This window comes from Vicia villosa, unplaced genomic scaffold (assembly GCF_029867415.1).
Source record: "Vicia villosa cultivar HV-30 ecotype Madison, WI unplaced genomic scaffold, Vvil1.0 ctg.001700F_1_1, whole genome shotgun sequence".
In the NCBI taxonomy this organism is placed as follows: Eukaryota; Viridiplantae; Streptophyta; class Magnoliopsida; order Fabales; family Fabaceae; genus Vicia; species Vicia villosa.
The window spans coordinates 5-72093 of NW_026705702.1; the positions used below are offsets into that span (position 1 = coordinate 5).

General features: G+C 32.8%; 3 protein-coding genes and 2 non-coding genes across 5 annotated transcripts; 2 read left to right on the top strand and 3 right to left on the bottom strand.

The window, feature by feature from the left end:
- Positions 1–22761: 22761 nt before the first annotated feature.
- LOC131636353 (uncharacterized) lies at positions 22762–28043 on the top strand. The gene is made up of 7 exons (XM_058906970.1): positions 22762–23382; positions 23711–23866; positions 25183–25237; positions 25370–26104; positions 26207–26425; positions 26525–27382; positions 27454–28043. The coding sequence occupies exons 1-7, from the start codon at positions 22762–22764 to the stop codon at positions 28041–28043; spliced, it is 3234 nt and encodes a 1077-aa protein (XP_058762953.1).
- Positions 28044–38594: 10551 nt separating this feature from the next.
- LOC131636357 (small nucleolar RNA snoR117) lies at positions 38595–38682 on the bottom strand. The gene has a single exon (XR_009294068.1). It is a non-coding gene; the product is annotated as a small nucleolar RNA snoR117 (small nucleolar RNA).
- Positions 38683–38703: 21 nt separating this feature from the next.
- On the bottom strand, positions 38704–38811 carry LOC131636356 (small nucleolar RNA snoR100). The gene has a single exon (XR_009294066.1). It is a non-coding gene; the product is annotated as a small nucleolar RNA snoR100 (small nucleolar RNA).
- A 19547-nt stretch (positions 38812–58358) lies between these two features.
- LOC131636344 (probable glutathione S-transferase parA) lies at positions 58359–59397 on the top strand. The gene is made up of 2 exons (XM_058906962.1): positions 58359–58762; positions 58851–59397. The coding sequence occupies exons 1-2, from the start codon at positions 58445–58447 to the stop codon at positions 59187–59189; spliced, it is 657 nt and encodes a 218-aa protein (XP_058762945.1). The 5' UTR covers positions 58359–58444; the 3' UTR covers positions 59190–59397.
- Positions 59398–63378: 3981 nt separating this feature from the next.
- On the bottom strand, positions 63379–64428 carry LOC131636346 (probable glutathione S-transferase parA). Its single transcript, XM_058906964.1, has 2 exons — positions 63986–64428; positions 63379–63821 (listed from the first exon to the last, which is right to left on the bottom strand). Exons 1-2 carry the CDS (start codon positions 64301–64303, stop codon positions 63477–63479), a joined length of 663 nt encoding a protein of 220 aa, XP_058762947.1. The 5' UTR covers positions 64304–64428; the 3' UTR covers positions 63379–63476.
- Positions 64429–72089: the final 7661 nt, after the last annotated feature.

Consider the following 72089-nt stretch of genomic DNA (forward strand, 5'->3'; position numbering starts at 1 on the left):
AAGAAATTATAGAAATTGCATATTATAGTCCACGTTTTTGGAGAAGAGAAATAAATTTTATAAATTACATATGATAGTCCATGTTTTTGGAGAAGGAAAAGAAATTCCTGAAAATTGCATATGATAGTCCTCGTTTTTGGAGAGGAGAAAGAAATTCTAGAAATTGCATATGATAGACCACGTTTTTGTAGAAGGGAAAGAAATTCTAGAAATTGCATATGATAGTCCACATTTTTTGAGAAAAGGAAGAAATTCTAGAAATTGCATATGATAGTCCACGTTTTTGGAGAAGGGAATGAAATTCTAGAAAAAGCATATGATAGTCCATGTTTTTGGAGAAGAGAAAGAAATTCTAGAAATTGAATATGATAGTCCACATATTCGAAGAGAGAAAGAAATTCCAGAAATTGCATACGATAGTCCACAATTTAGGAAAAGGGAAAGAAATTCTAGAAATCGCATATGATAGTCCATGTTTTTGGAGAAGAGAAAGAAATTTCATAAATTACATACGATAGTCCATGTTTTTGGAAAAGGAAAAGAAATTCCCGAAAATTGCATATGATAGTCCACGCTTTTGGAGAAGAGAAAGAAATTCTAAAAATTGCATATGATAGACCACGTTTTTGAGAAGGGAAAGAAATTCTAGAAATTGCATATGATAGTCCACATTTTTGAAGAAAAGGTAGAAATTCTAGAAATTGCATATGATAGTTCACGTTTTTTGAGAAGGGAATGAAATTCTAGAAAAAGCATATGATAGTCCATGTTTTTGGAGAAGAGAAAGAAATTCTAGAAATTGCATATGATAGTCCACGTTTTTGGAGAAGAGAAAGAAATTCTAGAAATTGCATATTATAGTCCACGTTTTTTGAGAAGAGAAAGATATTTCATGAATTACATATGATAGTCCATGTTTTTGGAGAAGGAAAAGAAATTCCAAAAAATTGCATATGATAGTCCGCGTTTTTGGAGAAGAGAAAGAAATTCTAAAAATTGCATATGATAGACCACGTTTTTCGAAAAAGGAAAGAAATTCCAGAAATTGCATATGATAATCGACGTTTTTTGAGAAAAGGAAGAAATTCTAGAAATTGCAAATGATAGTCCATGTTTTTGGAGAAGGGAATGAAATACTAGAAAAAGCATATAGTAGTCCACGTTTTTGGAGAAGAGAAAGAAATTCTGGAAATTACATATGATAGTCCACGTATTTTGAGAAGATAAAGAAATTCCAGAAATCGCATATGATAGTCCACGTTTTTGGAGAAGAGAAAGAAATTCTAAAACTTGCATATGATAGTCCACGTTTTTGGAGAAGAGAAAGAAATTTCATAAATTGCATATGATACTCCACGTTTTTGGAGAAGGGAAAGAAATTCCAGAAATTGCATATGATAGTCCACGTTTTTGGAAAAGAGAAAGAAATTCTAGAAATTGCATATGATAGTCCACGTTTCTTGAGACGAGAAAGAAATTATAGAAATTGCATATTATAGTCCACGTTTTTGGAGAAGAGAAATAAATTTTATAAATTACATATGATAGTCCATGTTTTTGGAGAAGGAAAAGAAATTCCTGAAAATTGCATATGATAGTCCTCGTTTTTGGAGAGGAGAAAGAAATTCTAGAAATTGCATATGATAGACCACGTTTTTGTAGAAGGGAAAGAAATTCTAGAAATTGCATATGATAGTCCACATTTTTTGAGAAAAGGAAGAAATTCTAGAAATTGCATATGATAGTCCACGTTTTTGGAGAAGGGAATGAAATTCTAGAAAAAGCATATGATAGTCCATGTTTTTGGAGAAGAGAAAGAAATTCTAGAAATTGAATATGATAGTCCACATATTCGAAGAGAGAAAGAAATTCCAGAAATTGCATACGATAGTCCACAATTTAGGAAAAGGGAAAGAAATTCTAGAAATCGCATATGATAGTCCATGTTTTTGGAGAAGAGAAAGAAATTTCATAAATTACATACGATAGTCCATGTTTTTGGAAAAGGAAAAGAAATTCCCGAAAATTGCATATGATAGTCCACGCTTTTGGAGAAGAGAAAGAAATTCTAAAAATTGCATATGATAGACCACGTTTTTGAGAAGGGAAAGAAATTCTAGAAATTGCATATGATAGTCCACATTTTTGAAGAAAAGGTAGAAATTCTAGAAATTGCATATGATAGTTCACGTTTTTTGAGAAGGGAATGAAATTCTAGAAAAAGCATATGATAGTCCATGTTTTTGGAGAAGAGAAAGAAATTCTAGAAATTGCATATGATAGTCCACGTTTTTGGAGAAGAGAAAGAAATTCTAGAAATTGCATATTATAGTCCACGTTTTTTGAGAAGAGAAAGATATTTCATGAATTACATATGATAGTCCATGTTTTTGGAGAAGGAAAAGAAATTCCAAAAAATTGCATATGATAGTCCGCGTTTTTGGAGAAGAGAAAGAAATTCTAAAAATTGCATATGATAGACCACGTTTTTCGAAAAAGGAAAGAAATTCCAGAAATTGCATATGATAATCGACGTTTTTTGAGAAAAGGAAGAAATTCTAGAAATTGCAAATGATAGTCCATGTTTTTGGAGAAGGGAATGAAATACTAGAAAAAGCATATAGTAGTCCACGTTTTTGGAGAAGAGAAAGAAATTCTGGAAATTACATATGATAGTCCACGTATTTTGAGAAGATAAAGAAATTCCAGAAATCGCATATGATAGTCCACGTTTTTGGAGAAGAGAAAGAAATTCTAAAACTTGCATATGATAGTCCACGTTTTTGGAGAAGAGAAAGAAATTTCATAAATTGCATATGATACTCCACGTTTTTGGAGAAGGGAAAGAAATTCCAGAAATTGCATATGATAGTCCACGTTTTTGGAAAAGAGAAAGAAATTCTAGAAATTGCATATGATAGTCCACGTTTCTTGAGACGAGAAAGAAATTATAGAAATTGCATATTATAGTCCACGTTTTTGGAGAAGAGAAATAAATTTTATAAATTACATATGATAGTCCATGTTTTTGGAGAAGGAAAAGAAATTCCTGAAAATTGCATATGATAGTCCTCGTTTTTGGAGAGGAGAAAGAAATTCTAGAAATTGCATATGATAGACCACGTTTTTGTAGAAGGGAAAGAAATTCTAGAAATTGCATATGATAGTCCACATTTTTTGAGAAAAGGAAGAAATTCTAGAAATTGCATATGATAGTCCACGTTTTTGGAGAAGGGAATGAAATTCTAGAAAAAGCATATGATAGTCCATGTTTTTGGAGAAGAGAAAGAAATTCTAGAAATTGAATATGATAGTCCACATATTCGAAGAGAGAAAGAAATTCCAGAAATTGCATACGATAGTCCACAATTTAGGAAAAGGGAAAGAAATTCTAGAAATCGCATATGATAGTCCATGTTTTTGGAGAAGAGAAAGAAATTTCATAAATTACATACGATAGTCCATGTTTTTGGAAAAGGAAAAGAAATTCCCGAAAATTGCATATGATAGTCCACGTTTTTGGAGAAGAGAAAGAAATTCTAAAAATTGCATATGATAGACCACGTTTTTGAGAAGGGAAAGAAATTCTAGAAATTGCATATGATAGTCCACATTTTTGAAGAAAAGGTAGAAATTCGAGAAATTGCATATGATAGTCCACGTTTTTGGAGAAGGGAATGAAATTCTAGAAAAAGCATATGATAGTCCATGTTTTTGGAGAAGAGAAAGAAATTCTAGAAATTGCATATGATAGTCCACGTTTTTGGAGAAGAGAAAGAAATTCTAGAAATTGCATATTATAGTCCATGTTTTTTGAGAAGAGAAAGATATTTCATGAATTACATATGATAGTCCATGTTTTTGGAGAAGGAAAAGAAATTCCAAAAAATTGCATATGATAGTCCGCGTTTTTGGAGAAGAGAAAGAAATTCTAAAAATTGCATATGATAGACCACGTTTTTCGAAAAAGGAAAGAAATTCCAGAAATTGCATATGATAATCGACGTTTTTTGAGAAAAGGAAGAAATTCTAGAAATTGCAAATGATAGTCCATGTTTTTGGAGAAGGGAATGAAATACTAGAAAAAGCATATAGTAGTCCACGTTTTTGGAGAAGAGAAAGAAATTCTGGAAATTACATATGATAGTCCACGTATTTTGAGAAGATAAAGAAATTCCAGAAATCGCATATGATAGTCCACGTTTTTGGAGAAGAGAAAGAAATTCTAAAACTTGCATATGATAGTCCACGTTTTTGGAGAAGAGAAAGAAATTTCATAAATTGCATATGATACTCCACGTTTTTGGAGAAGGGAAAGAAATTCCAGAAATTGCATATGATAGTCCACGTTTTTGGAAAAGAGAAAGAAATTCTAGAAATTGCATATGATAGTCCACGTTTCTTGAGACGAGAAAGAAATTATAGAAATTGCATATTATAGTCCACGTTTTTGGAGAAGAGAAATAAATTTTATAAATTACATATGATAGTCCATGTTTTTGGAGAAGGAAAAGAAATTCCTGAAAATTGCATATGATAGTCCTCGTTTTTGGAGAGGAGAAAGAAATTCTAGAAATTGCATATGATAGACCACGTTTTTGTAGAAGGGAAAGAAATTCTAGAAATTGCATATGATAGTCCACATTTTTTGAGAAAAGGAAGAAATTCTAGAAATTGCATATGATAGTCCACGTTTTTGGAGAAGGGAATGAAATTCTAGAAAAAGCATATGATAGTCCATGTTTTTGGAGAAGAGAAAGAAATTCTAGAAATTGAATATGATAGTCCACATATTCGAAGAGAGAAAGAAATTCCAGAAATTGCATACGATAGTCCACAATTTAGGAAAAGGGAAAGAAATTCTAGAAATCGCATATGATAGTCCATGTTTTTGGAGAAGAGAAAGAAATTTCATAAATTACATACGATAGTCCATGTTTTTGGAAAAGGAAAAGAAATTCCCGAAAATTGCATATGATAGTCCACGCTTTTGGAGAAGAGAAAGAAATTCTAAAAATTGCATATGATAGACCACGTTTTTGAGAAGGGAAAGAAATTCTAGAAATTGCATATGATAGTCCACATTTTTGAAGAAAAGGTAGAAATTCTAGAAATTGCATATGATAGTTCACGTTTTTTGAGAAGGGAATGAAATTCTAGAAAAAGCATATGATAGTCCATGTTTTTGGAGAAGAGAAAGAAATTCTAGAAATTGCATATGATAGTCCACGTTTTTTGAGAAGAGAAAGAAATTCTAGAAATTACATATTATAGTCCACGTTTTTTGAGAAGAGAAAGATATTTCATGAATTACATATGATAGTCCATGTTTTTGGAGAAGGAAAAGAAATTCCAAAAAATTGCATATGATAGTCCGCGTTTTTGGAGAAGAGAAAGAAATTCTAAAAATTGCATATGATAGACCACGTTTTTCGAAAAAGGAAAGAAATTCCAGAAATTGCATATGATAATCGACGTTTTTTGAGAAAAGGAAGAAATTCTAGAAATTGCAAATGATAGTCCATGTTTTTGGAGAAGGGAATGAAATACTAGAAAAAGCATATAGTAGTCCACGTTTTTGGAGAAGAGAAAGAAATTCTGGAAATTACATATGATAGTCCACGTATTTTGAGAAGATAAAGAAATTCCAGAAATCGCATATGATAGTCCACGTTTTTGGAGAAGAGAAAGAAATTCTAAAACTTGCATATGATAGTCCACGTTTTTGGAGAAGAGAAAGAAATTTCATAAATTGCATATGATACTCCACGTTTTTGGAGAAGGGAAAGAAATTCCAGAAATTGCATATGATAGTCCACGTTTTTGGAAAAGAGAAAGAAATTCTAGAAATTGCATATGATAGTCCACGTTTCTTGAGACGAGAAAGAAATTATAGAAATTGCATATTATAGTCCACGTTTTTGGAGAAGAGAAATAAATTTTATAAATTACATATGATAGTCCATGTTTTTGGAGAAGGAAAAGAAATTCCTGAAAATTGCATATGATAGTCCTCGTTTTTGGAGAGGAGAAAGAAATTCTAGAAATTGCATATGATAGACCACGTTTTTGTAGAAGGGAAAGAAATTCTAGAAATTGCATATGATAGTCCACATTTTTTGAGAAAAGGAAGAAATTCTAGAAATTGCATATGATAGTCCACGTTTTTGGAGAAGGGAATGAAATTCTAGAAAAAGCATATGATAGTCCATGTTTTTGGAGAAGAGAAAGAAATTCTAGAAATTGAATATGATAGTCCACATATTCGAAGAGAGAAAGAAATTCCAGAAATTGCATACGATAGTCCACAATTTAGGAAAAGGGAAAGAAATTCTAGAAATCGCATATGATAGTCCATGTTTTTGGAGAAGAGAAAGAAATTTCATAAATTACATACGATAGTCCATGTTTTTGGAAAAGGAAAAGAAATTCCCGAAAATTGCATATGATAGTCCACGCTTTTGGAGAAGAGAAAGAAATTCTAAAAATTGCATATGATAGACCACGTTTTTGAGAAGGGAAAGAAATTCTAGAAATTGCATATGATAGTCCACATTTTTGAAGAAAAGGTAGAAATTCTAGAAATTGCATATGATAGTTCACGTTTTTTGAGAAGGGAATGAAATTCTAGAAAAAGCATATGATAGTCCATGTTTTTGGAGAAGAGAAAGAAATTCTAGAAATTGCATATGATAGTCCACGTTTTTTGAGAAGAGAAAGAAATTCTAGAAATTACATATTATAGTCCACGTTTTTTGAGAAGAGAAAGATATTTCATGAATTACATATGATAGTCCATGTTTTTGGAGAAGGAAAAGAAATTCCAAAAAATTGCATATGATAGTCCGCGTTTTTGGAGAAGAGAAAGAAATTCTAAAAATTGCATATGATAGACCACGTTTTTCGAAAAAGGAAAGAAATTCCAGAAATTGCATATGATAATCGACGTTTTTTGAGAAAAGGAAGAAATTCTAGAAATTGCAAATGATAGTCCATGTTTTTGGAGAAGGGAATGAAATACTAGAAAAAGCATATAGTAGTCCACGTTTTTGGAGAAGAGAAAGAAATTCTGGAAATTACATATGATAGTCCACGTATTTTGAGAAGATAAAGAAATTCCAGAAATCGCATATGATAGTCCACGTTTTTGGAGAAGAGAAAGAAATTCTAAAACTTGCATATGATAGTCCACGTTTTTGGAGAAGAGAAAGAAATTTCATAAATTGCATATGATACTCCACGTTTTTGGAGAAGGGAAAGAAATTCCAGAAATTGCATATGATAGTCCACGTTTTTGGAAAAGAGAAAGAAATTCTAGAAATTGCATATGATAGTCCACGTTTCTTGAGACGAGAAAGAAATTATAGAAATTGCATATTATAGTCCACGTTTTTGGAGAAGAGAAATAAATTTTATAAATTACATATGATAGTCCATGTTTTTGGAGAAGGAAAAGAAATTCCTGAAAATTGCATATGATAGTCCTCGTTTTTGGAGAGGAGAAAGAAATTCTAGAAATTGCATATGATAGACCACGTTTTTGTAGAAGGGAAAGAAATTCTAGAAATTGCATATGATAGTCCACATTTTTTGAGAAAAGGAAGAAATTCTAGAAATTGCATATGATAGTCCACGTTTTTGGAGAAGGGAATGAAATTCTAGAAAAAGCATATGATAGTCCATGTTTTTGGAGAAGAGAAAGAAATTCTAGAAATTGAATATGATAGTCCACATATTCGAAGAGAGAAAGAAATTCCAGAAATTGCATACGATAGTCCACAATTTAGGAAAAGGGAAAGAAATTCTAGAAATCGCATATGATAGTCCATGTTTTTGGAGAAGAGAAAGAAATTTCATAAATTACATACGATAGTCCATGTTTTTGGAAAAGGAAAATAAATTCCCGAAAATTGCATATGATAGTCCACGCTTTTGGAGAAGAGAAAGAAATTCTAAAAATTGCATATGATAGACCACGTTTTTGAGAAGGGAAAGAAATTCTAGAAATTGCATATGATAGTCCACATTTTTGAAGAAAAGGTAGAAATTCTAGAAATTGCATATGATAGTTCACGTTTTTTGAGAAGGGAATGAAATTCTAGAAAAAGCATATGATAGTCCATGTTTTTGGAGAAGAGAAAGAAATTCTAGAAATTGCATATGATAGTCCACGTTTTTTGAGAAGAGAAAGAAATTCTAGAAATTACATATTATAGTCCACGTTTTTTGAGAAGAGAAAGATATTTCATGAATTACATATGATAGTCCATGTTTTTGGAGAAGGAAAAGAAATTCCAAAAAATTGCATATGATAGTCCGCGTTTTTGGAGAAGAGAAAGAAATTCTAAAAATTGCATATGATAGACCACGTTTTTCGAAAAAGGAAAGAAATTCCAGAAATTGCATATGATAATCGACGTTTTTTGAGAAAAGGAAGAAATTCTAGAAATTGCAAATGATAGTCCATGTTTTTGGAGAAGGGAATGAAATACTAGAAAAAGCATATAGTAGTCCACGTTTTTGGAGAAGAGAAAGAAATTCTGGAAATTACATATGATAGTCCACGTATTTTGAGAAGATAAAGAAATTCCAGAAATCGCATATGATAGTCCACGTTTTTGGAGAAGAGAAAGAAATTCTAAAACTTGCATATGATAGTCCACGTTTTTGGAGAAGAGAAAGAAATTTCATAAATTGCATATGATACTCCACGTTTTTGGAGAAGGGAAAGAAATTCCAGAAATTGCATATGATAGTCCACGTTTTTGGAAAAGAGAAAGAAATTCTAGAAATTGCATATGATAGTCCACGTTTCTTGAGACGAGAAAGAAATTATAGAAATTGCATATTATAGTCCACGTTTTTGGAGAAGAGAAATAAATTTTATAAATTACATATGATAGTCCATGTTTTTGGAGAAGGAAAAGAAATTCCTGAAAATTGCATATGATAGTCCTCGTTTTTGGAGAGGAGAAAGAAATTCTAGAAATTGCATATGATAGACCACGTTTTTGTAGAAGGGAAAGAAATTCTAGAAATTGCATATGATAGTCCACATTTTTTGAGAAAAGGAAGAAATTCTAGAAATTGCATATGATAGTCCACGTTTTTGGAGAAGGGAATGAAATTCTAGAAAAAGCATATGATAGTCCATGTTTTTGGAGAAGAGAAAGAAATTCTAGAAATTGAATATGATAGTCCACATATTCGAAGAGAGAAAGAAATTCCAGAAATTGCATACGATAGTCCACAATTTAGGAAAAGGGAAAGAAATTCTAGAAATCGCATATGATAGTCCATGTTTTTGGAGAAGAGAAAGAAATTTCATAAATTACATACGATAGTCCATGTTTTTGGAAAAGGAAAATAAATTCCCGAAAATTGCATATGATAGTCCACGCTTTTGGAGAAGAGAAAGAAATTCTAAAAATTGCATATGATAGACCACGTTTTTGAGAAGGGAAAGAAATTCTAGAAATTGCATATGATAGTCCACATTTTTGAAGAAAAGGTAGAAATTCTAGAAATTGCATATGATAGTTCACGTTTTTTGAGAAGGGAATGAAATTCTAGAAAAAGCATATGATAGTCCATGTTTTTGGAGAAGAGAAAGAAATTCTAGAAATTGCATATGATAGTCCACGTTTTTTGAGAAGAGAAAGAAATTCTAGAAATTACATATTATAGTCCACGTTTTTTGAGAAGAGAAAGATATTTCATGAATTACATATGATAGTCCATGTTTTTGGAGAAGGAAAAGAAATTCCAAAAAATTGCATATGATAGTCCGCGTTTTTGGAGAAGAGAAAGAAATTCTAAAAATTGCATATGATAGACCACGTTTTTCGAAAAAGGAAAGAAATTCCAGAAATTGCATATGATAATCGATAATCCACGTTTTTTGAGAAAAGGAAGAAATTCTAGAAATTGCAAATGATAGTCCATGTTTTTGGAGAAGGGAATGAAATACTAGAAAAAGCATATAGTAGTCCACGTTTTTGGAGAAGAGAAAGAAATTCTGGAAATTACATATGATAGTCCACGTATTTTGAGAAGATAAAGAAATTCCAGAAATCGCATATGATAGTCCAAGTTTTTGGAGAAGAGAAAGAAATTCTAAAACTTGCATATGATAGTCCACGTTTTTGGAGAAGAGAAAGAAATTTCATAAATTGCATATGATACTCCACGTTTTTGGAGAAGGGAAAGAAATTCCAGAAATTGCATATGATAGTCCACGTTTTTGGAAAAGAGAAAGAAATTCTAGAAATTGCATATGATAGTCCACGTTTCTTGAGACGAGAAAGAAATTATAGAAATTGCATATTATAGTCCACGTTTTTGGAGAAGAGAAATAAATTTTATAAATTACATATGATAGTCCATGTTTTTGGAGAAGGAAAAGAAATTCCTGAAAATTGCATATGATAGTCCTCGTTTTTGGAGAGGAGAAAGAAATTCTAGAAATTGCATATGATAGACCACGTTTTTGTAGAAGGGAAAGAAATTCTAGAAATTGCATATGATAGTCCACATTTTTTGAGAAAAGGAAGAAATTCTAGAAATTGCATATGATAGTCCACGTTTTTGGAGAAGGGAATGAAATTCTAGAAAAAGCATATGATAGTCCATGTTTTTGGAGAAGAGAAAGAAATTCTAGAAATTGAATATGATAGTCCACATATTCGAAGAGAGAAAGAAATTCCAGAAATTGCATACGATAGTCCACAATTTAGGAAAAGGGAAAGAAATTCTAGAAATCGCATATGATAGTCCATGTTTTTGGAGAAGAGAAAGAAATTTCATAAATTACATACGATAGTCCATGTTTTTGGAAAAGGAAAATAAATTCCCGAAAATTGCATATGATAGTCCACGCTTTTGGAGAAGAGAAAGAAATTCTAAAAATTGCATATGATAGACCACGTTTTTGAGAAGGGAAAGAAATTCTAGAAATTGCATATGATAGTCCACATTTTTGAAGAAAAGGTAGAAATTCTAGAAATTGCATATGATAGTTCACGTTTTTTGAGAAGGGAATGAAATTCTAGAAAAAGCATATGATAGTCCATGTTTTTGGAGAAGAGAAAGAAATTCTAGAAATTGCATATGATAGTCCACGTTTTTTGAGAAGAGAAAGAAATTCTAGAAATTACATATTATAGTCCACGTTTTTTGAGAAGAGAAAGATATTTCATGAATTACATATGATAGTCCATGTTTTTGGAGAAGGAAAAGAAATTCCAAAAAATTGCATATGATAGTCCGCGTTTTTGGAGAAGAGAAAGAAATTCTAAAAATTGCATATGATAGACCACGTTTTTCGAAAAAGGAAAGAAATTCCAGAAATTGCATATGATAATCGACGTTTTTTGAGAAAAGGAAGAAATTCTAGAAATTGCAAATGATAGTCCATGTTTTTGGAGAAGGGAATGAAATACTAGAAAAAGCATATAGTAGTCCACGTTTTTGGAGAAGAGAAAGAAATTCTGGAAATTACATATGATAGTCCACGTATTTTGAGAAGATAAAGAAATTCCAGAAATCGCATATGATAGTCCAAGTTTTTGGAGAAGAGAAAGAAATTCTAAAACTTGCATATGATAGTCCACGTTTTTGGAGAAGAGAAAGAAATTTCATAAATTGCATATGATACTCCACGTTTTTGGAGAAGGGAAAGAAATTCCAGAAATTGCATATGATAGTCCACGTTTTTGGAAAAGAGAAAGAAATTCTAGAAATTGCATATGATAGTCCACGTTTCTTGAGACGAGAAAGAAATTATAGAAATTGCATATTATAGTCCACGTTTTTGGAGAAGAGAAATAAATTTTATAAATTACATATGATAGTCCATGTTTTTGGAGAAGGAAAAGAAATTCCTGAAAATTGCATATGATAGTCCTCGTTTTTGGAGAGGAGAAAGAAATTCTAGAAATTGCATATGATAGACCACGTTTTTGTAGAAGGGAAAGAAATTCTAGAAATTGCATATGATAGTCCACATTTTTTGAGAAAAGGAAGAAATTCTAGAAATTGCATATGATAGTCCACGTTTTTGGAGAAGGGAATGAAATTCTAGAAAAAGCATATGATAGTCCATGTTTTTGGAGAAGAGAAAGAAATTCTAGAAATTGAATATGATAGTCCACATATTCGAAGAGAGAAAGAAATTCCAGAAATTGCATACGATAGTCCACAATTTAGGAAAAGGGAAAGAAATTCTAGAAATCGCATATGATAGTCCATGTTTTTGGAGAAGAGAAAGAAATTTCATAAATTACATACGATAGTCCATGTTTTTGGAAAAGGAAAATAAATTCCCGAAAATTGCATATGATAGTCCACGCTTTTGGAGAAGAGAAAGAAATTCTAAAAATTGCATATGATAGACCACGTTTTTGAGAAGGGAAAGAAATTCTAGAAATTGCATATGATAGTCCACATTTTTGAAGAAAAGGTAGAAATTCTAGAAATTGCATATGATAGTTCACGTTTTTTGAGAAGGGAATGAAATTCTAGAAAAAGCATATGATAGTCCATGTTTTTGGAGAAGAGAAAGAAATTCTAGAAATTGCATATGATAGTCCACGTTTTTTGAGAAGAGAAAGAAATTCTAGAAATTACATATTATAGTCCACGTTTTTTGAGAAGAGAAAGATATTTCATGAATTACATATGATAGTCCATGTTTTTGGAGAAGGAAAAGAAATTCCAAAAAATTGCATATGATAGTCCGCGTTTTTGGAGAAGAGAAAGAAATTCTAAAAATTGCATATGATAGACCACGTTTTTCGAAAAAGGAAAGAAATTCCAGAAATTGCATATGATAATCGACGTTTTTTGAGAAAAGGAAGAAATTCTAGAAATTGCAAATGATAGTCCATGTTTTTGGAGAAGGGAATGAAATACTAGAAAAAGCATATAGTAGTCCACGTTTTTGGAGAAGAGAAAGAAATTCTGGAAATTACATATGATAGTCCACGTATTTTGAGAAGATAAAGAAATTCCAGAAATCGCATATGATAGTCCAAGTTTTTGGAGAAGAGAAAGAAATTCTAAAACTTGCATATGATAGTCCACGTTTTTGGAGAAGAGAAAGAAATTTCATAAATTGCATATGATACTCCACGTTTTTGGAGAAGGGAAAGAAATTCCAGAAATTGCATATGATAGTCCACGTTTTTGGAAAAGAGAAAGAAATTCTAGAAATTGCATATGATAGTCCACGTTTCTTGAGACGAGAAAGAAATTATAGAAATTGCATATTATAGTCCACGTTTTTGGAGAAGAGAAATAAATTTTATAAATTACATATGATAGTCCATGTTTTTGGAGAAGGAAAAGAAATTCCTGAAAATTGCATATGATAGTCCTCGTTTTTGGAGAGGAGAAAGAAATTCTAGAAATTGCATATGATAGACCACGTTTTTGTAGAAGGGAAAGAAATTCTAGAAATTGCATATGATAGTCCACATTTTTTGAGAAAAGGAAGAAATTCTAGAAATTGCATATGATAGTCCACGTTTTTGGAGAAGGGAATGAAATTCTAGAAAAAGCATATGATAGTCCATGTTTTTGGAGAAGAGAAAGAAATTCTAGAAATTGAATATGATAGTCCACATATTCGAAGAGAGAAAGAAATTCCAGAAATTGCATACGATAGTCCACAATTTAGGAAAAGGGAAAGAAATTCTAGAAATCGCATATGATAGTCCATGTTTTTGGAGAAGAGAAAGAAATTTCATAAATTACATACGATAGTCCATGTTTTTGGAAAAGGAAAATAAATTCCCGAAAATTGCATATGATAGTCCACGCTTTTGGAGAAGAGAAAGAAATTCTAAAAATTGCATATGATAGACCACGTTTTTGAGAAGGGAAAGAAATTCTAGAAATTGCATATGATAGTCCACATTTTTGAAGAAAAGGTAGAAATTCTAGAAATTGCATATGATAGTTCACGTTTTTTGAGAAGGGAATGAAATTCTAGAAAAAGCATATGATAGTCCATGTTTTTGGAGAAGAGAAAGAAATTCTAGAAATTGCATATGATAGTCCACGTTTTTTGAGAAGAGAAAGAAATTCTAGAAATTACATATTATAGTCCACGTTTTTTGAGAAGAGAAAGATATTTCATGAATTACATATGATAGTCCATGTTTTTGGAGAAGGAAAAGAAATTCCAAAAAATTGCATATGATAGTCCGCGTTTTTGGAGAAGAGAAAGAAATTCTAAAAATTGCATATGATAGACCACGTTTTTCGAAAAAGGAAAGAAATTCCAGAAATTGCATATGATAATCGACGTTTTTTGAGAAAAGGAAGAAATTCTAGAAATTGCAAATGATAGTCCATGTTTTTGGAGAAGGGAATGAAATACTAGAAAAAGCATATAGTAGTCCACGTTTTTGGAGAAGAGAAAGAAATTCTGGAGAAGAGAAAGAAATTAAAACTTGCATATGATAGTCCATTGCATATGTCCACGTTTTTGAGAAGATTCCAGAAAGATATGATTCCACGTTTTTGGAAAAGAGAAAGAAATTCATTGCATATGATAATCTTGAGACATATGATAGTCCACGTTTTTGGAGAAGAAGGAAAAGAAATTCCTGAAAACATATTGCATATGATAGTCCACGTTTTTGGAGAAGAGAAAGAAATTTCATGAAATTGCATATGATACTCCCACGTTTTTGGAGAAGGGAAAGAAATTCCAGAAATTGCATATGATAGTCCACGTTTTTGGAGAAAGAGAAAGAAATTCTAGAAATTGCATATGATAGTCCACGTTTCACGTTTTTTGAGAAGGGAATGAAATTTAGAAAAAGAGAGTCCATGTTTTTGGAGAAGAGAAAGAAATTCTAGAAATTGAAATTCCATAGAAATTCTAGCATATTATAGTCCACGTTTTTGGAGAAGAGAAATTCCAAAAAATTATGATAGTCCGCGTTTTTGGAGAAGAGAAAGAAATTACATATGATAGTCCATTCCAGTGCATATTTCGACGTTTTTTGAGAAGGAAGAGAAAGAAATTCCATGTTTTTGGAGAAGGGAAGAAATTGCATATGATAGTCCATATGATAGTCCACGTATTTTGGAAGAAGAGAAAGAAATTCTAGAAACTTGCATATGATAGTCCACGTTTTTGGAGAAGAGAAAGAAATTTCATAAATTGCATATGATACTCCACGTTTTTGGAGAAGGGAAAGAAATTCCAGAAATTGCATATGATAGTCCACGTTTTTGGAAAAGAGAAAGAAATTCTAGAAATTGCATATGATAGTCCACGTTTCTTGAGACGAGAAAGAAATTATAGAAATTGCATATTATAGTCCACGTTTTTGGAGAAGAGAAATAAATTTTATAAATTACATATGATAGTCCATGTTTTTGGAGAAGGAAAAGAAATTCCTGAAAATTGCATATGATAGTCCTCGTTTTTGGAGAGGAGAAAGAAATTCTAGAAATTGCATATGATAGACCACGTTTTTGTAGAAGGGAAAGAAATTCTAGAAATTGCATATGATAGTCCACATTTTTTGAGAAAAGGAAGAAATTCTAGAAATTGCATATGATAGTCCACGTTTTTGGAGAAGGGAATGAAATTCTAGAAAAAGCATATGATAGTCCATGTTTTTGGAGAAGAGAAAGAAATTCTAGAAATTGAATATGATAGTCCACATATTCGAAGAGAGAAAGAAATTCCAGAAATTGCATACGATAGTCCACAATTTAGGAAAAGGGAAAGAAATTCTAGAAATCGCATATGATAGTCCATGTTTTTGGAGAAGAGAAAGAAATTTCATAAATTACATACGATAGTCCATGTTTTTGGAAAAGGAAAAGAAATTCCCGAAAATTGCATATGATAGTCCACGCTTTTGGAGAAGAGAAAGAAATTCTAAAAATTGCATATGATAGACCACGTTTTTGAGAAGGGAAAGAAATTCTAGAAATTGCATATGATAGTCCACATTTTTGAAGAAAAGGTAGAAATTCTAGAAATTGCATATGATAGTTCACGTTTTTTGAGAAGGGAATGAAATTCTAGAAAAAGCATATGATAGTCCATGTTTTTGGAGAAGAGAAAGAAATTCTAGAAATTGCATATGATAGTCCACGTTTTTTGAGAAGAGAAAGAAATTCTAGAAATTACATATTATAGTCCACGTTTTTTGAGAAGAGAAAGATATTTCATGAATTACATATGATAGTCCATGTTTTTGGAGAAGGAAAAGAAATTCCAAAAAATTGCATATGATAGTCCGCGTTTTTGGAGAAGAGAAAGAAATTCTAAAAATTGCATATGATAGACCACGTTTTTCGAAAAAGGAAAGAAATTCCAGAAATTGCATATGATAATCGACGTTTTTTGAGAAAAGGAAGAAATTCTAGAAATTGCAAATGATAGTCCATGTTTTTGGAGAAGGGAATGAAATACTAGAAAAAGCATATAGTAGTCCACGTTTTTGGAGAAGAGAAAGAAATTCTGGAAATTACATATGATAGTCCACGTATTTTGAGAAGATAAAGAAATTCCAGAAATCGCATATGATAGTCCAAGTTTTTGGAGAAGAGAAAGAAATTCTAAAACTTGCATATGATAGTCCACGTTTTTGGAGAAGAGAAAGAAATTTCATAAATTGCATATGATACTCCACGTTTTTGGAGAAGGGAAAGAAATTCCAGAAATTGCATATGATAGTCCACGTTTTTGGAAAAGAGAAAGAAATTCTAGAAATTGCATATGATAGTCCACGTTTCTTGAGACGAGAAAGAAATTATAGAAATTGCATATTATAGTCCACGTTTTTGGAGAAGAGAAATAAATTTTATAAATTACATATGATAGTCCATGTTTTTGGAGAAGGAAAAGAAATTCCTGAAAATTGCATATGATAGTCCTCGTTTTTGGAGAGGAGAAAGAAATTCTAGAAATTGCATATGATAGACCACGTTTTTGTAGAAGGGAAAGAAATTCTAGAAATTGCATATGATAGTCCACATTTTTTGAGAAAAGGAAGAAATTCTAGAAATTGCATATGATAGTCCACGTTTTTGGAGAAGGGAATGAAATTCTAGAAAAAGCATATGATAGTCCATGTTTTTGGAGAAGAGAAAGAAATTCTAGAAATTGATTATGATAGTCCACATATTCGAAGAGAGAAAGAAATTCCAGAAATTGCATACGATAGTCCACAATTTAGGAAAAGGGAAAGAAATTCTAGAAATCGCATATGATAGTCCATGTTTTTGGAGAAGAGAAAGAAATTTCATAAATTACATACGATAGTCCATGTTTTTGGAAAAGGAAAAGAAATTCCCGAAAATTGCATATGATAGTCCACGCTTTTGGAGAAGAGAAAGAAATTCTAAAAATTGCATATGATAGACCACGTTTTTGAGAAGGGAAAGAAATTCTAGAAATTGCATATGATAGTCCACATTTTTGAAGAAAAGGTAGAAATTCTAGAAATTGCATATGATAGTTCACGTTTTTTGAGAAGGGAATGAAATTCTAGAAAAAGCATATGATAGTCCATGTTTTTGGAGAAGAGAAAGAAATTCTAGAAATTGCATATGATAGTCCACGTTTTTTGAGAAGAGAAAGAAATTCTAGAAATTACATATTATAGTCCACGTTTTTTGAGAAGAGAAAGATATTTCATGAATTACATATGATAGTCCATGTTTTTGGAGAAGGAAAAGAAATTCCAAAAAATTGCATATGATAGTCCGCGTTTTTGGAGAAGAGAAAGAAATTCTAAAAATTGCATATGATAGACCACGTTTTTCGAAAAAGGAAAGAAATTCCAGAAATTGCATATGATAATCGACGTTTTTTGAGAAAAGGAAGAAATTCTAGAAATTGCAAATGATAGTCCATGTTTTTGGAGAAGGGAATGAAATACTAGAAAAAGCATATAGTAGTCCACGTTTTTGGAGAAGAGAAAGAAATTCTGGAAATTACATATGATAGTCCACGTATTTTGAGAAGATAAAGAAATTCCAGAAATCGCATATGATAGTCCAAGTTTTTGGAGAAGAGAAAGAAATTCTAAAACTTGCATATGATAGTCCACGTTTTTGGAGAAGAGAAAGAAATTTCATAAATTGCATATGATACTCCACGTTTTTGGAGAAGGGAAAGAAATTCCAGAAATTGCATATGATAGTCCACGTTTTTGGAAAAGAGAAAGAAATTCTAGAAATTGCATATGATAGTCCACGTTTCTTGAGACGAGAAAGAAATTATAGAAATTGCATATTATAGTCCACGTTTTTGGAGAAGAGAAATAAATTTTATAAATTACATATGATAGTCCATGTTTTTGGAGAAGGAAAAGAAATTCCTGAAAATTGCATATGATAGTCCTCGTTTTTGGAGAGGAGAAAGAAATTCTAGAAATTGCATATGATAGACCACGTTTTTGTAGAAGGGAAAGAAATTCTAGAAATTGCATATGATAGTCCACATTTTTTGAGAAAAGGAAGAAATTCTAGAAATTGCATATGATAGTCCACGTTTTTGGAGAAGGGAATGAAATTCTAGAAAAAGCATATGATAGTCCATGTTTTTGGAGAAGAGAAAGAAATTCTAGAAATTGATTATGATAGTCCACATATTCGAAGAGAGAAAGAAATTCCAGAAATTGCATACGATAGTCCACAATTTAGGAAAAGGGAAAGAAATTCTAGAAATCGCATATGATAGTCCATGTTTTTGGAGAAGAGAAAGAAATTTCATAAATTACATACGATAGTCCATGTTTTTGGAAAAGGAAAAGAAATTCCCGAAAATTGCATATGATAGTCCACGCTTTTGGAGAAGAGAAAGAAATTCTAAAAATTGCATATGATAGACCACGTTTTTGAGAAGGGAAAGAAATTCTAGAAATTGCATATGATAGTCCACATTTTTGAAGAAAAGGTAGAAATTCTAGAAATTGCATATGATAGTTCACGTTTTTTGAGAAGGGAATGAAATTCTAGAAAAAGCATATGATAGTCCATGTTTTTGGAGAAGAGAAAGAAATTCTAGAAATTGCATATGATAGTCCACGTTTTTTGAGAAGAGAAAGAAATTCTAGAAATTACATATTATAGTCCACGTTTTTTGAGAAGAGAAAGATATTTCATGAATTACATATGATAGTCCATGTTTTTGGAGAAGGAAAAGAAATTCCAAAAAATTGCATATGATAGTCCGCGTTTTTGGAGAAAAGAAAGAAATTCTAAAAATTGCATATGATAGACCACGTTTTTCGAAAAAGGAAAGAAATTCCAGAAATTGCATATGATAATCGACGTTTTTTGAGAAAAGGAAGAAATTCTAGAAATTGCAAATGATAGTCCATGTTTTTGGAGAAGGGAATGAAATACTAGAAAAAGCATATAGTAGCACCACTTTGCATTAAGAACATTAAGATTCTGACGAAAATCGGGCAGAGTAACGGCTGTTTTCGGGTAAAATCCTTATATCAATGCCTTGGAATTAACCATCAAGGGCTTTCAAGGAAATACCTGCACACATGAACATACAACAGAACAATGCCAGACAGACAGAACAATCACAGGATAGTAATAGACTGAGTCCAGAGGGTACTAGGTCCATAAGTCCGAATCTCCAAAGTGCTAAGGATAGCTAACCGATAGTCCAAAGAGAGCCTTATGTATTTTTTAGATTTTGATTGTTTATTAGTGTTTTAGCAAAAAAGTAAAGTATGGTCCAAGTGGACAAAAGAAAAATAACGGAAACATAAACATTATGTCCAAGTGGACAAAGAGAAAAATGACGGAAGGTAAATATGATGAAATGATAAAGTAAAGCGATCAAGCGAGAAATATAAAGAGCGGTAATATAAAGAGCGGTATAGTAAAGGTGCGGAAATTAAAGTTAGTTGTTAAGTGTTAAAGATAATCATCTTGAAACTTGTCAAGTATGTTATCAAAGTTAGTAGGAAGATCTATGGTGAGTGAATGATGTACTCGGATTTAAATTCAATGGGGTTTATCAGAAGCTTGATAGAATCATAGCGACTACACGATAAAAACCTCCACAAGTCTTAAATCAAACCGCATACATTTCTCTTCCATATTTGATCTTTTTTATTCGGGACACGAAATATTGCGCTATGTTAAGCAGATCGCCAAGTGATTTATGTAGAAATCACCCTACAACGAGGCCGGTCAAAACTTTATGTGCTAATGCATGCGAGAAGAACGATATGTAGATCGCCTTCCGAAAGCAATACCGCACGAAAAGAAAATAGGTAACGATCTAGTCTTTACTAAGAATCCATAAGAATTCGCAAAGTATTAAGACTTTCATCGATCAAAAGGAAAAAAGGAGAAGGAGAAGATAAAATGCATAAAGATAATCAACTCACACTATCATTAATATCATTCATCTAATATTATGGATTTGGTTCTTTCAAACCTATCAACATCCTAGATCCAATGATATTAATGAAGTGGAGGAAGTAGGAAGCCAAAACAAGCATAAAAAAGGCAAAAAAACACATTCTGCCAGCAGGAAATCGATTTACCTCTGTAGGAAATCGATTTCCTGAGTGCAGAGTTCAAATTTTGAAAAAAAATAAGGTGGAAATCGATTTCCTACAGAGGGAAATCGATTTCCTGCACACAGCATTCAAAAAATCAGCATTAGGAGGCATAAAACTTGACTTAAGCAAACATACAAACACCTTATGATCACATATCCATTGGAGCACGAATTTTCCATCAAATCACCATCAAATAGCACCAATATAGCATCAAAGATGCATTGAACACAAGCAACAAAGAATCACATTATGATGGATGAATAAAGATGAAGAAAATTACCAAATCTTGAACAAAACTTAGATCTACTTCAAGAATCACCAACACAAATCTTGATCTCTCAACAATTGAAGAAAAAAGAGTGAAATAGATGGTGGTTTAGCTCAAAGTTTGTGAGGTTCAAGATGTGACTCACAAACTTTATGAAAGAACAAAGAGCTTTGGTGAATTTGGTAGGGATGAGGAGAGAAATTGCAAGGGGTTTTTTGGCTCTCAAAGCTTGAGAAGTGAATTTGCAAGAACTTTTTTGGCTATCAAAAGCTTGAGAAATGAGAGAGTAGAGGGCTCTATTTATAGGATGAGAGCAAGAGTAGTGGTAGTTTGGTCTTTTTGCATTTGGTAATTAGCTTGTGTTTAATTGGTGATTAAAGTGGTATTTAAATGGTAAAAAGTGGTAAAATGGGTTTAATGAAGGGATTAATTTTGATGAGGTGGAAAATTGGTAAAATGACCAAATAAAAAGGTGCCAAAATGATGTCAAGCTTCCCTCCTTATATTTTTTTGAATTTTGCGCACAGGAAATCGATTTCCCACAGGGGTAAATCGATTTCCATCTTCAAATTTTCAAAAAACTGTTTTCTTGCACTGTTTTGATTTTTGCCCGATCTTTCACCTGTAAAATATAAACAAAAGAGACAAAACATATATTTTTTTGATTTTTTTTTGGTTAGTATAAACAAATAAAAAGGCTATAAATGCTCGATAATTCCCCTCAGAGATAATCACAGTATCAAAGATAAAGCTTCATAATGGTGCTCTTGATTGATGATTGAATGCAAATGATGTATGATCTTAGGGTCAAAAATTGGGGTATGACACACTGCATTCATGACATTTGAACCCACCAATTCCCCTTCAATTAGAAACTGTAAACTTTTAGTATTCAAAACCATGAAGTAGCATGCTATACATCTCATATTGTGTGCATAAATCTATACAAATCAATCTTATTTGTAGTATTATTATTCATCCTACTTTTGTGTTTGTGATGGAAACAGATGTTGTTAAAAACACTGCTCCTCAAACATCCATTGCAAGAAAGAGGAGAAAGCTTATTCTTAAAGCAAAGAGGGATTATCGAAACCGTGTCAGATCAAGCAACCTCACTTCCCATTTAAATCATAATTTTACATCCTCTGTAACATATGAAACCACTATTGAAACGGCTATGGCTAGAAAGAGAAGGAAAATAATCTTGGATAACAGAAAAAGATTGAGAAATTTGTTCAATACTAAAGTTAGTAGGGTTCAAAATACAAACAACATTGTTAGTCAAAGTCAGAACATGGATCATGCATCTACTTCAAATTATAATATGTCAAGTCAGTCCATGGATCATCCATCTACCTCAAATCATAATATGTCTGTTGAATCTCATTATCCACAAAATTACAGCAACTCCTCGCTTTTATCGTTGTTGCCGTGGAGGAAAAATTGTTCTTTCGTTCCTTGAAAAACCTCCACAGGTGTTGCAAGATCTTATATTTAATAAAACATATTCAGATAGTAAAAACTACCAGGCTAACATACGAACATACATCGCAATGTTCTCATTCACTTCCCCTGGAATGAAGTTCGACACAACATACTCTAAAAGAGGAGGACCCCCTACTTTGAGACTGCAGGGTCAGACCTGTCATCGAATTGGTATACTGCTGCCAGAAACAGGGCAACCTCCGCAATATGCTCAATTATACATCTATGACACGGACAATAAAGTTGAACACAGAATAAAATGTTTCAAGTAAGCTTGCTCAGACATAATTACACAATTGTTTTATAAAAATATTTTGTTAAACTATTTATTCATGGCTGCGAAAAATAAACAAGGACAACAAAGGCATCGAGCGACCGGTTGTCAAAAAGCTCAAGATGATGTTAGATGAGCACAATGTTCATGCCAAAGCTTTTAGAATGGCAAGGGATGTTTTAAGGACAAATTCTTTCACAGATTTAAAACTCAGGCTTATTTCTGATAGATCCGAAGATGGCCGTGTTTACAACAAACCTACTGTCTCAGAAGTGGCTGCACTCATTGTGGGAGACATTGATTCTGCTGATAAAAGGGATATCTTAATTCAGCGCCGCAACGGTGGTTTGCAACGAATAGATGAGTTTCACCCAGCATATTTGGCTTATCAGTATCCTCTTATATTTCCTTATGGGGAAGATGGTTACAGGAAAAATATAATGCACAGATATCGCCATGAAACTGAGGTCACTAGGAGAAACCGTCAAAGCATTAAGGATTGGTTTACTTACCGATTACAACAACGTCGCAAAGAGGCAAAAACACTACTTTACTCAAGACGCCTATTTCAACAATTCTTAGTCGACGGCTATGCTATGATGGAATCCGAACGACTGAATTGGTTGAGAGAATATCAATCGAAATTAAGAGTGGGCAAATATAATAATTTGGCCGCTCAAACTGATGGCGATACAAGAAATGAACACCAAAAGCGAGGAAACGAGTTGTTCTGCCATCAACATTTGTTGGTAGCAAGAGATATATGGATCAACTATATTTTGACGGTATGGCCATTTCAAGTCGATTGGGATTCCCTGATTTATTTGTTACTTTTACCTGCAACTCAAATTGGCCTGAAATTAAAAGAGCATTGTCAGGCACAGGTCTACAACCCCATGATAGGCCGGATATCATTTCAAAAGTTTTCAAAATAAAGTTTGATACCCTCATGGATGATATTACAAAACACCATGTCGTTGGAAAAGTGATTGCATGTAAGTTGTTTCATTTAATTATACTACTTTTCAATCATGTGTCTGTGTAGTACCAAAATATTACATCAAACTAACTTTCAATTTAATAGATATGTACACCATTGAATTCCAAAAGCAGGGATTGCCACATGCTCACATCTTGATATTCCTACACCCTCAGAGCAAATACCCAACACCATCTGACATAGACAAGATCATTTCTGCTGAAATTCCCGACCCGACTGTTCATCCCAATTTATACAAATTGGTTAAGGCACATATGATGCATGGACCTGTTAGAACAAGATTTGTTCTGATCAATATTCTTAGTTTTGATGATAACAAGGATATGAATTTTGTGTGAGATAATGTGGTACTCTAATACATTGCAATTTCCCTTTCAGGAAATATATAAAGAGTATGCACAAATCAGCGCTCAGAAGCTTTGTCTCAGAAGGTTCAGCACGCAACATCAGAACATGGTCTGGCAAGACATCAGAAGATGGTCAAAGCAGAATCAGAACATGGGTCTATGGAAGCATCAGAAGAACTTGAGATCAGAAGCAGAAGCACTGAAGTTCTAATGGTATTACGCTCAGAAGCACTTCAAGGTCAGAAGACAAGAAGATGCTATGCACCAAGCTGTTTGACTCTGATGATATTCAAACGTTGTATACACAAACATTAGATCAGAAGAAAGTACAGGTGGCAGGCTACGCTGACTGACAAAAGGAACGTTGGAAGCTATTAAAGGCAACGTCAGTAGACACAGCGTGAACAAGGCTCGAGGTAGTTGACAAAAGCGTGAAACATTAAATGCAATGCTGTACGGAATACGCAAAGCATTAAATGCTCCCAACGGTCATCTTCTCAAGTGCCTATAAATATGAAGTTCTGATGAGAAGCAAGGTTACCAATCCTGAACGAACTTATTCTGAAAAACTTGCTGAAACGCTGTTCAACTCAAAGCTCAAAAACTTCATCTTCATCAAAGCTCACTACATTGCTGTTGTAATATATTAGTGAGATTAAGCTTAAACGTTAAGAGAAATATCACTGTTGTGATTATAGCTTTTCAGAAGCATTTGTAATACTCTTAGAATTGATTACATTAATTTGTAAGTAACTAGAGTGATCAAGTGTTGATCAGGATACTCTAGGAAGTCTTAGCTTGTGTCTAAGCAGTTGTAATTAGAGTGATCACATGGTGGTCAGGATACTCTAAGAAAGTCTTAGCTTGTGTCTAAGCATTTGTTCCTAGAGTGATCAGGTTGTGATCAGGATACTCTAGAAGACTTAGTCGTGGGCTAAGTGGAAAACCATTGTAATCTGTTGCGATTAGTGGATTAAATCCTCAGGTGAGGTAAATCACTCCGTGGGGGTGGACTGGAGTAGTTTAGTTAACAACGAACCAGGATAAAAATAACTGTGCAAATTGTTTTTATCGTTCAAGTTTTTAGACTACACTTATTCAAACCCCCCCTTTCTAAGTGTTTTTCTATCCTTCAGGACCCTGTGGCCTTGCGCGCGTGACCTCACAATGTATGAAGAATGGACGATGTTCTAAATACTATCCCAAAAAGTTTATTGAACACACTATTGTTGATGCAGAGGGATATCCGCTGTATAGGAGAAGATCAAAAACCTTCACTATTGAAAAAAAATGGTATCACCTTGGACAACAGACATGTGGTTCCACATAACACCAGATTTCTTATGAAATACCAGGCACATATAAACATGGAATGGTGTAATCAGAGTACTTCCTTAAAATATCTTTTCAAATATATCAATAAAGGCTATGACAGAATAACAGCAGCAGTTTCAACAAATAGCAATCAACCTGTTGATGAAATCCAACAATATCTCGACTGCAGGTATGTCTCTCCCAGTGAAGCATGCTGGCGCATTTACTCTTACAATATTCATGGCAGAAAACCAGCTGTGGAACGTATGTTCTATCATTTGGTTGGGGAGAAACCTATATACTATACAGATTATACACGCATGGAAAATGTGCTGGAAACTGCAAGTGTGACTGAATCAATGTTTACTGCATGGCTAGTGGCAAATGCTAAATATGAAGAGGCACAAACATTAACTTATGGTCAATTTGTCTCAAAGTTTGTTTATCACAAAAAACAGAGAGAATGGAAACCGCGGAAAAAAGGCTTCACCATTGGACGTCTCATATGGGTTCTGCCAACAACTGGTGAACTGTTTTACCTGCGCATGATGTTGACGGTGGCAAAAGGACCAACAACATATGAGGAAATCAGGACCGTGGATAACATTCAGTATGATACATTCAGAGATGCATACTTTGCAATGGGATTTCTTGAAGACGACAAAGAATACATAGCTGCTATAAAGGAGGCAAGTCATTGGGGGACTGGTCATTTTCTTCGAAAACTGTTTGTTATCATGCTTTTGTCTGGTGCTGTTAATCGCCCTGCACATGTTTGGGAACAAACTTGGCTCCTATTATCTGATGGTGTCTTACATACACAAAGAGCATTGGCTGCAAATCCAGGTTTGTTAGACATAATAAAATAGCAAACAAAACAATTTCTTAATAACAACCTACATATGACTTACCAACAGTATTATAACTCAATTTCTCATATCAATGCAGAATTGGTCCTCACACAAGAAGAGTTACAAAATTTGACTTTAATAGAAATTGAGAAAATGCTTCAAGCAAATAGAAGGACACTAAAGGATTTTAGTCCTATTCCATATCCGGATGCTTATGTTCTTGAACAGTTGGGAAACAGGCTCATATATGATGAGCGTAATTATGATACAACATCAATGAACTCAGAATTTGAAAATCTGTTTGCTGCTCTTACAGGTAACTATTGCGTCAATTAAATTCATTTTATTTTACGCTTTGAAATTCTATGAATCAATTATTTTAACACCGTTCTACCATCAATATTATGTTCCTAAGATAAGCAAAGAGGTATTTATGAAAAAATCATCCACGCTGTGGAGTCTCAGAAACCTACTGTTTTCTTCCTTCATGGTTATGGTGGTACCGGAAAAACATATATGTGGAGAACACTCGCAGCTGCTTTAAGATCAAAACACAATATATGTTTAACTGTTGCAACTAGCGGTATAGCATCATTGTTACTTCCAGGAGGTAGAACTGCACATTCAAAGTTCAGGATACCGGTACCAACTATGGACAATTCTACTTGCAAGGTTGAATTCAACGATGATGTTGCAGACATGTTACGACAGACAAAGCTTATAATATGGGATGAGGCACCAATGGCGCATAAGTATGCAATAGAATCGCTTGACAGAACTTTGAAAGATGTTATGAGTGCAGACAAAAATTCAACTGATGTATTCGGTGGAAAGGTTGTTGTTTTCGGGGGCGATTTCAGACAGATTTTACATGTCGTCCCCAGAGGCAATCGTTCCGATATTGTACACTGTGCCATAAATGCATCTTACATATGGCATTCAGTTGAGGTATTAACATTGACAAGAAACATGCGGCTACGAACAGGATCAACACAGACTGACAAAAATGAGATAACACAGTTTTCAGATTGGCTTTTAAGAATAGAAGAGGGCCGAATATCTGAGCCTAATGACGGCACCGCCGAAATCAACATACCACCTGATATTCTGATAACAGAATTCGATGATCCAATTGTGGCCATTGTCAATACCACATACCCTGATTTCATAAATAATTTCCAATGTGTTGATTACCTTAAAAGTCGAGCGATACTTGCCTCTACACTGGAGATTGTTGATCAGATCAATGACCATATACTTAACTTGATTCAAGGTTAAGCAACAAAAATATATAATTTAATGGATTATATTAATCTAATTTTTGCTTTTACTAATTATGTTCAGTCAACAATGCAGGAGAGATTCGTGACTACTACAGCGCAAATTCAGTTGACAAGTCTGAGATTCATGACCCAGCAGTAGTTGATATCCTCACGCTAGAATTTCTAAGTTCCCTCCAAACATCAGGGTTGCCAAACCATCACTTAAAACTAAAGGTTAGGACACCTATAATGCTCATGAGAAATATAGATCAAGCTGAAGGTTTGTGTAACGGCACAAGGCTGTGTATAACAAGGATGGCAGCCCATGTACTCGAGGCTTCAATAATGGGTGGTAAAGGTTTGGGAAATTTGGTTTACATACCTCGAATGGACATGTCACCATCCCAATCACCATGGCCATTCAAACTGAATAGGAGACAGTTCCCTATTATAGTTTCCTATTCTATGACAATCAACAAATCACAGGGACAGTCATTGGATAACGTTGGTTTGTACTTACCAAAAGATGTATTCACACATGGCCAAATTTATGTCGCATTGTCAAGAGTAACAACAAAAAAGGGAATCAAAATACTGATACATGATGAAGAAAAGAAATTCAGGGAGAAAACTACAAATGTTGTGTATAAAGAAGTTTTTAACAATGCCTAAGTTTTAAAAATTAATCACAGTAAATCTGTAACAGCGGTAATATATATTACTAACGGAATATTAGTATTGCAAGTAACAGCAGTAATATATATTACTAACAGCATATTAGCAATGCAAGTAACAGAAAAAAAATATATAGCATAACATCTAAATACCAAAATCTTATATATTAATATAAAGGTGGACCTAAGTCCACCAGAGAATTACAAAAAGTTAAAGAGCTAGATACTTATAACAAACTTTTACATCATTTTCAATTTTTCAACATTGTTACAAGTATCTCCTTGCTGATGGGATCCTTAACGCTGAAGCCCATATAGTCTCCATCAAGCAAGCACCTTTCCTTGGCAAATTTGTACCAACCACGCCCTAAGAACATCTGACCCTTTTCGGTATGATGAACTTCACATTCATACCTGACTTCCCTTTCCCAGTCAAGCAAATCTACAAACCTTGCTCCATGGAGCCAGCGACTTGCCACAACATGCTCAGGAATTTCCTGCAATATTGATATAAAACAACATTAGATAATCCCATTAACTGATATGGAAAGACAGTAAGCTTAAAACGAATAATAACTTACAAGAAGACATGACTGAGCCATCTTCCCATTGGCCACATCTTGCTTCCAGATACAATATTGAAACTTAGTAGGCTGCTCTGCATGGCAACTAAAATCCTCAACAACCGGTTCATGGCATCTGGAACATTATACAAACAAACAACATGGTCAATAAATAAATGTGTTATCAAACATTCTAAATTCAAGAATAAAACGTATACTCAACATAAGCTAATTCAAACATACACAGAGTTATCAGAAGTGACAGCTTTCCCCACAGCCATTTGGTTCACCGAGTTTTCTTCGCCTGCATGCAACCATATATAACTTTTAAATTCAAAATGTAACAGAGCAAACTTTCAAATGATATGTTTACCTTTACCTCTCATTGCTTGATCAACTCTTCCTTCCATCTTTTCAGAAATTCGCAGCTTACACTATTGGTTCCAGAGTAATGATGAATGCTTCAGTTTTTAGTGCTTTCAAACTTCCTACACATTACTTATATAACACTCTAAATGGACTCTTCACATACCTGCAACTTTTCCACCGTCCAATAGAATTCAATGCAATTGTTCAATTAGTCTTCTTTGCATTTACATCACTTCAAAACAGTTCTCGTTTTATTTATATTCCTCACGAAAAACATTAACTGCCCATAACCCAATTGATCTTTCACATCCCAATATAATATAACACATTACAACTATTTTATAACCATTTAATATTACCGTACTACTCTTTAACATATACTATTAAATTGAATTTTCAACTATTCATATGTCCATTGTTGTGTGTTCACCATTTAGATTTAATAGCCTACCATTTACAGGAGCCATACCCCTACTTATACCAACAATAATGAAATTAGGTACCCTATTCTGATCAAGTTTGATAGATATCCTGTTCAATACTTATAATAAACAATACTTAATTTTAAAACAGAATGGTAATCAATTTTGCATAAAAACCATGGCAGATTTGGCTCATTCCATGAAACTTACAACCAAAATTGATAATATTTAATTTAAAACCATACATAGTGCCATAATTGTTAATCTTTGTTCACATCCACCATTACAAAAAAAACAAAACGATAAATCCCATACAAACCAAACTGCTAAAAAACGGCCCTATACATCCACCACAAACATTGCCTAACCAACAACTCTATCAACGATCACCACTGCGCTCCACTGTTACCATAATATCTAACACTGGCGGGTAATAAATCACAAAGTGAACTTTATCACCTTCTTTCAATTCAGCTGCCCTTACATAGTCAAACCATTCTCCATACAAATATGTTTCATTTTTTTTGGCCTCTTCTTCACATTGCACTCATATGGGTACCCGTTGTCCACATCATTGAGGGTAATCTCTGACATTCCGGCAAGCCCACATTTCTCTACTATTTCTGCAGGAATATGCTGCACTCATTGACATACAATATCAGTTACATTACTTCTGTGTATAACACCATTGTGCCAACAACTATAGACTTTGAACACTGCTTACCATAACATTTGAGCAAAACTTATTTACATCATGAACTTCACGAGTCCACTACGCTTCTTCGAACTCTTCCTGTATAGGACTCATTTCCCTGAAATTAAGACCACATTTACAGCACAATGCCAACACAACAGCATCAATATACCTATAACTATAATATATTCCCTATCACTTATAAATAAACTTTACCTCTCACTATCAGAAGATATCATTATGTATTCATTCCCATCTCCATCATCCCTTCAACACAATAACATACAAACTATTTATTAAACTAAGTTGTAACTCATTATTCCGGAAACACATTCAATTTTGTGGAGGTTAAATGGAATTCAATACAAAAAAAAAATTAAACTATAACATTACCCTTTATTTTCAACAACCCTGGCAGCCTCTACAGAAACTTTACCGGCATCTTCGACACGATTCAATCTTTCATGTTGTTTCTTCCATTCCTCCATAACATCCTCATTCTCATGTGACCCACTCAGTATCCTCTCAACTGTGAGCCGCTTCCATGGAGTTTGCAACTCCAACCGATCGGGTGAACTGGAATCAAAACAACATTGCGACCTCTAAATGGATGAATATCTTATGATAAACTCTGCAAACAACATAAACAGTAACACATGCACATACCTTCTTGGCTGCGACATTTTGTTCTTCACACTTATCACGCAACCCTGCGTTTCTTACACCAACAATGTCAAAGACAGACTCTTTGATTGCCAACACGTTGAAGAGTTATGAATCCAACGTTACTTTAATTTTAAATGCCAACGTTATGTAACAATAACAATAATAGGATTCTTTTGTGGGCCTATTAACATATTAGGTCTAACAATAAAAATAGGTTTTCTGCACCAAGGCTAACCATCTAAGGCCCAATAAACTTTAATGTCCTATTAACTTAGATATATTAACCAACTATAAGGTCCAACATGTATTTTTAACCTACAGTAGAAACTCCTTAAATTAATAATGTCAGGACCGGAGAAATTTATTAATTTAGAGAGTTATTAATTTATCGATAAATTAATAATTATTAATTTAAAGAGTTTTTAAGCAATGAACCTTGGGACTCAACGTAAATTAGTAACTACTGTGTTCATATGCATTGGAAATCAATAATGTCTTTTGAAGTATAGTTAATGTAAACAAGAGGAACAAATGTGTTCAATGTATTCTTAAAGGAAAATAGACAACTATTAAATCATATTCAATAGAGTGTAATATATTTTTTTTCAGTTTCTATGAATTATTAATTTATGATTTTCTTAGGACCGAAAATTATAAAGGGATCTCCCGAAAAATTATTATCTTATTATTTTATCGAGTTTTTCAATTTTTTACATTGGCCCAAGTCGGGACCGGACGAATTTATTATTTTAGAGAAATTATTAATTTACCGAGTATTAATATAAAGAGTTTCTACTGTATTTAAAATATTTTACCTTATTATATGAACTTACACATATATATTCATTTTCCCTATTTTATTAAAGTGCCCTAAAACCCAATGCGCAAGACAGACGGGTACCCGTGCGAACGCACGTGTAAGACACTAGTTTGATTTAAAGTTAACGATAGCTTCTAATTTGGACTATTTACTATAAACTCATTTATAGTTTAATTCATTTTTAAATTTGATGGTTAATAATCAAAATTTGAAGAATACTTATTTTAAAGAATTATGTTTTAGAACTGTAATCTAGTTTTACTGTATCAATCGTTTTATTTTAAATTTAATTTTCTTATGTTTAAAAATAAATAATTTTATTATTGTTTTAAAGAGTTAAGACCTAAATTGAAATATAAATATCTATGGCTGTTTTATGGACAGAGTTTATATTATTAACTTATTCTAATTAGCCTTACAAAATTATTATAAATTTAAATTTATACAAAAAGATTAGGGAGAAGACCTTGTTTTAAAATTCAAACAACTTGACGTGAGTTTGTTTAATAACTATACTATAAATTTTGTCAAATAAAAATAATAGATAGTTTATTTTATTCTAAATTTAAAATAGGAAATAATATTCTAATTTAGAATTTCTTAATTATTCTTAGAATGAGGCAAATCTAATTTGATTTTAAAATGTATGAACTTTGATAATTTTGGAAATGTTCTCACAGTAGTTCTTTTATGAATTAAAACTAGTTAATTTTTAGAAGCTATCAATACTGTCTTGATAAATTTTAATTTTAAGTATAATAATTTATTTTCAATAATTTTAATCAAAGTATTTGACACGATGAGTTAATCAGTATAATAAATAAATTTAAAAGAGTGAGTTAGAAACTTCCTTCAATTACTATTTTATTATTCTTTAATGAGAAAAAAATCATTTTCAATTTGAAATGATATATATTTTTTAATATAAAAATGATTAGGTTAGTAAAATGGTAATAAAAACCTAAACCTAAATGATTTGGTAAGTGGCAAAGATAAAGCCTTAATTATGGATGTAATTGGGTTAGTGTTAACTTAATTAAATTGTGTATTTTAAAAGGTTGAAAGTGTGAACTGGATAGACACCTCGTCGAGAGAGACATACCGTTCTCATGAAGCGTAAGTTGAATGTGTTTGACGCTTGCTAAGGTAAGGGCACTTTCTAACGATATTATATATGATTGAATGCATATGTGCTGGTATGAATGATTGTGTGCCCGGTTGGGGATGTGTGCTTCTGCTGTGATGCTAAACTTGAGAATGTGTTTTCATATGATTTGTTGAAAATATATGAATTGACTTGTGGTTATGATTACATATGTGAAGATTATGTAAGTTCATATGATTTGTTGAATATATGAATTGACTATTGAGAAATATTATGATGCATTTGCATATATGTACTCATGCATATCATAGTTGCGTGTATGTCGAGAGGACTGCACCGGGTGAGGACTCTAGAGGACGAGCCCACCTAATCCTCCGGGATTTTATTGAGTTGGTTTCTGTTGGGATCACTTCTAGTGAGGCAGTACCTCAGTGTCTGTTGGGATCACTTTTAGTGAGGCAGAACCTTTTTAGTAGGATGTGCCTACGACTCTCTGCGGAGAGGTAAAATTCCGGAATTCATGCATGTGAGGAACTCGGATAGGGGGATCACACCCATGTAGAGTCTGCATTTGGATATTTGTGCATCACTTTATTTGTTGAAATAAATATTGTGATTGTTGTATATCATGTATTACTTGCATTTGTGTATTCTTTCATGTATGCTATTTTTAGATCGCGACCCTCTACTATTATTATTGAATGGGGTGAACGCCCCCAGGTTGTTAGGAATCGTGATAATTAGGGTATCCAGGTGTCGTGAAGACTTGCAAGATGTGCATGTCTTTGACGATCAAAATCATCAAGACTCAATGTCATAGTGAATCAATTGTACTAAGTCATCCTTGGCTTGGAATTCAAGATCAGCTTAGGGGTTGTCATTGAAGTCATTGTTTACTCTTCCTTATTGTTTTCTCTGTAACTTGTATTATGATCATTGTATTACAAAACTTTACTCTGACTTATATTAAAGATGGTCATAGTTGTTTTATTTCAAAAACTTTGTTGTTTTAAAAAAAATACACTCTCGCTGTTAAAAATCGGGGTGTTACAGAAACAGACCTGAAATTTAAGTTTTGAGTTGTGCAGTCTGTTTTGACAAATAACTACAAATTGAACCAAGCATAAGCATAACATAAACAATGACAACATAAAATATAGGCATATTATATATGTATTGAATCGGTTTGATTTTACATTCTAAACGACAATACATACAAAAAATGACACGCACCGGTCATTACAAACAAAAACGGTCGGGTAAAAACTAAAATTCGCCGAACCAATCAGTTGCGCTTAAATCTAAAACCGGTATGTTCTTCGACCGCTCTCTATTTTCCTCATGCTCTTGCTTCATTATTTTCTCAAACTCCGCCATCCTTTCAACAAAAGGATCCGGCCAAGTCACCGCCTCATTTGTATGATGTGTTGTCCACTGACAAAAAGTAGTCGGTATAGGACACCCCGGTTTCAAAAAAACTTGCACAAAGTGGCACAATCTTAGATACCCGATACATATGATGCGGCTCGACGCGTCCAAAGACGGTCGACTATGAAGTGGAAAAAATGTCTCACATAATCCAAATCTCGTCAAATCGACAAACACCCGATCGTACGCACTTGCTATGAGATGGCCCATATCGGGAAATGACATCCACTTCGAAACCGGGGCGTGATCGCTTAGTGATGGAACAAGGGAATCGTGAAGTTTATCAAAGTTTTCTTGATTTTCATAGAGTCGGACGTAGATGTCCCTATGCGAAGTCAACTCCGAAATAAGTGCCCGTCGAATAAGAGTGTGATTTTCTTCTCCTCTTCCAAGCAAACCGGCAACGGCTCGATACCCACAATTACAGTCGGTGCCAACATAAACTATGTTATCCATATTTTTTGCATAAAAAGCGGCATCTCATCAATGTAGATCATCAGAGTTTTTTGATCGGAGGTGTGCGCGGCGGCTTCGAAATACGGGCTCCTTTGTTAGCACTACACTTGGACTTCGGTGCTGGTGAATCCGGGATCAATGCATCAACATCTTCAAAATAGGAAGGATCTCGTTTGGTTGATGTGTCTTCTTAGGTACTTTTTCGGCTTTTTAGGCGCACCTTTGGTTTTAACCGGTTGAGATGGCGGTTTCAAATCGGTGGTATCCGAAAATGCAATTTTTCGCAATTGTTCTTTTATGTGCGTTTTCATGATGTCATCCGCTTTTGCAAACTTATCCATTATCACTTCCAACTCTTCGGAGATGGTAATTTTGGAATAATTTTCTTTCGGTGGCTCGAAATCATCAAAACGGAGCTTTTTCCAATGGTCAATTACTTCATCCATGCGTATTGGTGAATTCAACTTCATCTTTTTTGAAATTATACAAGCACATGGAAGCCCATAGATTTTTCTAATTGTGCACCCACATTTTGAACTATCCGGCCCCGTTGTCTCCCCCCTCGCCTCATGAAAAATAAAATTCAACCCCGAACGGGATATGTTGTAAATCAATTGCGAGAATATATTTTGGTCCTTAAATCGGTGTTCCATAACCGTCTTGCTCCGACCAAAAGATGTTTGAATTTCATTATGTTGATTTTGGAGCATTTGGTTCACGGTGTCTCATCCCTGACACAAATCCCCCTTGCTATCACCCAACCATTTATTCAACCCCGCATGTGCGGATTCAACTCGGTTGGTTGTAGTGCAACCAAGATGTCTTACTCGATTCGTCCAAGCACAAACTACTTTTTCTTTTACTTTGTCAAGGATGGTACTCTCGACGTAATGACAAAAAGTACTTAAAGAAACACACAAAGTTCGGAATTGTACCACTTTTTCGGTGTACAACTCTTCGGAACGTGCATCTAAAATCTCCCTCCATGCGGCCATAATCTTGTCCACCACTACACCGGCTTTGATGATGTTACCGTTGTCATCCTTTCTTTCTTTCGTGCCAACCGCGGATTTGAACTTACTTCTCACATTGCAAGTTATGTGATACCGGCAAAGTAATGCAGTCGATGTCAGGAAGACAGTATCAACCACATTTATCAAAGCATTATCTCGGTCGGCAACAATGACACTTGGCATAGTCTTTTGATCTACCAACAAAGACTTACATATTCCCAAAGCCCGTGTAAAGTTATCTTCTTTCTCACATTCCAAAAAAGCAAATCCAACCGAAAATGTCTTGTCTGTCGACGTCACACCGACAATCTCGAGAAGCGGAAGTCTATACTTGTTGGTCTTGTACGTCGAATCCATTACAAGAACGGTTGGAAATGTGTTGAACAAATTGATACTTTCGGGATGAGTCCAAAATATGTCACGCACAGTAACTTTGTCCTCACACGTTCGGAAGCTTGAAACGTGTTGGCTATCGCCCAAAAGTTTCAAAAGTTGTTGTATTTCCGACCTCATGCCCATTTTCAAGACTTGTGCCCATTTTCAAGACTTTGAGATTGTGCCGTTCATTGTATACTTACTTTATATTTGAAATATTATCCGAGTTTTTTCGCTTCAAATCAGCCAGTATGTTTCTTGGCTCCACTTTGATTGTCGATAAGTCCGAAATAAAATTCTTCTTTCGCGGGACAACCGACACGCAATTAGATGCCCGTGTAGCTTGGTTTCCAAGGCATGATTATGAAGTCCATAAATGACGCTAAAACGCCACAAATCATCAATCCTACAAGTCACGCGCAACCGAAACGAACACCCACACTTTCTCGATCCCGTGTCTTCGTGTTTTAACACCCGGTTTGTTGGTACATACTTCCCACCCCTCTCGCAATTCAACACGATAAAAGCTTTTCGTTTACTACTTCCATTGTCGGACCTTAATATGACAATGCCAAATCCAAGTTTAGTAGCTTCACTTCGAACTCAATCAAGCAAATGTTCACGACTAGCGAAGCTCATATCGTTATGAAATTGTTGCCGAACATCCACCGCAACGATCATGTTGTTAACATCGTTAACCGACTCTTTATCAACATTGACCTCTTCCAGAACTTCTTATTCATCGACGACTATATTATCCAGATGGATCATACCTAACATATACAAAAATACAAAAATAACTGTTAAAACTGTTATTTTATATTTCTGCCAGACATTATTTCGTAAGTACATTTCCAAAATTTGTTAGGTGATTTATTTCAAAAATGTACTTCCGAACTAAAGCAGTTTTGTTCCTCTTATATCAGCAATAATGTAGTGTAATATGAGATGATTTGATATTTACCTCAAATTTTAGCTTTCTATACTAGCTTTAGTATGATCAACCGTTTAAAAATTTAATTTTGAGACGAAAAATTGATTAAGATTTAAGGTTTTGAGAGAGTTTGTGATGAAAATGATGAAATAAGAATGAAGGAAAGTGTATATATGGACATCTTATTTCTAAAATACAATTCTAAAATAATAACTGAAAAGTTTTTTTTAATTTTTAAGTGATTTTGAAGATGCATCTCCGAAAACAACACAAAAAAATATTTTCAAAAGTAGATTTCCAAATTACAAAAGAAACTCTAAAAAAAATTACTTCAAAACTGCATTTTGCAAAAGAAGAATTTTTTTAATTTTTGCGGAAGTTTTTCCCATAAGGAGGTCTAAAGAAAATCTCTCTTTTAATTATTAGTTACTACAGCTCTCACATTCTCTTCATGTTGCCTGAAACTCTGAATGAGAACTTGGTGGTTTAAGTAACCATTGGATCTCCCATAATTATTTCCATAAACGGACTGTATATACATGTAATAAAATAATATACTCAACAAGTCTTGATATTAGACAAATATATCCACTCTCCATATTTTTTATTCTAGATAAAACCCCGCAAATGTGCATTTACTAACTTAGTGAATTCTTTTCATTAATCTCTAGTTAATTTGAGATAATCTAATAAGATCTTAATATAAACGGAATTTGTCACTGCCAGCGAATAATAGATTTGTTTGCAAAAACTAAAACGGTACAAGTAATTAATTTATTGCTTAATATTTTAAAAAATTAAAAACCTACCAATTAAATTATAAAATGATACTACTCTATTAAACGTTTTCTTAACGTACATCATCTTGCATAATTTTGGCAGCTCAACATTTCCATCTTCATCATCAACACTTGAATTACAGTGCTCTTTTAAAATTGTTTACGTGATGAACCTACTTCTAATAAAAATCATTTCTGAAAATATTGATACTATTGTTGTTAACAGAAATAACTTACTTTTACATGAAATAATATTTGGCATAGAACAATTAACTTTTTATCATTATCATCTTTTAATTTTTAGAACTAAGCCGGATCCAAAAACTTATATCATCTTTCAATTTTTAGAACTAAGCCGGATCCAAAGACTTATACCGTCATCCACTATCACATTAACATTTTATTGAAATATTTACATTAATCTGTAACGCGTTAATTCACTTAATAGAAAATTCTTTCGCTTATTGAAATTTCTAAAAAGACAAATATAATTGATGTATTAAGTCTAACAGGGATAAAAGAGTAGGTAAGACTCATACAAACTTTTGCTGATATTAGCTTCGTTTCCGTGACTAAATTGGGAAAACATGAAAATGATAACGGAAAGCGTTCAAACAGATGTTAACATTTATATTGACAACAGATGCCATTACAATTCAAGCACAAAAATTAACCAATTTAAATCTCGTTCCTGATTGATAAAAAAATAAAACAAAACATAAATATCAAACTGATTTGATGAAATAAGAATTGTAGGAAAATCTGAACGCATAAGCCTAAGATGACATATGCATAAAAACTTCAGTTCCAATTAGTATCGGCAACGTACAGCACTGAAATCGCTATTGAATAAACAAATCAGAGACTCTAAATTGTTGCCTAAAAGCTATATCAGCAATCAAAACAGAAAAAAGTTAGGTACAAAAGGCCTCAGATTAAAGAATTGGTGTATCGATCAGAGAAGTCTAAAAGAACTCTCAGATGGTACGGACAATATTCATACATCACAGGCAAAATAGAAAAATAAGAAATAAAAATGTAGGTCGTTACCAGGCCCTCAAATCAAGTCAGGAATCAGAGAGAGCAGACATGCGGACCTCACAAGATCAATTTGCGTGCACACTACCATGGTTCCATCATTTTCAAGATCCAGACCATCGGCTTATTGTGCACGCACCCATGAAACATTGTAAATTATCAACAGAATCATAATAACAACATACGCATAAAATTAAACAACAACAAGAATACAGAAAGATAAATTGAAATTAGGCGTAACAAAACACGCGGCTGCTTGTAAAGAAGCTAGTGGGTTTGAATTAACCATAGCCTTGCAACGATGTATTTATATAAGGAAGAGAACGTTCTAGGGTTTACCGATTGAAAGGGTCAAAACTCAAGTTTGGGCTACTGGTTTTCTCGGTTTGGACCTTAGATAACTTGGCCCAATGAAAAATAATATACTACTTGCGTCACCCGTTTTTCACACTCTCACCTCTGAGTTGTTTTAAACTCCCATCACACATTTTCACCGTTTTTTTTTTTAAAACATCTCCAAGGGTTTAAGTACAGTAGAAACTCTTTAAATTAATACTCGGTAAATTAATAAATTCTCTAAAATAATAAATTTGTCCGGTCCCGACTTGGGCCAATGTAAAAAATTGATAAACTCGATAAAATAATAAGATAATAACTTTTCGGAAGATCCCTTTATAATTTTCAGTCCCAAGAAAATCATAAATTAATAATTCATAGAAACTGAAAAAATAATATTACACTCTATTGAAATATGATTCAATAGTGGTTTGTTTTCCTTTAAAGTTCAAAAGTCATTATTGATTTCCAATGCATATAAACACAATAATTACTAATTTACGTTGAGTCTCAAGGTTCGCTGCAACGTAATTCTAAGAGGCATAAACTAATTTTCCTTTTTGTTTGGTGTGTACAGTATAATTACTTAAAAACTCTTTAAATTAATAATTATTAATTTATCGATAAATTAATAACTCTCTAAATTAATAAATTTCTCCAGTCCTGACATTATTAATTTAAAGAGTTTCTACTGTAGTATTAAATTTTTCCTTACACTTTTGGTTTTTTAATTTTATTTTAATGGTTTTAACTTTTAATTTTTTATTTTAGAACAGTGTTTTAAAAACCGAACCGGTCGAACCGGGAACCAGCCAGGTAACCGGTCTGGTTCAATAGTCGGATCGTGTATGCCATCAAACCGGTGGAAACCGGGAAAGTCGAGAAAACAGACGGTTTAATTGCTTTTTTTTTTTTAACTTTTTTTTAAATTTTTTTTAAACTTTTTTTTTAACATTTCTTTTAAACTTTTTTTTTAAACTTTTTTTTTAATATATTTAGTAGTGTATTACTTAAATAGCATTCTCACATAGTTTTTTTCGTTAGTGACAAATTAAAAACTTTATTGTCTATTTGTTATCTTTGCTAATAAATTTTCTTAAATAGCATAATTTTATTTGATTTTCTTTTTAGGAGGATCCTATTTTGAATTAAATTTGGTACATATTGGAGTTATTTTGTTATAAACTATTCAATTAGATTATGTTGTAATTAGATTATGTTGTAATTAGACTTTGTTTAGATTATGTTGTAATTAGACTTTATTTGCAATTAGACTTTGTAATTTTTTACTATTTTGTTATGTGTGATACCTTTGTTTAAAATTTGAATTTAAGTTATGAAATTGTGAATTTATGATATGATATTTTTAAAAAATTTAAAAGCTACTTATATTTTTGTAGACAAGTGATGTGTCTCTCACAAAGTGTGTCCCAAGTAAACATGCTCCCTCGTTGACCCTCCGAGTTGCCCCCAACAATGATATCAGAGCCTTTGGTTCGAGAAAGGGACCGACTTACTTGTAGTTGAAGAAAGTCAACGGATATAAGTGAATGTGGAAGAGAAAATTTTCACATGAAGGGGAGCATTGAATAGACTCACATTTAAGGGGGAGTGTTGAGAATCAAGTGTAAGGAAGAATTCTCATATTGTTTAGGAGGAAGAAGTCTCACATTGGTTAGAAAATGGAAGAATGAACACTTTATAAGTAAGAGAACCCACACACCTATTACCTTAAGGTTTTAGGTGGACAAGTGATGTGTCTCTCATAAATTGTGTCCCAAGTAAACATGCTCCCTCGTTGACCCTCCGAGTTGCCCCCAACAATGGTATCAGAGCCTTTGGCTCGAGAAAGGGACCGACTTACTTATAGTTGAAGAAAGTCAACGGATACAAGTGAATGTGGAAGAGAAAGCTTTCACATGAAGGGGATCATTGTATAGACTCACACTTAAGAGGGAGTGTTGAGAATCATGTGTGAGGAAGAATTCTCATATTGGTTAGGTGGAAGAAGTCTCGCATTGGTTAGAAAATGGAAGAATGAACACTTTATAAGTGAGAGAACCCACACACCTATTACCTTAAGGTTTTAGGTGGACAAGTGATGTGTCTCTCATAAAGTGTGTCCCAAGTAAACATGCTCCCTCGTTGACCCTCCGAGTTGCCCCCAACAATGGTATCAAAGCCTTTGGCTCGAGAAAGGGACCGGCTTACTTGTAGTTGAAGAAAGTCAACGGATACAAGTGAATGTGGAAGAGAAAGCTTTCACATGAAGGGGATCATTGTATAGACTCACACTTAATGGGGAGTGTTGAGAATCAAGTGTGAGGAAGAATTCTCATATAGGTTAGGTGGAAGCTGTAACACCCCACTTTCCCATTTTATAAAAATACGGTAAAATAATAAAAATTTATCAGAGTTCACAAACACAAGTGGAATGTCACATCATTTCAAACCAAACAGAATATGAAGTCTCAATTACTTCATCTATTCATTTCTCATTAATCAATAAAAACAGCGGAAATATTATTTTATTTAAAAATAATCACGACACATTTGCCAACTTATTCCAAAACTCCACATAAAATCGTGGTCCTCAAATATTTGAATAAAAAACAGATACGTAACAAAATTCAATTAAAAATAACAAATAAAATAATCCCCAAAAAACATCCCGTGTTACGTATCAGAGCGACTCGAACTAACAACACGGAAGACTTCCATAAAGCTATCCTGAACTTTCACTGCTATTCTTGAGTACCTGCCCATTTCCCATGGTAGGGGAAATATCAGCAGAAAGGGTGAGTACTCACATACCATTATAAAAGATATAGGAACAAATATAATAACATAATTCACAGGTCGAGGTTCATGTTCACATAACATCACACTGCATATACAAACTTCATTTATTCAAACATTCGTCACAGTATAAATTAACGCATCATTCACAATATCATAAACAAATCATCACAGATCCATTCATTTATGCAACTCCACAATGCACATATCACGACACACATGTCCCTTCCAATCACAACTCAACAAACATATAATAATAATAATTACAATGCAATGTGACTCAATGACTTGACACAATGCATGTGGTACCAAAACATCGTGGTTCATGACCACAGTTCCCGTCGGAACTCTCGACCCCTTTTTCATGGTCCAATGTGACCCCTATTTCATGATCGCACTCACGACCCCTGTTTCATGGTCAAGTACGATCCTTATTTCATGACCGCACCAATTCATGGTTCATTCAATCGAACCTGATTCCTAAAAGAATCTGGATAATTCGCATACACTCCACTGAGCAACGAATTATCTCCACCACGACTCCACAATTGAGTCCGGACCTACTAGGCATCTACCATAGATTTTCACCTAGCAGTCTCAATGCTATGTTATGCAATGCACAATCAACACAATATGCATAATCACAAATAACAACATGCATATCACACGATCCTCTTGATCACACGTAAGCCACACACTAACCGTAATTCACAAAGGATTACCACAACACAATATGCACATTCATAATAGATAATATGCATATCACACGATCCTCCTGATCACACGTAATCCACACGCTTACCGTAATTCACAAAGAATTACCACAACACAATATGCACATTCATAATAGATAATATGCATTCAACAACAACATACAACAACTACCAATTCATATGACTATCATACAGTCACTACATCATACCACAACTGTCCAACACATCACCTATACATGTCAAAACCTGCAGCAATCACAATCCACAGCTACAACACACATTCGCACAACCAAACTCAACATTTCACAGTTCAACACATCGTAACATATACGGAAACACATATAACGCATCGAATCATTAGAATTCTGGTATTGAAAATAATTTTAACAGAAAGTACACGAAACCAGCTTTCCAACGATTCGAATGGCGCGCGAGTCGGACACACGGAACAAAAGTTATTATTTTTCAAAGTATTTCAACAAACCCGACACCGACATTTTACACTGACACCTTAAAAGCACATTAGAACTTATTTAAATTTAATTATAGGACTTGAAACCATTTTTACAAGAAAGTACACTGTATTAGGTTTCTCCAGGTTCGAACGGTGAGTCAAACGGACACCCGAAACTCAAGTTATGAATTTTTGAAGTTTTATAAAAATCCTGCATTTTTCCTGCGAACAGCTCTCGGGTTCCCACTCAAATCCCCTCAAAATTTCATCTAAACATCACTATAATACAAATTAAATACATAGCAACCTATATCTATCATGTATCAACAATTAGGAACCTTAAAACATGATTTCTAGCACAAAAGTTTTGAATCCAAATCCAAACCCTAACATTTCAATTCTAGCAATTTCAAGAACAAAATCCCTTTTCAAAATTGTTCGTAACTTCATTCCAACTCTGACACGCGAACACGCAACAACAACACATTTACATCATACACTTCATAATCATACAATCTCATAATAACAATTGCAACCAATTATCATTCTAACAACAGTCATCATAACAACATATAATTCATAAATCAACAATCATCAAAATTATCACATAACGACAAATCCCCAAAACCCCAAATCATATCATTATACCTAAACCCATATCAAGAATAATAGTATGGAAACCCCCCTTACCTCAAAATTGCTCAGAAAATCCTGCGGAGATTGATTCTTGAAATTGCCCTAGTTCTCCCTTGATCTTCCTCTCTAGCTTGTTCTTCTTCCTCTTCTCACTTCTACAATGTTTTTCACTCTTCTACGTAACTCTTCCTTTTCTCAACTTCTAATTCTCTTTTATTCCAATACTAACCCTTAGACCTCTAATACTTAATTCCAACCTTACCCTTCCCTAATTAAATAATTATTTAATAAATCACTAAATATTCATTCTATTATTCTATTAATAATAATAATAATAATAATAATAATAATAATAATAATATTAATAATAAACATAATAATAATAATAATAATAATAATAATAATAATAATAATAATAATAATAATAATAATAATCATAATAATAATGATAGTAATTATAATAATAAAACTATTATTACTTATATCACATAACTACTACATAAAACTATTATTACTTATATCACATAACTACTACATACATTTCCCGTCTACTCATCCCACTATGGACTCCACACCTACACGCTCAACCACACACCCTTAACAAGACCAAACAATTAAAATAACACACGAAGATTAAATAATTAAAAATGGGGTGTTACAACTCTCCCCCACTTAAATTATTTTCGTCCTCGAAAATTTATCCGATACAGCTACTCCAACTATTTATTCCATCCGACTAATCAACTCTCATCTCCGAAAAACAACCCCACGTATAATACAACAATTCATAACATCAACGGCGAAAACCACACGAATGTTACTCAAGTAACACTTTACAACTTAATATCACAACACAAAGAGTAACCAACTTATTAATTCACCGGTTTAAGAACTAGAACACAACAACATAAAAACACACAACTTAAACACGACATCAATGCAACCAACCTACCAACATCGTTGTTACTCAAGTATGAAAAACTGCACTACACCATGCATTCGCTGCGCACTCTGATTACTTGTAAAATATCAACTCTACCAAGTTTACTCCAACTTCCAATCACCAAAACCGGCATAATAAAGATTTTCGACTTAACTCTTCGGAAGTTTCGTTCCAACAGGTATTCTACGCTCTCGTAGTTACTGAATATTTCAAACTTAGATCCGTAAGACAACACCTCGGAACATTCAACATAATTACAACAACGACTACTTCCAAATCTTGGATGAGACATTCATATACTTCCATAAATTCCTAATTGTCATAAAACATAACTACAACTTTACCATCTTTTAATAACACATTCTCCAAAATCGTCTTAAACACATAACAACATTACAACCACATATGGTACATGGGTCCAACTAATTCTAACAAGATAACTCATCTTCTTCACTTCCCACTAATTCAACATACCAAACCATTGATTCCTACTTATATTGACATAGTGCTCCATAAATTCTTGTCTGAATCAACATAACCTAGTAACTCATCTTTTTCCAACCAAAATCGCACTTTAATAAACCAACTTATAATTTCACTCCTTTTAATAATCACAACTCAACTTTCAATTATTCTACGCGCTCTCCTTCTGATTTTATAACAGCTCAAAACATTCGCAACAAACACTAGCTCCAACTCATCCAAACAAATATGGAAGATACGCTTCATACTCCATACATACACCTTAAGGCATACTAGCCATTCGCTTCATCACAAACAACGACTCAAGTTATCCAGAACTCGACTGTGAGTCTCCATACTACTCATCAATCCAATCGCAACTTCATGCTATCATTCTTAAATTCAACTAATATGCTTATATACGAATCTGCATCGACAAATCAAACAATACTCAAGCGCTCGGCTTGACTTCAACCAATTCATCGTACATACTATACTAGTTGGCACGACACATCTATCCATCAATTATGATTTTGTCTACTATCAACAATAGATTAAGGGTGATCAGTTCCTCAATTTGTCAATAGACAGCCGACAACCATAACAGTGGCATAAATCATCATTACCTAACGACAATATTGTACTTCAACTTGTGCCCAAATTCCGTAAGCATAATGCTCCGCCAATTCTCTAAGGCCTACCAACGTCTTCTTAGTTTCTTCAATTCCAACCTCGCCAATGATACAAAAACATTCAAAATCCAATACACATTCTTATACATGCTCGTAGCACAACACAATTATCAATTAAACATCCTTCTAACATCGGGAATTACTACTACATCAAGTACAATTCGATTCGGTTTGCTCCAATTGCAACTTTCATCCAAGTTAAGAATTTCAACAATGCTAACCAACTAATTGTCTTTCTTTTATTCTCAGAACCTTTATAATCCACCTAGTTTCACACTTGGCCTCATTCAATTCACAACTTAACAGTATTATCGTGGTCTCTCTTGAATTCGTTCTTCTCTCAACATTACCATCTCATAACATCGTCACTATAATCATTCTCATTCAACATAAATTGCATCTCCATGCATTTTCCGATACCGTCGCATTCTTACAAATACCAACGTTTCATTCCTTATCAATATTTTACATTCTTCTTCACCTTTTCAATTTTCAGCAAGAATCACCCAACATCAAACACAATTATCTCTTCCAATACATACTTCCCAAGCATAAAATTATATTTCAAAATGAAGGTAATTTTGTGTAGATTCCAGAACTTCAAGAATCGTCCAAATCCGAGTTACGAGTAAAAAGTTATCATCCTTGCAATGGGGCTGGTTCAGAATTTCCGTATGCAGAATTTTCCAAAAAGTCAGCATCAGACCCAAATATTAAAGCGTACTTTTCCCCCTCTTCACAAACCTCCTGAAGACAAATCTTATATGAAACCTATAGGGAATTTCGTAAGCTTTCCAAAAAGTCCAGAATCGCTTTAATCAGAATCACGAGTAAAAAGTTATGGCCCTTTTACTGACAGCTGCTCCATAATTGCAAAATTCAGAATTGGAGATTGATGAACATAAGTTCCATCTCTCTCTCTCTTTCTTCCAAGATCTACCAACATCCTTTCTTTTCATCCAACTACGAAAATCACCCGACTTTAATCCAAATATACTCAATACATACCATCTACCGAATTAATCCATCAACTATCATTCCCATTGGAATAATTCCTCATTCTCAATCAATTTAACATCCATAATCTACGCACATCTCAAACTCGACTGTTACGAATTCATGACTCCATACTCTCACCGGTTCGCAACAACATCGCTTCAATAACGTTTGCACTCTTACAATCAACATCACCTTGAACCAACTTCTACATACTAACAACACGTCCGGGAGACAAGCCTCTCCCCCACTTATTTCAAACCAACACCTGAAGACAACAACTAGAACTAACAAATAAGTACCGACAGTGTTTCACACACATGTCAAGTACTAAGGGACAATCAACATTAGACAACATTGGCCGGACAGACTGACCTGCTCTGATACCACTTGTAACACCCCACTTTCCCATTTTATAAAAATACGGTAAAATAATAAAAATTTATCAGAGTTCACAAACACAAGTGGAATGTCACATCATTTCAAACCAAACAGAATATGAAGTCTCAATTACTTCATCTATTCATTTCTCATTAATCAATAAAAACAGCGGAAATATTATTTTATTTAAAAATAATCACGACACATTTGCCAACTTATTCCAAAACTCCACATAAAATCGTGGTCCTCAAATATTTGAATAAAAAACAGATACGTAACAAAATTCAATTAAAAATAACAAATAAAATAATCCCCAAAAACATCCCGTGTTACGTATCAGAGCGACTCGAACTAACAACACGGAAGACTTCCATAAAGCTATCCTGAACTTTCACTGCTATTCTTGAGTACCTGCCCATTTCCCATGGTAGGGGAAATATCAGCAGAAAGGGTGAGTACTCACATACCATTATAAAAGATATAGGAACAAATATAATAACATAATTCACAGGTCGAGGTTCATGTTCACATAACATCACACTGCATATACAAACTTCATTTATTCAAACATTCGTCACAGTATAAATTAACGCATCATTCACAATATCATAAACAAATCATCACAGATCCATTCATTTATGCAACTCCACAATGCACATATCACGACACACATGTCCCTTCCAATCACAACTCAACAAACATATAATAATAATAATTACAATGCAATGTGACTCAATGACTTGACACAATGCATGTGGTACCAAAACATCGTGGTTCATGACCACAGTTCCCGTCGGAACTCTCGACCCCTTTTTCATGGTCCAATGTGACCCCTATTTCATGATCGCACTCACGACCCCTGTTTCATGGTCAAGTACGATCCTTATTTCATGACCGCACCAATTCATGGTTCATTCAATCGAACCTGATTCCTAAAAGAATCTGGATAATTCGCATACACTCCACTGAGCAACGAATTATCTCCACCACGACTCCACAATTGAGTCCGGACCTACTAGGCATCTACCATAGATTTTCACCTAGCAGTCTCAATGCTATGTTATGCAATGCACAATCAACACAATATGCATAATCACAAATAACAACATGCATATCACACGATCCTCTTGATCACACGTAAGCCACACACTAACCGTAATTCACAAAGGATTACCACAACACAATATGCACATTCATAATAGATAATATGCATATCACACGATCCTCCTGATCACACGTAATCCACACGCTTACCGTAATTCACAAAGAATTACCACAACACAATATGCACATTCATAATAGATAATATGCATTCAACAACAACATACAACAACTACCAATTCATATGACTATCATACAGTCACTACATCATACCACAACTGTCCAACACATCACCTATACATGTCAAAACCTGCAGCAATCACAATCCACAGCTACAACACACATTCGCACAACCAAACTCAACATTTCACAGTTCAACACATCGTAACATATACGGAAACACATATAACGCATCGAATCATTAGAATTCTGGTATTGAAAATAATTTTAACAGAAAGTACACGAAACCAGCTTTCCAACGATTCGAATGGCGCGCGAGTCGGACACACGGAACAAAAGTTATTATTTTTCAAAGTATTTCAACAAACCCGACACCGACATTTTACACTGACACCTTAAAAGCACATTAGAACTTATTTAAATTTAATTATAGGACTTGAAACCATTTTTACAAGAAAGTACACTGTATTAGGTTTCTCCAGGTTCGAACGGTGAGTCAAACGGACACCCGAAACTCAAGTTATGAATTTTTGAAGTTTTATAAAAATCCTGCATTTTTCCTGCGAACAGCTCTCGGGTTCCCACTCAAATCCCCTCAAAATTTCATCTAAACATCACTATAATACAAATTAAATACATAGCAACCTATATCTATCATGTATCAACAATTAGGAACCTTAAAACATGATTTCTAGCACAAAAGTTTTGAATCCAAATCCAAACCCTAACATTTCAATTCTAGCAATTTCAAGAACAAAATCCCTTTTCAAAATTGTTCGTAACTTCATTCCAACTCTGACACGCGAACACGCAACAACAACACATTTACATCATACACTTCATAATCATACAATCTCATAATAACAATTGCAACCAATTATCATTCTAACAACAGTCATCATAACAACATATAATTCATAAATCAACAATCATCAAAATTATCACATAACGACAAATCCCCAAAACCCCAAATCATATCATTATACCTAAACCCATATCAAGAATAATAGTATGGAAACCCCCCTTACCTCAAAATTGCTCAGAAAATCCTGCGGAGATTGATTCTTGAAATTGCCCTAGTTCTCCCTTGATCTTCCTCTCTAGCTTGTTCTTCTTCCTCTTCTCACTTCTACAATGTTTTTCACTCTTCTACGTAACTCTTCCTTTTCTCAACTTCTAATTCTCTTTTATTCCAATACTAACCCTTAGACCTCTAATACTTAATTCCAACCTTACCCTTCCCTAATTAAATAATTATTTAATAAATCACTAAATATTCATTCTATTATTCTATTAATAATAATAATAATAATAATAATAATAATAATAATATTAATAATAAACATAATAATAATAATAATAATAATAATAATAATAATAATAATGATAGTAATTATAATAATAAAACTATTATTACTTATATCACATAACTACTACATAAAACTATTATTACTTATATCACATAACTACTACATACATTTCCCGTCTACTCATCCCACTATGGACTCCACACCTACACGCTCAACCACACACCCTTAACAAGACCAAACAATTAAAATAACACACGAAGATTAAATAATTAAAAATGGGGTGTTACAGAAGCAGTCTCACATTGGTTAGAAAATGGAAGAATGAACACTTTATAAGTGAGAAAACCCACGCACCTATTACCTTAAGGTTTTAGGTGGACAAGTGATGTGTCTCTCATAAAGTGTGTCCCAAGTAAACATGCTTCCTCATTGACCCTCCGAGTTACCCCTAACAGAAGTGCCTTTCAAAATTAAGGCGTTTGGGTGAAGACTTTTTGTGAATAGACTTCCGACTAAGGATTTACTTTTGTATAGAGGCATACCTTTGTCTTTAGATAATGCTAAGTGTGTTTTTTGTGGTATTGATCCGGAAAGTCGAGATCACTCTTTTTTCAAGTGCAATGTGGTGAAGGTTGTTTGGAGGGAGGTAGCTAATTGGATCGGAAAACCGGTAGGTGGATTGGAGGAATAATGTTTATTGTGTTTCATGGATTGGTTTTCCTTTTGTAAAAAAAAGAAGGTTAAAGAAGGAAAATTAGGTGTTGTCTGGTTAGCTATTTTGTGGATTATTTGGTTATCTAGGAATGGTATATGCTTCCGGAACGAAGTTTGGAAAATTAGGTGTTGTGTGATTAGCTATTTTGTGGATTATTTGGTTATCTAGGAATGGTATATGCCTCCGGAAAGAAGTTTGGAAAATTAGATGTTGTGTGATTAGCTATTTTGTGGATTATTTGGTTATCTAGGAATGGTATATGTTTCCGAAACGAAGTTTGGAATGTGAATAATACAGTTTGGAGTATCAAATCTTTGATTTGGAAGTGAGCTTTAATTGGAGAAATTACTCACCTCATTTGTAGCTTTTAAAAGAAGGTTAAAGATTCTTTGTTATTTCTTTTGTAACTCTGATTGGTTTGTAATTTCTCTTATTATTTAGTCGGATTTTTCTCGGATTTTTCTTGTTTTAATGTGTATTCAGATTATAAAAACTCTTAATTCTCTAATTTATATCATCTTGCTTAAGAAAACATATAGTATTATTTTAACTTTAAATATTATTTTTAAATTTTAACTAAATAATATGTCAAATATTATTTAGTTAGAGTCAAAATGCAATTGTTTTGTGATTGCCACATCTGTAAAAAATAAATAGACCATTAATCTCAAAAATTATAAAATAGAGTTCTAAAGCAGTGTTTTAAAAACTGGACCGGTCATCGAACCGATGAGGGTACTGGGTCACTGGTTTATCGGTCGAACCACTGGGTCACTGGTCGAACCGCACGACCAAACCGGATTAAATCGAATTAAACCGGATAACTCGGTTGAATAGACCTGTCATTATATAGGTATAAAACCTGTCGAACCGGATGATTCAGTCTCTAAAAAAATATAACTAGCTTTTAAATTTTTTAAAAATATCATATCATAAATTCACAATTTCATAACTTAAATTCAAATTTTAAACAAAGGTATCACACATAACAAAATAGTAAAAAATTACAAAGTCTAATTGCAAACAAAGACTAATTATAACATAATCTAAACAAAGTCTAATTACAACATAATCTAATTGAATATTTTATAACAAAATAACTCCAATATGTACCAAATTTAATTCAAAATAGGATCCTCCTAAAAAGAAAATCAAATAAAATTCAATATTGTTATGAAATTAACCAAAACAATATAGATGAAAGAGAGATGAATGAGAGAAAAGAAGAGAAAAAGTAATATTGTATTCTCATCTTTTAAGTAGATAGCTTTACATTGCAAAGTGGTCTCTATTTATAGGATATTAGGAAGGGGAAAAATCATAACCTTACTATACCACTTAATAGGGAATATGAAGATGAAAGATAAGAATATATATGGACATCCACAATAATATTTATTCATAACACTCCCCCTTGGATGTCCATTGAGGATATGCCTCGTTAAAACCTTACTAGAGAAAACCCAGTGGGAAAATATCTAGTGAAGGAAAAAGAGTACAATATCCTTTGATTGTGAACTGCCTCGTTAAAAACCTTACCAGAAAAACCCAATGGGACAAAACCACGGTGAAGGGAAAAAGAGTGCAGAAAATATTTATTTCTCCCCCTCATATATACATTTATATGTGAGACGATACTATTTGTAGTAGTTACTTAAAATGTCTTCTTCGAAGTGACTTCATGTAGTGCTAATAGTTATGCAAGACTTTATGAAGTTGTTGCCATGATTTGTTTCATAGATCTCCATGAAATGGTTGTACCATCACATGTAAACAAATAACCTCTTTCTGATCTACCATTGTGAGAATCTGACAAGTAACCAGCATCTTTAAGATAACGAAGTATACGTTTGACCGCTTTCCAATTTCTTCGTGTAGGTGAATAATTCTATCTTACTTATAGATTGACGGCAAATGATATATCATGATGTGTATAATTAGCAAGGTGCATTAGAACTCTAATTGCACTAAGATATGGTACTTCAGGACCAAGCAATTTTCATCATTTTCTCGAGGCCTGAAAAGTTCTTTCTCCATATCTAAGGATCTAACATTTTCATCTAAAGATCTTTGTCCATATAGAATCATTTCAACACTTTTCTATATAGCCTTCTTGATGTACAAATATTCTTTTGTCCACATGCTCAATTTGCAAACCTAGACATATTTTATCTTTTCTAGGTCCTTCATCTCAAACTCTTTATTTAAGTAATTTATAGCTTTTGGAAGCTCTTCAGGAGTTCCAATAATACTTATGTCATTCACATAGACAACTAATATTGCAAATACTTTTCCATATTATTTTATGAAAATACAAGGACAAATTGAGTTATTTATATATCCATCCTTTAGTAAATATTCACTGTGGTGATTATACCACATGCATCCATATTGTTTCAACCCATAGAGAAACTTGTTCAATTTAATGGAGTAGTTTTCTCGAGATCCAAAATTACGTGCCTCTGGTATATTGAACCCTTCAGGGAGTTTCATGTAAATGTTCCTAGTAAGTGAACCATATAAATAAGATGTCATTACATCTATCATGTTCAAATTAAGCCCTTCATGTGTTACAAGGCTAATTAATTATCAAAAATCAATTGAATCCACTACAGGTGAATATGTTTTATCAAAATCAATCTTAGGTCTTTGTGAAAATCATTGAGAAATAAATCAAACTTTATATCATTCTTATTTTTCTTTTTCACAAAAACTCATTTATATCCAATTAGTTTCACACCATGAGGTGTTCGGACTACAGGTCCAAAAGTGAGTCACTTGTAAAGTGAGTTTAATTCTTCTTCAATTGAATAGATTTATTTTGGCCAATTCTCACTTAGTCTACAATCTTTAATAGACTTTTACTCATGATCCTCGTTATCATTGATCACTTTTAGCACTATATTGTATACAAAGACATTGTCAATATTGACTTTATTTGGTTATCTCAATTTCGGTTCCATTCCATTTCATCCATGACATAATTTATCGAGATCTCTTTATTTCATATTTCAAGTACTTGATTTGTTCTTCTGGAACTGAAAATTAAATTAGGTCAAAGTGCTCTTAGCATTTTCATATCCTCACTTGGGTCATCTTTAGTTTCTTTTCTTAGTAGAGGACTTTTAACATTAGAACCGACTTTCATACCACGCTTCAGGCGCAGCAACAACTCATTTGCAATATTATATTATCCAATAGGAGAATCCACTTTGAGTGGAGTATTATCAGCTGATAATTTATTTCATAAACTTTGCAAATTAATAATATTTTGAACTTTTGGTTCATATTGATTTGTACGAGGATCAAGACAACAATTTATTTTAAATTGTTCATTTGAACTTCTTGTTCATGATTTCAGCTGCTTATTCTCTCCCCCTAATATTGGGAAAAATAATTTATCAAGTGATAATCAACCTACTGGGCTGCAATCAAGTATTTGATTATTTTCTCAAATTATATCCTCAAAATTGAGAGTCATTATATTTTTCCAATATTCTTTCACGGCTCATCTTAATGTATTATATTGGAGCAATTGGAATATACACAACACATCCAAATGTTCACAAATATGAGAAGTATTATAATAAATTAGGGAGGACTAAGATATAGTATCTTGTTGGCTTAATGCGAATAAATATCTTAATATCATACTTTGGGTGTTTCAAATATATAATTTAGAATTGATGATCTCATAAGTATCAACCATATAATTAACTTTAGACGTCTAAAGAATGGATCTTCGGGTCCATTTTCTTTTTATGAACATATATTATATGATATTCAATATCAATTTTAATAATATATGTGATACTTATACAGGAATTTCTAAAAATCCAGAAAACAAGATCTTAGTCTACTTAGTTGAGAAAATAATTTCACAAACTTCTGGTTGTGAGTAGAGACATATGCATGATATTTTAGTCGATGCAACAATTAATGTCATAAAAACGCAATTTCTTAAATTTTTATTTTCCTTTAGAAACACACAAAAATTGACTGGATTGAAGAAACTTCTGGTTCTTCAATACAAATTATTCTCATCATATTATATCTGAGATGACTCAACCGATTTTACCAACGATACATTTAAGTGTAATTTGTAAACTATTGGTTTACAATGACATGTGCTTCAATTGTATTAATATAAGTGTAGTACAAGCCCGAAGGAAAAGCCGATAGCTTTTCTATTATACATTTTATGTCCAAATTCATTTGTGTAATACAAAGATATTCAATACCTTCAATATAATTCATTTGAATTATCTATGACGAAAATATTTGACAAGACATAAAGAGAACACACAAAAAAAAAATATAAAGGATTAAAGTTCATTCGAATCTCGACTCTATCAAAATATGAGATTACTTTTGTGTGCCTTTAAGATAGACTAACAAATGTCATCCATACACTATACTTGTAAAAAGAAAAGAATAGTATAATTAAGATTTATATGAGAAATCTAAACACTATTATAACAACTTTAAAATATGTAGCAACTTTAGACTATTGATATATTCTTTAATAGATTGCAATGTCTTAATTCTCTTGTTAAAATATCAATATTTAGAAATAATATGAATAAAGAAATTGTATCAGCAAGACTTTGTTTGATATGAGGTATTACAATTGAGTACATAAATTAAACACCGATCATCCTAATTTTGGAGCATCAAGAACTAAATCTAATATGTGTAATGATTGACAATATATTCAAAACCAATATGATAGTATCCCATGATTAATAATTTTAATCATACACACGCATATGAACATATTATCATATAATTATCAAAATTATACATAATCATATCATCAAAATTATATCATCATATAATTATGTTGTTTTACTATCCTTCAGGGATGTTTGATAAGATCTTCAGTAACTATATAAATAATTTGTTATAAATAATGATCGAAAACATATAACCATCCTGCCGCGATGCGTTAAAATTATTTGTGTTATTCTTCTGGAATGACAATCTTTTATGAGCATATTACAAATTATAAATTTTTAGATCGATACAACAACAAAAATTTATGAAATCCTTCAGGGATATTTTAATATTACTCTTGCAATATTTTTGGGATGCATGAAGATCATCCTCAAAATCATCCTTCTGGGATACTTCAATATTATTGATTCAATCATTTTAGAATTCGATAATATTATTGAAGCAATCATTTTGATAATTTTTAACATAATTGATACAATCCTTCTAGGATTCAATAATATTATAGATGCGGCCTTTTAAAGGTGATTGAACGTTGAATTCTTCTGGAATTCATCAATTATTATAAACACAATAATCGATTAAACTCAATCTTTGAACAATAATTTGGAGATAGTTTAATATTAATCTTTAGTTCTACAAATATCACATCACTAACTATTTCCATAAATAACAATCAAGAAAAAGTATTCTTTGTGCAATCCTTTAGGGATATGTTATTAGTATAGATGCAATCCTTCTGGGATTCATTAATATCATGATGAAATTCTTCTAATATTATAGATACAATATTTTAAGGTGTGAGAAATCCTTATTTTAAAACTTTAACTCTTCGAGAATTATAAATCACAAATGATCTTCGTAGTGATAAAAAGTTTTTTTTGTGTGTAGTTCTTCAGGAACTCAACCACAATCACCATTTTTTTTTATAATTCTTCAAGATTTATTTATCAAACTCAATATTATCCTTCTAGGATATTTGATACGTTCTTCAAGAACTATATAACAAACTTAATACTATCTTTAATGGATATTTGTTAAGTTCTTCAGGAACTATATAACAAACACGTTATTTTTGTAATCCTTTAGAGATTATTGATAATTAATAAGATATAATATCAAAATTCGACATGAATAATGAGAAAGTAAAATAATAAACTAATATTACCTCTAACAATTAGGGCTTCAAATTTATTTTTCAAGTTTGGTAGAGCTTCGTGTTGATAACGTGTTATGAAATTAACCAAAACAATATAGATGAAGGAGAGATGAATGAGAGAAAAGAAGAGAAAAAGTAATATTGTATTCTCATCTTTTAAGTAGATAGCTTTACATTGCAAAGTGATATCTATTTATAGGATATTAGGAAGGGAAAAAATCGTAACCTTACTATTCCACTTAATAGGGAATATGAAGATGAAAGATAAGAATATATATGGACATCCACAATAATATTTATTCATAACAAATATGTCTATGTTATTTAAGAAAATTTATTAGCAAAGATAACAAATAGACAATAAAGTTTTTAATTTGTCACTAACGAAAAAAACTATGTGAGAATGCTATTTAAGTAATACACTACTAAATATATTAAAAAAAAAAATTAAAAGAAATGTTAAAAAAAAAGTTAAAAAAAAAAAGAAATTAAACCGCTGGTTTTTCGGTTTTCCTGATTTTCTCGGTTTTCACCGGTTCCCACCGGTTTGATGGCATACCCGATCCGACTATTGAACCAGACCGGTTACCTGGCCGGTTCCCGGTTCGACTGGTCCGACCGGCCGGGTCGATCCGGTTTTTAAAACACTGCTTTTTACATTGTCAATCAATGACGACCATTTTAAGCCCCTGTAAATTTTAAAATATTTTTAGGGTTTGACATTTTAAAATATTTTAATTAAATATATTGTAATTTTTTTTTACACTAATGCTGTGTTTGTTTTAAGAGAAATCATGAAGAGAGAGTTAGCAAAGAGAGAAATAGGGGAGAGATGTCCAACTTCTCTTGTTTGGTGTGCAGAGAAGTAGGATAGAGAGACCAAATTTTAGTGGGACCCACACCTTTTTATACTCTTCTCTCCTATGAGAAGAAATGTGATAGAAACTTGCTCTTTAATTATTTTTTCAATTATAGTCCTCTTAATCTTTTAAAAATCAATTGTAAAGATTTTTACACCAATATATAATATTTATAAGAATATTTTTTTTAAGAATAAAATTACTTCAAATATTTTAAGATCAGATTCTAACGTAACAACATGTTGATAAAAAAAATAGATTTAAAAATTAAAATAAAAAGTGACATAATAATAACAACAATAATTTAAATTAAAATAAGTAAAATTAAATAAATATATAACAATATATATAAGTAATATAATTAATTGAAAATTAAAAATTAAAAAGTATATTTTTGTATTTTATTATTAATATGAAATGTTTTTAGATATGGGCATTTTTGTCATGTCACAAAATTATTGTTAATCTCTCTTCTCTATTTCTCACTTCTTTCTCTTATTCCAAACAATACATCAAATCTTCTCTATTTCTCACTTATTTCTCTCTTCTCACACTCTCTCTCACCTCTTTCTCTCTTCTCAACTTCTTCTCTCAACCAAACACACCCTAACAGTATACTACCAATAAACTCATAAAGTTATTCTAGTCCATATAAAATACAAATATTTAATCGGTTGAAAAGCACAATTGGGTTTTCCATGTCTAATAATGTTATCCTACTCTAAATAAATACAAATATTTTATCGGTTGAAATGGACAACTGTCTTCTAAATGAAGCTTTAGAATCAGAAACTCTATATATTACTTATTTTATCTGCTATATTTTCAATGTAGAGGGTCAGTATTCCACAATCAGTTTTTTATAATGCAATTAACTTTATTCCATAGCTTTGTAGCATATATTTCAACGGTGAACACAATTGCACATCCCGGGTCAAATATGATATCTATAAAAATAAACGAATTGTTTGAATTAATTCCTTTCACATTATCTGGTATATAACACGTGTGCTCTAATTCCACAAAAGAATAATTACATATTGTAGAATTATTAGGAATTACTAGGTGTTGATGTCTTTTCAAATCAAAAGATTAAAAGTTTAAAATAAAGATGGTTAATTTTTCGATGTAAAACGGGTAGCGGCACAAAGAATGGATTATGCCAACTATAAATAACCCAAACACTCACAATAAATCATCCAAACAATAACTCAATTTCAAATTACAAATAACATCTAATAAACAAGTTACACATTGTGTACAGACATGGAAAAGGGAACCGTTGTTTTGTTGGATTTTTGGCCAAGTGTGTATGCAATGAGAGTAAAAATCGCATTGGAGGAGAAAAGAGTCTCATATGAGTGTAGGCAAGAAGATTTTCAAGCTAAAAGCTCTCTACTTTTAGAGACGAACCCGGTTCACAAAAAGATCCCGGTTTTGATTCATAATGGAAAACCCATATGTGAATCACTCAACATTGTTGAGTATATTGATGAGGTTTGGAATCACAAGCCTTCTCTTTTGCCCTCTGATCCTTACAACCGATCACAAGCCAAGTTTTGGGGAGATTACATCGACAAACATGTAAGTAATTTTAGTATCTATGTATGTTATTAATTATTTTGACTTTATATAAAGGTTTAATTTGTTGGATTCTATTTGACATATGTAGGTATATAGCATTAGAAGGAAGATATGGTTAGGAAAAGGAAAAGAACAAGAAGAAAGTAAAAAGAAGTTTATAGAATGTTTGAAGACTTTAGAGGATGAGCTTGGAGATAAGCCATATTTTGGTGGAGATGAGTTTGGATATGTTGATGTGGCTCTTATTCCCTTCACAAGTTGGTTTTACACATATGAGACTTATGGGAAACTAAGCATAGAGGAAGAGTGTCCTAAGCTCGTGGCTTGGGCCAAAAGGTGTATGGAAAAAGAGAGTGTAGCAAAGTCACTCCCTCACCCTCACAAAATCCATGCTTTTGCAACCACAAGATTTAATGGGAACCGGTGAAGAAACTTTGTTTGGAGAATAATCAATTGTGCTTTGCAAGCACAAGATCGAAGATTCAAAGTAGTTTACTATAAAATAGAATTTATGTTTGAATATATTGTTAGAGTAAAAGAAGTTTATGTCTTAATGTAACAAAGCCAATAAGAGTTGAAAAAATGTATTGGTGGTTCGGATGGCAAAATATTAGTTATTTTTATAATGCATTGAAGTTAATCTCCGTGTATATTTGGATTCATCTTTGGCAGGCACAAAGGTGATTCTAAGACTTAAAATCGATTCTGATAATGTTTGTTAGTTTTTGTTGAAAATAATTTCTGTATCTATAATCTATGAAGCACCGACACCTCTAAAATCAGACGTGTCGGTGTCCATGTCGATGACGGACACCTGCACCGACACTTGCAATTACATTTTATTTATTTATTTTTTTAAATTATTAACGGTGTCGTCGTGTCAGTGTCAAGATCATTTTAGGAGTGTCCGTGCTTCATAGTCTATAATTGATTGGAACTTAGAACTGAGTATGTATAGTCTTTGAATTTTAATGAGTTTTTATGTGAACCTAAAGACTAATGGTGACGGGTTAAAACATACATATTGAATAAGTCTTGTCTAGTATTATAAAGGATATATATATATATATATATATATATATATATATATATATATATATATATATATATATATATATATATATATATATATATATATATATATATATATATATATATATATATATATATATATATATATATATATATATATATATATATATATATATATATATACTTTAGTCTTATATTTGACATTTTTTTTACACTATTATGTTAGAGTGTTGTGAGAGATGTAGTTATATATTTGTTTTGGAAATTGTGGGTATTGGAGATCATGGGGTGGTTCATGATAGTCTAACTATTGTAACAATGTTTACATAATATTATTCTTTCGTTGTTATTTGACAATAGTCGTGCTTTATTTTGTTTTTGTGTTTGCAGTTTTGTCTGATCTTTCACATAAAAAATGGTGTTGTTAAAGTTTTGTTGATCTGTGTAAAGGTGATGTGCCATTGTTCAATCAGGTCCACTGATTCCAATCCCCATATATCAATTTGATGTGACAAAATAGTTTATAAAATTTATGATTTATGAAAAGAAACAACATTTTTTATGTTTTGAAATAAAATAATGCTATAGTTTTGACATAATTGTGATTTACGAGTTATGATGAAATGCATTGTTCACAGTTTTGAAATAATGAAAACTTGCTATAATTTTTACTAATTAATTAATTATTGATAATAATTATAAGGAACCTACGTACCAAGTGTTGTAAAAAGCTAGGGTGAGTGGGTGACTTTGATGATACACACATAAAATCTCCTCAATTTAGAATAAGTTTTGACATAAGGCTAGAATAGTTTGAGCAAAGCCATAGTTTTAAATTGCGGTCGCATATAAGGTTGCGAATATTGTGATTGCAATTATTGTGGTTGTTGCGATACGCATTGATATTGGTGGTGATGAATTTATTGGAGCTTTTGATGTTTAAAGCCATTAGCATACCTGTTTTATAATTTTATGTTTTATTTTATGTAGTAGTCAATTAAGAAGAAAGTAATACTTTAAGTCTTTAACTAAATACTTTGTTGTTTTGTTTGTTTTATTATCAAGTTTTTTGTTAAGAAATTTGTTATGGAATATGAATTTAAATTTTGATGTTAATCAGTGTTCTATTATATATATTTGTGTCATATATGAGACATTTACAAAAATTAAAATATACTTGTGTGTCATGTATGTGTCAGTTGCAAGTTTTTGAAAGTCTTTTTTAATTTTCTATAGACTCGTACGAGTTTGCGAGTCGAGTCTGCCACTCGAGTCTACGATCCCTTTACGAGTCTGAGTAGACTCGCGAGTTTGACAACCTTGGTTAGGACTAGTGAAAATTGATGAAAGAGTTAATTTTGATTGACTAAAAATTCAAATTAATGATGTGTTGATACAATCAAGATTATACAAGGTGTTAGTGTGTACATTTGTATTCATTAATATTGACGCAATATTTACTGTGAAATTATGTCGGTGGTTGAAGAGCTTCCTGCCAAAATGGAAGTTAAACGATAAGTTTTCACTTTAATTTTTGAAATGCAAAAATTCATGGAGTGATTTATGTTCAAGTAAAATATATTCTTTATGGTGGAGTATGATAGTTCTTTTGAACTATGACTTTTGATGAAGACAGTGTCAAAAACTCTACGAGTAGTGTAACTTCAAGTGACTATACTCTTTACGATGGAGTATGATAGTTCTTTTGAACTATAATTGTCAGTGAAAAAAATGTGTAAATTCTTGAAGCAGTGTAGCTTCAAGTGACTATATCTTTATGGTGAAGTAAGAGAGTTCTTAGATCAATGATTGTCAATGTAGAAAATGGAAGTTAATGTATTATTTTCAATCAAGATAGAAATTGTTGGTATTGGTTGAAAATATAAATGTTGAAGAATTCTCACATTAGGCAAAAACACTTTAAACTTGATACACTTTTAACAAGTGTACTAAATCTTATCGAAGTAATAAAATAAATTTGTATCCACATGAATTGTTTTATTTTAACTAGACGATAAAAGTGCTATTAAAACTAAAATTGGGGGTTTTCAAAATTTTGCTTGACAGAACAATTGCGAAAATAAAACTTGTTGAAAAATTAATCAAATAAAAAAGATTAGGTATTGCTTAGAATTCCCTAGATACCACTGTTGATGATAGAGTGTATTTTCCTTAGATTGTTTTCTCAGCATTCATGACAGTTTAATTTAGTTGCGTTATACATAATTTTTTGGTGTATAATTCACTATTCTACATTACAACTCTAATAGGAAGATCCTAAAGTTCCATATTGGTTGGAGATAAAGCATTGAAAGAGTATATATAGAGGGACAATCCTCACCTTACCTACCAGTTTTGTAAGGATGAGTTAGGTCAAACTCTAATATGGTATCAGAGCCTATCGATCGGACCATGGGCTGTCCACCATTAATATCCACGCACCAAGCCCAAAAGAGTGCTGGACGTGAGGGGGTGTAATAGGAAGATCCTAATTTCCTAAAGTCCCACATTGGTTGGAGATAGAGCATTGAAAGAGTATATATAGAGGGTTGGAGATAGAGCATTGAAAGAGTATATATAGAGGGACATTCCTCACCTTATCAACCGGTTTTGTAAGGATGAGTTAGGTCAAACTCTAATACTCTCTAATCCTTTAGGTTAGATGGATAGTTAAAATAGACGATATCTTGTGCGTTAAACTCTAAATCACAATTTATATTTTTGTATCCCTAATCAATTACTGATTTGAAGAGTTAGTTTAGCATAGATTCATAGAATTCTGATCAATAACCACTACGGGATCGGAGATGGGTGATGAATCTTGTTTACCATATTTTTGATCCTGCCTCATCAACAATGAGGATGAGGTGAGGCACGGGACAAGTGATGTTTCTATTAGACATTTGTAAGGCGATTGATATTAGAATGAGACGTGTATCTCGGACTTGTGCTATACTTAAGTTATTTTCTGACATTGTTTTAAAAGATAAGAGTTTTCTAAAGAGAAAAGCTTAGAGAGACAAAGAGAAAAAACATAGAGTTTTCAATTCTAAGAGTTTGAGTGATCTTTGATTAAAATCTAAGGATAGAGAAACACGTTCAAACACTTAGGTACTGAGTGATTCCTAAATTGAGAGACTGGGCGTTAAATGAGTTGAAATAAAGAATTGTTCTTCAATTTAATTTTTTGTAATTTATTTGTAATCTTTGTAAAAACTCTTGAATGCCAGTGAATCTGAAAGTTACTCTCTTCCTTATAATAATTTTTTTTAACTAATCTTGTTAAACAATTTCTTTGTACTTTGATTACAAGAACTACGAATCAAAATTTTAAATTTCAATCAGTTATAAATATAAACTTTAATCACAGTACCGTGACAATAATTTATTGGTAATGGCATATTACATGACAATGTAAACTTTTATATATATATATATATATATATATATATATATATATATATATATATATATATATATATATATATATATATATATATATATATATATATATATATATATATATATATATATATATATATATATATATATATATATATATATATATATATATATATTGGCAATATATGCAAATATAATTCATATTTTATAATATAATACATCAATCTTTGTGCTTTCAAAGTCCAATTGATTATTCTCCTAAAAAAATCCGCAACAAAATCTAATCAAGTCCATGACTATGTTTATACTCCATTGCAAAATCATAGATTTTGTGAGGGTGAGGGAGTGAATTTGCCACACTCTCTTTTTCCATACACCTTTTGGCCCAAGCCACAAGCTTAGGACACTCTTCCTCTATGCTTAGTTTCCCATAAGTCTCATATGTATAAAACCAACTTGTGAAGGGAATAAGAGCCACATCAACATATCCAAACTCATCTCCACCAAAATATGGCTTCTCTCTAAGCTCACCTTCTAAAGTCTTCAAACATTCTATAAACTTCTTCTTACCCTCTTCTTGTTCTTTACCCTTTCCTGTCCATACCTTCTTTCCAATGTTGTATATCTACATCAAATAGAATCCACAAATTAAACTTTTTTTTGTCTAATAGTTAAATAATTAAAATAAATGAGATGTCGCGAGTTTAAACTCGTGTCTCTGCAATTAGACGTTCTAAAATCAGATAGCATTATATAACTAACAACATATATAGATATATAATTACTTACATGTTTGTCAATGTAGTCTCCCCAAAACTTGGCTTGGGATCGCGGGTAAGGATCGGAGGGCAAGAGAGAAGGTTTGTGATTCCAAGCTTCATCAATGTACTCAACAATGTTGAGTGATTCACATATGGGTTTTCCATTATGAACCAAGACCGGGATCATTTTGTAAACCGGGTTCATCTCTAAAAGAAGAGAGCTTTTAGCTTGAAAATCTTCTTGTCTACACTCATATGAGACTCTCTTCTCCTCCAACGCAATTTTCACTCTCATTCCATATGAGCTTGGCCAAAAATCCAACAAAACAACCTTGTCCTTTTCCATGTCTTTACAAAATGTGTAGCTAGCTTAATAGATATTATTTGTAATGTGAAACTAAGATGTTGTTTAGATGATTTAGTTTGGGTTATTTATAGTTGTGCATTTTTTGTTTGGCAAGAAATAAAACGTGGAAAGATTACAAAAGATAGAGTCATTGCTCATGTTGGACTTGTGATCTTCTATGGTGTGCTCCTTCTTTTTGTTTTCTTTTAACTTGTTGCTTTTTAATTTTGATTGAGGTGTCCTCGACATATAGTGATTTGTAATGATTTCATCACGTGTAATGAATACTGGATTAGAGCAAACATGGTATATTTTGGGTTTAAGCAATAGAAAATGTGAAAGGAATAAATTCCGATACAATTGGTCTATTTGCTAGAAATCATATTTGACCCGGCATATGTAGTAGTGTTGACCGTTGAAGTATGCTACAAAGCTATGAAGATAAAGCTGATTGATTGCGTTATAAAAAATGGTTAACACTCCTAGTCCTACCCTTGAATTTAGTATATGTCACATTGCCACTATAAATTACTAAGTTGGTAATTGAAAATATAGCAGAGTGATACATGAATTTATTATACACAAGGTTATGCTGGAATACATACAGCCCCTCTAATTATCAGATTCATTTAAAACAATTGTCTTTTCAAATTATTAAATTATTAAGAGCATCTATCTAATATGGGAGAACTCATCTAAATTGTTTGAGATATTGTTTGTTGGTCAAAATAGACACATTACATTTAAGTAATTTTTATAAATTTTACTCTAATGATGTCTATGATAAATAATTAATCTATATTTGATCCTAATATAAATTATATTTGATCCTTTTAATTAAGTTGCTTAAACAAATAGTTGACAAAAAAAAATTTTAAGCAACGAGAGCTCAACGTAGATATGCTCTAATGGTAGAAAAGTTATGTTTCGAAACTAATACCTATACGTAGATCCTAAGCAAATTAATGTAGAATACCCTAATGGTGTTGATAAAAAATTTCTAGTTTCAAAGAGGTGTGAATTGAGATCTAATGGTGTTTTTTTTTTTTTTTTTTAAAAAATGGAAATGTTTGTTCATTCTAGTTTAACTGTGATAAGTGTTTTTGCAAACACTTTGACGTTCAAATTAGAGACGCTCAAAAGTAAGAGATACTTAGACTTAGAATAATGTGTCTATAAAGGTATTTGTAGCAGCAAAGTTACACTACAAAGTTTGGATGACTGCCAAATCATATTAAATTATAATTCTATAATATATCTTCATCAATTTTTCTCTCCAAAACTATCATTTATATATTAAATATTCATACCATAATGTGTCTAAAATATCTAAACTAATAAACACAAAGTTGAACATAAAATGATTAAAGAGTATTATTTAAAAATACCTTAAAATAATACTATATGGTTTTTATTGAGTAGCATTAAATTATCAATAATACTCTCAAAATCAATACTTGCAACAATTTCTATTTCAATATTAGCCGTCATGGTATGTCCTACAAAACCAACTTTCATTTGCTTCTCAACTTTGTATTGATAATTTTCATTGTTGAAAAAGATCTTTCAATAGTGGTTGTAGATACAGAGAGAGTCGTGACAAGGTGGACCAATATATTAATCAAATAGTAAATTTTCTTCTTTTCAATTGCAACCAAAGATGAACATAAGTCTTGAATAGTTGATAAATTATTCAAACTCGATATTTGACGAGTGACAATTTTAAATGTCGAAGTTGAAATTGCAAATTAATCATTTCTTGGTCATTGAAGTCCATATGATATTATTTTTTCAACTAGAGTCACTACGCCAAAAAGGCCTTTAGATAGTGCACCTTAGACAGTGCTTTTATACAAAAGCGTTGCTATAAGTAAAATAAGAAAAAAGGAAAATATATACGAAAATGAGTAAAAGCGCTGGTAAAAGGCCGACCTTAGACAACGCTTGTGAAAAGCGCTGCTAAAAGGTTGCTGTTGAGTGCCAGAAAGTCGTTATTTTGTGTGTGTAAATAGTGGCACTTATCGATACTTTTTGTTAATACCGTTGAATAATTCCCCGTTTTGTGCATAAATACGTATACTTTGTGAATAGATATATTTTCATACACTTTTATACTTTTTGATAGTTTTCTACTATTTTTGTAGGTATTCTTGCGTATTTGGGCCATGAGCAATAAAGTGTCGAAGACACGGCTTCAAACGCGCGATTTTGAGTGGCGGAATCAACTCATTCGGCGGTTAAGGCTCAAAATAAGGATGATAAAAATCATCAATTTGGTCTCCATTCATTCATTATTAGATAGAGCATTGAATAAGCTTTCTAACGCTTCGAACCGGGCGCAAATCGGAGTTACGGTTCTCAAGTTATGGCCGAAACAGTGCAGAATTTTTCTGCTACTGGTGTCACTCGCCGGGCGATGTATTAGGCTCGCCGGGCGAGCCCGACTGGCCCAAAAATGTGATTTGCTATTGCCTGGAGTCGCTGGGCGAACCATTTTAGTCGCCGGGCGAATCAGTGTCGACAGAAAACGCAATAAAGCTGTTGGAAATCATTTTTTCAAGGATGGTTGGATATTTTAGAGCTCCAATCCATCCAATAGCATTTTTTGAGTGGAATGATGCTAGAAAACACATTGGAGCTGTCAAATGGATGATCCGGGGTTGAATCCTTCATCAATTGGAACCGACAAACCGGGAGATTTTTGGGTTTTTCTCCATTTCTTCTCTTTGTAGTTTCTTTTGTGAGTTTTGTTATGTATATACTTTGATCTCATGTATATTTGTTGACTATTATGTTATATAAAGCTTGCTTTCATATTTTTATGGATTATTGTTTTAGCTTGTTGCTTTGTTGCTATGTGTTTGAGTTGCTATAGAGATGTAGGGCTCTAATGCTTATCTAGGATGATTTTCTATTAACTTAATTGCAGAGATGGATTAGGTTGATAATCACTAAGTGTCAGTGCTTAATATGTCTTAGTGGTCGTGTTTGTCTGAGAGATCGACATTTACGGGAAGCTCGGATTTCTCATGTGTTGTTTAGGTGTCTGAGAGATCGTCACTTAGATAATGTTGTGGGTTGTGTTGTTGACATGTGGTAATATTGATAGGTTACAAGTTGAGTATATTCGGTCAATAAGTTTAAGTTTGTGAAGAGTAGATTATATGCAATACTTGATAGTTTCTTCTATTTGAAGAATGAATTTATTTTATTGTTCATATGTTTAATTCCCATATTTACTTTTTACCAATTCAATCCAAACTCATAATTGTGGAAACTGTTGAACAGCAGTTCAATACACTGATCCCTGTGGAGACGATAAAATTTCCCGGATCAATATTTCCAAATCTTTTGTTGCTTGCCGCTTTACCGCTTCAACAAAATGGCGCCGTTGCCGGGGATTGGTGTTTTATTGAACTTGCATCGCAATAGTTTCTTTTGTTTTGAGTTTTGTATATATCGCACATATTGTATAGTCTTACTTGTTTATATTTATACTTATAGTTGTGAATTTGTTATATCATTGTTTGTTCTTTTCACGTTTGCTTGTGTGTTGTTAGGAATAGCCGGACGGAAGTAACTTGAAGGAACTTTCTTTAATAACAGGCGTCGAGCTTACGACGTAAAACAAGCATGTTTATTCTTTTTAGTTTGTGTTTAGTTTAGGTAGTGTGATGCAATTGTCTAAACAAATTTAGATCGGACCAGTTCTTAAATTTCATATCTTCACTTTTAAATTTGTTTAGACAATTTCATACGGTTTTTTAGTTTGTGTATACTAATAGTTGTGTGTTTGTCTTTGAGCTTGTTTTGAGTAGCGTGAGAAATTTAAGGTGATTTCCTGATTTTGATTGTTTCAACTTGCGGATGTATGGTAATGATAGTTTTTGAAGTTGATGCTTGTAAGGTACTCGTTTATCGCTTTCTATAGCATAACATGATCATGAGACTTTACTTTTGTACAAATTTCATCTCATTCATTCTTTTGCAATTTTTGTTCATTCTTGAATCACTTTAGGACTAAACCCTTGTGAGGTTGCTTTCCATTGTTTACTATATGCACGGGAGACCAACAATCTTTGTCTTAACTCAATTTTATTATGTTTAATCTTGCAATTATGTTCTTTTTTATGAAAGCATGAAAATGATCAAGGCATTTTGTTTGATTTTGAGAATAACCACCTAACCAAAAGAATTCCACCTTGTGAGTGAGTGAGAATTTGTTAACCCCTTTGAGCCTTTTAGTTAGAATTCATCTTGGTGTTGAACTATGAACCTATGCATGGGTGAGTAATTCATCATGGATTCTAATGTTGTTTGTTGGTACTTAGCCCTCAACCATATATGTTGGTTGGATTTGTTCCTTGCTGTTGAGTGTCTTTTGTTGTTTCTATTCGTATGTTTTTAAGGCACTTTTTAACCCTTTTTCTATGTTTTTAGAAGAATAGCTTATTTAAATAAGTGATTTTTGTCATATGTAAATATTTGGTATTTTGATCTATTTTCTAGTGTTTCAGTTATTGGTGATAGCAAATGTTCAGAAAAATCGGGAAAAAAGTCGAAGAATCGAGGATTTTGGCAACTCTGAAGGTGTCAGTGTTCCTCTTGTTTTCGCCCGGCGAATAGCTTGGAAGCGAAGCTCCGCCCGGCGAGTGGTAGGCGAGCCAGGGGCGAAGCAGCTCATTTTTTGGCCATCTTTCTGCTCTGGAGCGCCCGGCGGAGCATCTGTCTCGCCGGGCGGAAGAAGATATTTTTTTTGGGTTCTTTTGTGTTCTTTTAAGGTCACGTGGCCTGTTTAGTGGGTTTCGCCCGGCGAAGCTGTTCTTCCGCTGGGCGAATCTGGGCTGATGTGCCATGCTATATAGTGCTAGTTAGATATTTGAGAACCATTCCATCTTATATATCTCTCTCTTGAACCAAAATACACCATTTTTTTTTGGAGTGAGAAAACCCTAAAACTTCCATTGTTAGTAAAATTCAAGTTTTTACCCATCAATCTTGGAGACTTCCATCTTGATGTTCATAAAGCTTGATAGTTTGCTTGTTGCTCAAGTCACCATGGAAATGGGTGGCTAAACCTTCTTGGTGTCAAGATTAGAGGTAGATGATTTGCTTTTAGTTTGTATTTCTTTTGATCTTTTGTATGTGAACAAGTGATGATATATATATGGTGAAAAACCTTGTGTTTATTTATTTATGAGATTTGTACTCTATTTGAGAAAATGTTTTCAAGTCTTGACCTAGGTTTTTTATCTATCAACAAGTAAAGTTTAGAAATAGCTTTGTGAGTTGATATTTGCCTATATTAAGCCTTAAGTGTTGTCATTTTGATAGTTAGGTTGAGAGATCATTTAAGGATCAAAATGGCAAATTTCACAATATGGTTTAGACATGAAACATATTGAGAGGATTGTGATTATATGTATCATTCATGAGTTCACATATTTGATCAAGAAAATATCTTAGAAGCAAATTATCAAAAATCTAATCTTGACATTCTTTTACCATCTTTTAAAACCACATACCAAGTTTAGCACTTCTTGCATGAGATTAAAGAATTACGTTACCAGAATCAAAACCAAACCCCATGATAACTTTAACTCACGACAAAATAGACTATAGAACGGCGGTGATATCGCAATAATCCCTGTGGAAACGATAAACGAAAAGTACCACAATACTCTTTCAACAAAATGGCGCCGTTGCCGGGGATTGTTGTTTAGATGTTGTAAGCATTGCAATAGTTTTTTTGTATTGAGTCTTATAATTAATCTCTTGTTTCTAAATTTATTTTCCTTGTGTTTGTTAATTTGCTTGGTTAGTTTTTCAGATTACAGTTTATGCGAGGACGTATACCTGCAGATCAACTCCTTTTTGATCCAGAGATTGAGAGGACTGCACGTAGAGAGAATAGCAAAACTCGTAGGAGGAGACAACTAGCTAGGGAAAGAAGACAACAACAAGAAGCATCTTCTTCTTCAACTCCGGTTGAAAACTTGGTTGAGGAAGAAATGGCTGCGGATCCTAATGTTCCAGCTCGAGGGCCTTGTGTTAATAGCCCTCGACTCAATGCACAATTTGCTCGTGATCAAGCCAATGGAAGAAACTCCGAGATGAAAACGGGGTTACTTCAATTACTTTATCAGAATCCTTTCACAGGGGCAGATCACGAGGATCCATTTACTCATCTAACAAAGTTCTACGAGATCGCCGGAACAATTGGTGCTCCGGAAGACCAAGAAGAACAGGTGTTCAGGAGACTCTTTCCTCATTCCTTAATTGGAAAAGCTAAGGAATGGTACCTTGATCAACCAAATAATGTCATGACAAATTGGAACGAGTTAGAAGAGAAGTTCTTGGATCGGTTCTTTCCTCACAATAGGTTCATGGAAGCGAAAACTTCTATTGCGGTGTTCTCTCAAGGTTCGAATGAATCTCTCAATGAAGCATGGGAGAGGTTCAAGTCCATGGTTAGAAAATGCAAAGGTCATGGGTTTGATGAATTGTCTCAAATCCATATCTTTAGGAATGGACTCCAACCTCAACCAAAAACTCTTTTAGATGCTACCGCGGGTGGTTCGTTGATGTCAAAAACAGCTGCTGAAGCAATTGCTATCATTGATAGGATGGCTTTGAATGATCATCAAGGGCAACACAACCGTAGTGCATCGCAAAGAAAACCAGGAGTTCTTGAATTGAATACTAGTGATGCAATACTTGCTCAAAACAAGTTATTGACACAACAAGTAGAATTGCTCACTCAACAAATGTCAAAACTCCCTCAACAAATCAAAGAGATACATGGGATCCCTTCTAAAAATCAACAGGTGATGTGTTGTGAATTGTGTAGGGGTGACCATCAAACTGGTTTTTGTCCTCCACCGGGTGAAGAGGTGAATTATGTGTCGAATCCTAATCAAGGTTATGGTGGGAGACAACAACAACAACCTTACAACAATAACCAAGGTTACCAACAAAGAGGTAATCAAGGTTATCAACAAGGATGGAGGCCGGATGCGGGTCCATCGAATCGTCAAAATCCTTATCAAGGTGGTTACAATCAACAACCTCAACAAACAAAGCTTTCAATCAAGGACACTCTTAGCCAATTCATGCAATTGCAAATTGCGAGCCAAAAGAGTACGGATGCCGCCATAAAGAACCTTGAAACTCAAGTCGGGCAATTGTCAAAGCAACTTGCCGATCAAAACAAAGGTCCTTTTCCGGCTACTACACAAGAAAATCCTCGTGAGCATTGTAAGTCAATTCTAACTCGTAGCGGTAGAAATATTGATATGGGTGTAGGAGAGATAGTTGAGGAGGAAATTGTTGAAAGTGAAAAAGATAGGGTGATTGAAGTAGAAAAAAATGTTGAGGGTGATTTAGTTGAAAATGAGAAAGGGAAAGAATTAGTGGAAAAAGAAACTCTTGAGAAAGAAGTAGAAAAAGAGAGAAAAAAATTGAGTGTGAGTGAGAAGGGAAAGAAGAAGGTGGATGATTCTATACAAGTGAAGAAATTACCTTACCCTCCCGGTCCGTCAAAGAAAGAAGATGCAAAGCACTATGCTCGGTTCTTGGACATCTTTAGCAAGTTGCAAATCAATGTTCCTTTTTCCGAAGCATTAGAGCAAATGCCGATGTACTCTAAATTTATCAAAGACATCATCACTAAGAAGAGAAGATTCTTGGATCCGGAGGTAGTCACGGTGAGCTCTTGTTGTAATGCGTTAATTCAACGCACTACACCGATTAAATCAAATGATCCTGGACGGGTAACCTTGCCGGT

Excerpts from the sequence above, each read along its gene's own strand:
- LOC131636346 (XM_058906964.1), bottom strand. The coding sequence starts at position 64,303 with ATGGAAAAGGACAAGGTTGTTTTGTTGGATTTTTGGCCAAGCTCATAT. Across the intron at positions 63,822-63,985 it reads GAGACTACATTGACAAACAT|ATATACAACATTGGAAAGAA; the intron begins GTAAGTAATTAT and ends TATTTGATGTAG.
- LOC131636353 (XM_058906970.1), top strand. The coding sequence starts at position 22,762 with ATGGCAAGGGATGTTTTAAGGACAAATTCTTTCACAGATTTAAAACTC. Across the intron at positions 23,867-25,182 it reads CACATATGATGCATGGACCT|AGGGATATCCGCTGTATAGG; the intron begins GTTAGAACAAGA and ends TTGTTGATGCAG. Across the intron at positions 26,426-26,524 it reads TCTGTTTGCTGCTCTTACAG|ATAAGCAAAGAGGTATTTAT; the intron begins GTAACTATTGCG and ends TATGTTCCTAAG.
- LOC131636344 (XM_058906962.1), top strand. The coding sequence starts at position 58,445 with ATGGAAAAGGGAACCGTTGTTTTGTTGGATTTTTGGCCAAGTGTGTAT. Across the intron at positions 58,763-58,850 it reads GAGATTACATCGACAAACAT|GTATATAGCATTAGAAGGAA; the intron begins GTAAGTAATTTT and ends TGACATATGTAG.